Consider the following 55,093-nt stretch of genomic DNA (forward strand, 5'->3'; position numbering starts at 1 on the left):
AATTTTAATCCAACTTTTGATAAAAGTTTTGCGGTCTGCATTGGACTAGACTGTTGTGGTGCTCCCTCCTGGGACACCCTACGGATTTACTTCCCGGGCTCAGAAGGTGGGGAATAGAGGTCTGCTTTGCAGAAAAGCTCTGCTCTGCCCTCACCATAAGACTTGTTGCTCTGCATTAAAATGCACAACTGAGAGAGATAAATCCCTTTTTTCAGAAATGCAGTTTAGTGGGAAAGGCTGCCCAGACAGCTCTTCCTGATCGGAAGCACGTGAGGAGGGGGTTCCACCTGGGAGATGGGTCGGTGACGAGGAGGCAGAGTTAAAAGAGCAAGGTTCAGGTCCTGCCCTGCCACCGATGCCCTGGGTGACCTTTTGCAAATTACTTAGCCAACAACAGTGTTTTGTGTTCCCCAGCTGTTGTAACCAGGGCTGGTTATACCCAACTGGCTGTAACCTCAGCTGGTTATAATCCCAGATGGTTGTGAGCATGGTAGAGTAGGAATGCCTCAGCTTCTTACACTGTGCATGTTACAGACTGTGGTACTCCAGGAGCCAAGCAGAGATCCAAGTGGAAATGCCATTCTGCGTGAGTTTGGGGCTTAATAAACACGGCAGTGATACTGGGCTGCAAAGCTTACAAACAAACGAGCAAAAGCTATGAGATGTAATAGCATGGGGATACAACATGGCTCTCCTTTCCATTTTGGATAAGATGAACTTCTGCAGGGTCCCCTCTCTGACACAGACATCTCTTTATTGCAAAGCTGGGCAGGAAGGTATTTTTCACACTTTGTGAGCTCGAGGCTTTATTAAAAACCTTTCCCCCTTTTATGCCATCCTGACACAAAAAGCTAAAATCTGAAAAAAATGTTGCAAACCAGCAGTCAAAAGAATTTTTTTCTTAAAACTAAATTTTTTTTTTTCCATATATAAACTATTGTGGCTAAACACCCTTTGATCCAAGAGATGAATCTGTTTCTCCAAGACTGCTGGTACAATGCGCTGGACAGTTTGAAATTTCCCTCCCACCCTCACCATCAGCCTCTATTGCTATGATCCACCCAGTGCGCCATGACCTCCTCAGCACCGAAAAGGGCAGCGAATTTCATTTTGTCGGTCCTTTTACACTTGAGGAGCAGCCCCTCCGTGGCCAAACACGGCCATCAGGTCTCCCCCAAAGTCTCTGCTCCTCCGGCGGTCCACGCTTGGCCGTGTCTCCCATCTTGAAGGCGTCGAGCATCCCGGGCTGGCAGGCATCCCACCACGGTGCAGGTGAGGGATGCAGGAACAGGTGCAGATGCCGCAGGATTTTTAACACCGCACGGCTTAATCTGGAAAGGTTTCAACAGGGTGGGGGGTTGAAGTCTGGACAACCTGCCCTATGGTGTGCAATTTAAAAAGGCACAATCTCCCCGGTTCTTCCGAGGAGCGATTTGATCTACAAGCACTTCAAGGGACAGAGAGATTCCCAATATCAAAGGGCTCTTTAATCCGGCAGAAAAGGGCATTTATGAGAACCAGCTGCCAGGAGCTGAGGCCAGACAAATTCAGACTGAAAATCAAGGTGCACGTTTTCAACTGTGAAAGTAATTAATCCGTAGGGCACATTACCTAGAAGGGCAGCGGCAGCGCGGTCGCCGGCAGGCCTGAAATGAGGACCAGATGTTTTCCTGGAAGAGATGATATCACCTAGCCAGGGACGGCAGGCTCGGGGCAGGAACCATGTGGGGCCAGGCTGGAGAGTCACAGCCGCCGCCGCCACCGGCCTTACAGCCCATGCTCCATGCAGGAATGTGTTTTTTATATATATATATATATATATATATATATATATATATATGTAGATGTGTGGCTTCACACGTAGAGCTCCAGTTGGCATAGACCAGCATCCCCCCAGCCAAAGCTCTGCTCCACAGACTGTATTTACCCATTTCAGTCTTAAAGCACTGCACAAGCGCCTGACCCAAGCTCAGGGGCCAAAATCTCCATAGCATCTGCAATGTTTGACCTGGCAATGGGACTGGGTTGGGGGGGGGTGGTGCGAGCGGCCGGATGCCTGCTCACCTGGTGGGGAGGGATGCCTGCCATCACCCGTCTTCCCACCGAAGCCCTCAAGGGTCCCTTTCTTCAGGCCGGCGCTGCCTTGCAGCCCCTTGAGTGTCGCCTGGAGCCTCCATTGAGAATCAGTGGATTGGGCAAAATCCCGTATTCACCCCTCTTTCCCCGCCCCCAGTCCTCCTTGGCCGAGCTGCAGCCCAGACCTCACAAAAAAAAAACCAGAAGGGAAAAAAAAAAGAAAACCCCAACCCTCCATGCAGTCGACAACGGCAACAACCAAGCCCCGGGCCCTATAATTGATGGCCTCAGCGGAGGGACCCTACTTGTCTGGCTGCCTCCCTCGCCCCCAGCCCCCTTCCCGCCCAAGCCCCTGCTGTTGCTAAGCCTATCCTCCTCCCCCCCTTCCTCCTCCTCCTCCTCCTCCTCCTCCTCCTCCTCCTCCTCCTCCCTACCCTTTTTTTTCCCTGGTTAACAAGTGTGCACTGTTATAGTTGTGGTCCCTCCCTCCATCGTGCTTATTCCCTTTCTTATGGCAGCAAGGGCTTTTTTTTTGGGGGGGGGGGGACACATGCGTGAAACTTATCTTTGCACAGGTTGGTGCTTCTTCGCGTGGGCAGAGGGATGCAGGGAAGGGCCCCAGGGCTGAGAAATACAATGTTGATGGGCTGGGGAGAAGGGGGGGGGGGGGGGAGTCAAAAGGGCCTCCTGAATCGATGGGGAATAATATGAAAGGGAAACTCTGGCGTGCATGGGGCGACCCAGATGGACAAAGTGCAGCGAGGCAGCTTAGTTAATGGGCTGCATTAAAATTAAACAGAGATGGTGTTCGTTTTCCAAGCGGCGCGGCGACCGCAGAAAGGCTTCACGGCCCCTGCGGGAAGACGGCGGTCCGGTGCAAAACAAAACCGGGGCAAAGCTTTCCCTCCCTCACCACCACCCCCCTGCCATCCTCTGCAGGTGTAAAGCAGGGTGGCCCTGCTGTCTTCCCCCTGCCCAGGTTAACACAAGCCAGCTCCCACCATCCCTTCCCCTGCCACCAACTTGGTTTTCCATAAAAAGGATGATGATCTTGTCAATCTTGCTGTAAATCTGAATTTTTCGTACATGGTTGCAGCTCTCAGAAAGGTGACAGCCGCTTACCAGCTGGCCACCAGAACGAGGAAGGACCCGGGCAGTCTGCAAGACCGAGTCAAGCTTTAAAGAGGAGGATGATAATAACACGTATCCATCCCCACTCCCACCCCTGTCAGGAGGAGGATTTATACTCCTTCTTACAAAGGACTTAAGTAGTCATTTAGGCTCTGCTTCGGCAAAGCACCTGCTTAATTGCTTGCTTTACTTCACTGCGACTGGAGTGCACGGTTAAGAGCATGCTTAGAGGCGCTGCTGGGTAGGAATAAACTTAATCATATGGTTAAGCTTAAAGAGGCATTTAAACGCTTTGCTAAATCAGGGCCTTGCACCTGAGGAAAGTGAAAGGAAAAAGTTGCCAAAGCAGAAGAGATGAGCGGCTTTTGGAACAATGAACTGTTTTAGGGTTCCATTCTGGTTTTAATGGAGATGAATGAAAATCCTCATTACTCGGTGACTGAAGATGGAACAATCAACCAATGAAAAAGAGCTATGTGGTGATATAGTACACACCTTACTGTTACAGCTATGACTGAACACCTTTAACTGGCAAGAAATATGTAAACTTCCCTGCATTTTCCTGGTTTTTCTTTATATTGAATAGGATGTGAAACATATGTCTTCGTTCAAAAAGGCATGGTAATGTTTGATGTCCATTCTGCATACTTCTAAACCATTAACTAAGCTGTCAGTGCAGATCCAGTCCCTCTGAGCAAATTTATACCTCTTTAAATAAAAAGTAACGAGGCCATTTAACCAGGCACTGGACTGATAGCCCCTTTTGGCGTTCCTGCTGGGTAGGCGCGAGCAGCGAAGGCAGTGGCAGTGCCCGTAATGCTGCCCTACAAGGTGCACCAGCACCAAGGAGGTAGGTCAGGCTCCCTTCTCTGTGCCTGGCCGAGCTGTTATGACCATCACCAAAAGGCACTACGGAGGTTGCAGCTCATGTCATGGGGATGCTTGCTCCAAAGAGTGTCTGGAAGACATAAATATGACTTCTCTTCACTCCTCTTGAGTCGCCAAGGTCTGGACGTGATTTAGGAGACATGCTAAATGCCCACAATGATGGACTCACAGGAATTACCTAGGCAGGGAACATAAATTACTGGATGTTTTCTACTTTTAGTATAAATAACTCTTCCTCTCAGCTCAGCTTCACAGTTCTTTATTTCAGGGGCAAATAATTTTCACAACTAAGTAGAAAGAGAGCCCAGATTTACATGGCACGTAGGTAACTCTGGGATGAAAGCTTTCCTCAAGCTTGCCCCACATTTCAGGGAGGACTGTCATGGCAGCCCTTTCTGAAGACATCCATTTCATAACAAATACAATTTTGAGAACTGCAATTACTTTGAAATTGCAGTCCAGAAAAGATAAAAGATGAGCTATAAACACTGTCATCCATGGACCAAGGCTTCAAACATACCTGTCTCACAGACATGCAAGCCCCCCGAGCGATCTGCTTCAACTGGTGTATTTATGTACCAAATAAATGTCATACCTAAATCAAAAGTATTAGCGGCTCTAAAGAATGCTGTTGCACCTGAATTTGCAAATATCTGTCTCTCCCTCTCTCTTGGGGTTGGATCGAGCTATGTAACAGGGGCGAACACCAAACTACACTCTTGTGTCACTGCAGCAATACACAGGCATGATCCCAGCCGGACCGATGACATGTTGGGTCTCTGGAACAGCAGAACTGCAGGGAATCTTGCAAAACTTGCTTACTACTGCGTGACTCCGCAAGTTGGGCATAGGTTACTGTTGGCTGAGCCGGTGATTTGGTGGCAGGAATAACACGGGGTGCGCCAGGAGCCGGAGAGACTCAAGAGGCGGCCGGGGATGATGGTGTGGCGAGGGCTGCCTCCCGCCTCCGGCTCCTTCAGGCACAAACCCTGGCGCTCCCGGGAAGGGGGATGGTGTGAAGCCAAGGGTGCGGCACTGCAAACAAATTCACTGATGGGGCTGAAAACCTCTACATGACTGCCTGGCGTGGCTCCGATTAAAAACTCAGAGCAACAAGTATCTGCAGCTGCAAGGCAGAGTACACACCTGTTGCTCTTCTTCGTGCCCCCGGGCTCCTTCTTCCTTTGCCCCTTCAGATCATCCTGAAATGAAGTCCTCCTCCTCAGTACTTCAGGGTCCTCGTGTCTGCCCATCTCCCCGGCCCCCGCTAGCCCTGCATCTGTCCCCGTGCCCCCCCACCCTGCCCGTCACCCACATCCTGAGCATGAAAGCCGGCCGGATTAATCCAGCACAGAGCACATTGTGTGTGAGTCATGACAGGCTCACTAAGGCGTGCAGTGCTGATAAAAGGCAGCTCTGATGGGCTCTGTCAGGGATCCCGGAGAAACAGCGTGGAAAAAATCTGCTAACCCACATCCCAGCCTGGCGGCCGGGGCCTGGAGACAGCCAGGCACCGAGGGGAGCGCGGGGAAGCCCCCGCGGCACTGGCAGGTCCCGCTCCGGGCTCGGACCCCGGGGAAGCCCCTGGCCCCGGGCACGAGCTGGTGCTTCCCGGGGCTCTGGGATCAGCCGAGAGCTCGTGGGGCCAAAGGAGGGCTGGTGCAAGCCCCCAGCTCCCGAGGATGCACCTTGGGGTGACCCCCCTCTCCCCAGAGGGACCAGCTGGCCAGAGGACATTCCTGACCAGCTGGCCAGGGTATTTCGGGTATTTATGGAGCTATAGAAAGGGAAGCCTGCCTGACCCTTCAGTGCATTCTTCTGCCTAAAAGTTCCCTCTGGATATTTTTCACAGTTCAGTTCCTCACAGCCGTGGACCACGAGGTAGCTTTTTTTTTGCCAATCCTCTGCTTAGCACTTAGCAGTGCTGCTCCCAGAAGACCAGCAGGAGAGACCACGGCCCAGCAACACCCAGTGCCCTCCAGTGTGCGGGAAAACCGCCTCATAAACAACCAGGAACCCGCGGTGGGTGAAATCATCCTACAAGCAGGTGTGCAGCTCACTGTAACGCTGTCCCAAAAGGTTAGCGACTGCGTTTGCTGCAAACAGGGTTCTGCCCTGGGCCGCATGCGGTTCAACAGCTTGCCTGACCGCAGGAGCAGAGATAATAGGGACCACAACATCAGGGATATTGCCGAGAAATCAGGATAACATTCATGTGCACCACTGAGCTGGGGGGAGTTGCAGACACGGGGTCTGTGTGGGAAGGCAGCAGCAGATTTCAAAACAATCTAGATAAATTGGGGAACTGGTCTCAAATCAGCAGGATGGAAATCACACAAGAGCGAGCGCAAAATACCACAGCGAGGTGTTGGAACTCAGATGTAAAATGGGGACTAATTGGATAAAGAGCACTGCTGCAGGAAAGGCTCCCGGGATCGCAGACAAAAACTTAGTCAACACTGTCATGCTGTTTCAAAACAGGCAAGTCTCTTGATGGGATCCATTAATGAGAGATTCATAGGCCAGGCATGGGAGAAAATGTGCTGCATTTGGCCCTGGGGATGCCTCAGCTGGGGACGCCGGGCACAGCACTCCCTGAACTGGGTAAACAAACTGGGGAGCGCTCCGAGGTGCAAAAGCAAGCATGATAAAAGCTTTAGAAAACATAATCTATGAGGGCAGATTGAAAGAATTGGGTTTGTTTAGTCTGGAGAAAACTAAGAGGGAACATAACAGCCTTTCAATACATAAGGGCTTGTCCTAAAGACTAGAGTCCAAGGGAGGAGCATAAGGAGAACTAGGGTTGGTTTGCAGCAAAGATTTAGGTCAACACAGCAGTAATAGGGAGGCTTTGGAGATGATGAGGGACACTGCAGACTGTTCTCCACCGGTGCAATTTGAGTGGAGGCCACATAAGCACCTATCAGGGATGGCTCAGGTATAACGAATCTTGCTTCAGAAGATGAGGCCATCTATAAGACCATAGCCAAGCACTCAGGGGTGTAGTCCTTCCCCGTCCTGCTCTCCTAGTGAGGCTGCAGCTTTACTTACAGCCCCTCTCTGACTTCCAGCAAGGCAAGGCCATGGGGTTACCCCGAGGAGAAAGTTTTCCATAAAGCGATCATCCATCACCCTTGCCTCCCCACTCTAACTCGTCACCTCCCCAGGCCACTCGGCACACCCCAAATTCTCAGTGGGTTTCCAAAGTTCATTTGTGCTCTACTATTTATTTATGTGCAGTTGACTTGTGAGACCCCAGCAGAGAGATCCAGGAGGTCTCGAGTTGCCATGCCTGTACTAAGTAACAATACCCATTCCCAAGACCTTACTGTCTAAATAGATGGGGCAGAAGAAAATTACTTCCCACTAAGAGATTGGGGGGGGGGGGGGCGGGCTATGGAGAACACATCAGAAGAAGCTGAGACAAAGGGACCTGTTTAGCCTGGAGCAGAGAAGGTTAAGGGGGAATCTGCTTGCAGTCTTCAGTTACCTGGAGGAGGTTAAAGAGAAGACAGAGCCAGACTGCACCTGGAGGAGGCCAGTTAGAGGACAAGAAACAATGGGCACAGGTTGCAACAAGAGCTAAGGAAAAAAAAATCTTGCCCGGGAGGATGTTTCAGCATTGGAACAGGTTTCACAAAGAGATTGTGAAATCCCCATCCTTGGAGATTTTCAAAACTCAGCTGGACAGAGTCCTGGACAACACGATCTAACTTCGAAAACAGCCTTGCTCTGAGTCGGGGCCAAGGTTGGAGCCCTGCCCAGGAGGTCCTGTCGCACCTGAGTAATGCTGTGACAGGTATACTGTGAGTACCACAGAAGCCACCTATGCAACTGAACCCTGCCACTGACGCTTCATACAGTATCCTCTCTGCCACATTGGAGTCTCTTCATACAGGCATTTCTGTCGCTTTGCCCCATGAGCCTTTCTCTGGTCTTTATGTTCTGTAAAGCTGGATCCCCACTGTTTGCATCAGGCCTCAACCCATTGTAAAACACTATGTAATAACAACATTTCTTGATCATGATTCACAACAATAGCTACCACCCAAGATCTTGGCTTGCTGCATATTCCAATATCTAACGGCATTCGGTTCAACCCAATATTATCTGCACCACCACCCCCTCCGACTCCAGCTTCAGCGCCTGGCCAGGGTTGAGCCCATGCTGTTCCTGTTTGCAAACCCTAAGCACTCTGACTGCTGCTTGGAATGAAGAGGGAGCACTCGGAGATGAACTTTTAGCAGTGCAAGCTCTAGGGAAGGCTGAAGTCCTTGCTTGTCTGTCACTGATTTATTGATGCCTCCCTAATTGTGGAATGCCAACCATACATGGAGATCTGCAGAAAGAAAGGACTTGGCTTGAAGGAAAGAGAGGTCATCGCAGGCAAATCAGACACAGGCACCACAAAATGTTTTTGTTTTGTTTTGTTTTTTTCTTTGCTGCTGCAGTGAATGTAACAAATGTGCATCTGCTGAGCTGTTTCTACTGACAGAGTTTTCCCTTGTTCCAGATTTGGCCTTAGCTCTTCTTACTAACCCTGATTAGCAGTGATCTGCCCAGCAAGGGTATGTGTGCATATGTATGAGAGAGGGAGAGACAGTACTCATTTCCAAAGTAGACTTTTTGTTCATTCTCTGCCAGCCGTTTTTTGGACAGAAGTATTTTTTCCTTCATTCTTTTGGGTCATAATGTAAGCATGAATTTGAAAATGATCTGTAGAAGTAAGATTTAACAAGCTCACTGACATAGTAATACACCAAGAAGAAAAAAAAAGAGCAAAAATCACAGACCTTTTCTCTAGACTTTCTTTACAGATGTGGGTACGTTTTTATTAGAAGTTAATCTATAGTGAACACTAGAGAACAATATTTGTGCATTTTGGAGAGTGTAATCTGCAATAGTTCCTCAGGTACCACTGTAACACACATGTTTTGTGCCCTCTTCTTCACGTCTCTCTCTTGAGATGGAGCAGAGCTCTGGTTTAGCAGCCGGCATCTGTCACCGATTACAGCGGCTTAAGATTTTACCTCTGAGGAGCAGAGGACGAGCAGATTGGGGTCCCTGTATGTAGCTGCACACATCTCTTCTCTGGCACTTCACTCCACACACCGTCACTCCTCCCATCTAGATTTGCTTTTCCAGACTCTCCTCAAATCATTCCTCTCCCCCATTACACCATGCCCGTGAGATAGATGCTGCTGTTTCATCCCAGTACCAGAGCTAAACAGCATTGATTTGACAGCACACCACAGAAAATGTGCAGTCTACTTTACACTTTGGATTAATCATACTAATTGAGCCTTTTGAATCTAGCCTGCTGCGGCATGGCCGAATGCAGCATCCAGATCAGGCTCTACAGCAGACAAGCTCTCGTTAGATTGAGGTTTCCGAGTCACGCTATTGAAGCAACACTCGTGGTGAAGCTTTTTATTAATAACTTTTGTTGCAGAACTTTATCCCAACAAGCAGTCTGAAAATGGTATTACTCATAATTGCATTTACATCTTGTAGCACAGGGTTATTTTGCATTTATTTACGTCAAGTGGCTTTTTTTTTTTTTTTTTTTTTTGCTATTTTAAGCTTTCATCACAGTAACCTGAAGGCTTGCTCCTGCCCTGCTTTGGTTGCTGTAATATAGCTCTGTTTATCGAAGCAGGTTTTCCCCAGTGTGCAGACCTGAGGGTTCAAGCCTCATTTCCAATTTGGGTATAGGGCAAGTTGGCTGGCAGAAGTCAGATGAGGTGGAAAGAGCAGGTCACAGACAAGGCTGACCAAAGCAGAGACTCTACACAACTCTACACACATTGGTTTGAGTATGGCTGCTGCGGAGGAGGATCTAAGGAGGGAATAGCCTCTTGCAACGCTGGAGTGAGAGCAGCAGCAGCAGGCTGTGTGTGGCAAAGTCTGTGCAGCACCTTCCTGCACTAAACTTGGACCCAGTCTCTGGAAATCTCTCGCATTCCCCTGGCAACGGATTCACTTTCCAAAACAAAATGAACGAAACCAGAATCATTTCCTATGAATGAAGTCGGGATGGAACATAAAACACAGGCGGGGAAATATATATATGTGACATACTTGACCCAGCAGAGAGAATGATTTCATCTAGCATCCAGCTGACTAGTAAAGAGAGTCAGGAGCCCCCGAGGAGAAAGCCATTAACACACAAACACATTTTATGCTGGCCAAGGTGAGAAAGGAAGGGCTGTAGGTACTGAGGTGACAGCTACTTTAGGATCAAAGGAGAAGGCTGAGAGGAAACTATAAAACTAACTTCAGATCTGGATGTGGGAGGCTGTGTGAACAGAGGGGGAAACTTAATTAAATGTGGCAAACAATGACTATTTTTTCTGGGGAAGGAGCAGCGATGATTTCACTTCTAAGATACTACACCTGAGCAAACATTATCCAAAGATGGCTTGAATTAGGACTTCACTGCCAGTATGGTAATGCAGATCTAAACTTGACTTCAAAGGCTAAGAAAAGTAAGGGGGGGGGGGGGGGTGTCTAGTTTGCCAGTGGTGCTCAGTATCCCTTCCCTCTCCTGCAGAGTAGCTGGAAGGGATAGTTGTCGGGCATTGCTGAAGATGTGGCCATCTCATTCATGCCAGTCATTTCTGACAAGACCGAAAAAAAGAGAGAAAGAAGGTGGCACCAGTGCTGAGGTGGGTGGCCCAGAACATCTGCCAGGTGAAATGCTATAGCTAATACAGCTCAGGGGGAAAACACGAGCATCAACAGCGTAGGGTGGCCTACAGGTCACCAGATGTAGGCCTCATCATCACGACAAGTCTCCTGCAAACCATCAAGCCAGGAAGCAACTAGCAGACTTCAACCACAGCCCAGGCTTTGGTGGTAATGGGGTATTTTTTGCACCCAACTAGTTGCTGGGACAGGAAGGCAGCAAGACGTGTTTTGCCCAAGCAAGCTCTACACAGTGCAGAGAAAGGAAAAGGAGTACAAGAAAAGAACAGCTTGACTAGATTGCTTTTGTTGACCTTGAGCATAAAGAGATTATGTATAGAGAGTGAAATCTAGGCTGGATTACTAAGAACTAGTATACAAGCATAGCAAAAGCAAGGAAAGTCAAAATTGGAAAGTCTTTGAAAAAAAAAAAGGAGCTGGAGAATTGTAGACTAATGAATTTAATTTCAATTACAGGAAAAATTCTGGAATGAATAATGAAAAAAGCTATTTGTAAGGAACTGGAATGTAATGGAATGAGTAACAACCAATATTAGCTTCATAGTCTAGTCTTGACAAACCCATCTAATTTCCTTTTAAAACAAGGAGACAGACCTCGCAGGCCAGTAAGGAGAAGCAGATGTCAGTGTCTTGACTTGAGTAAGTCCTTTGACACTCTCTTGCATGAAATTCTCATAAACCAGCAAGGAATGTGTGGTTTATCTACTGCAGAGCAGACACAGCACTAGTACCCAGAAGGTTGTGAACAGGACTTCACTCTCCACATGCAGGAACCTATTGAACAGAGATGTACAGGTTTCTCTCTGACTCCAGTCTATTAGTGACTTGGACTGTGAACTAGAAGAAAGACAATTACATTTGCAGCATGTCCAAAGCTGGAAGGATCTGCAAGTACATCGAAGACAGGAATAGACTTAAAAAAAAACAAAACAAAAAAAAACCCCCAACGACAAAAAAAAAACCCAGTGAAAACCCCAACAGCCTGACAAATTAAGGAAACAGGGAAAAAAAAGAAAGGACACAGTAGGAATGCATATGAGACTCCACACTGAGGAATAACTGACTGCACAAATATGGATATGGAACTACTGGAGCTGAGGTTTAGTGTAGATTAAAAACTGAACTGTTTGTCATCAGTGCCATACTCTTGGAAAAGCCAAAAGAAGACATGGGCTAATTAGATACAGTCCAGAAGAAAACAAGATGAATAATCAGAGGTCTAGAGAACATGATCTGGGAGGAAAATCTGAAAGACTTGGTAAAGGTTAGCCTTAAGAAAAGAAGACCGAGGATAAGCACAACAAGTCTTGAATTTCGTGAAAGATTGCAGCAAGGGGAGAAAGGCACTGGTCAGTTCTACCTGCCCAAAATGGATAGCTTAAGAAATAGTAATGGGCTTAAACTGCAGTAAGAAGGATTCAAACTTGTTGTTGCAAAAATATTAGGGCAAATAGATGGAAGGAATGCATAAAGTGTCCAGGTGTGAAGCCTCCCTAAGTGGAGAGCTTCAAGAACAGGTTGGATAGCTGTCAAGAATGAGAGAGGTATCCTGCCTCAGGGATCTGGAGGGGAAACAGAGATTTGGGGGGAGTCAGCACCTCTTCTGGGGGAGGTTGACTGAGAAGGAGGGCTGGGAAGGGTCCATTGTAAGAGAAGGGCCTTGTTAGGAGTATTCAGTGGGACAGGCAAGGAGGACCGCTAGGATGTTTCTCCTTCCCCCATCCTCAGTCTGACCCCCCAAACTTCCTTCCCCTCTGCACAGGGCCTGTTTCCACTTACTCCCCTTGTAGTCCCTTATTTGCGGTCGGTGTCACAGATTTTTTTTTTTTTTTTTTTTTTTTTTTTTTTGCACTTCCCCAGCTGCTGCTGCACACCTGAAGAGCAGGAGGGGCGAATCCAGACTAACCTTGTCCTGGGGAGGTGAAGGATGCCAGATGGGAGAGCACTGAAAACCCTGGAGGTAGGGCTTGCTGCTCCCAGTGCCACTGGCAGGATTTGGTGGGGAAATGGCTATTGCTGCTGCAAAAGGAAGCTCCCTGCAGCCAGCACCGCTGGTGGTGATGGGAACAGAGGGATATGCCTGCAGGAGGTGAGAAACCAGTGGTTTGCTATCACGCTTCCCCAGCAGCAACCAGTGCCTGTCTGCTTTGCCCTAATCAAAGAGAAAGACTTCAAGTCTGGCACCCAAGGCAACTGCCCACTTTGCCTCTGCCTTAGAGCATGTTACAGATCCCAGCGTGAGGGGGTTTTCTCACAGCAGACAGTACGGTTGGTGTCAAAGCCAATCTGCATCTCTAGCCTGATCCTAACAAGGTTCTTACCCTGGTTACAGGGCAGCAATGTAAACAGAATATGACTGATGACTGCAGGAGAAATAGGTAGGATAAACTGAAGACCAGAGAATTGAAAGTTACCGTTGTGTTACTCCTATTCCATGAAAACCTGCATTTGTAAATGGAATTGCACTAGAGGAGAGCACAGTTTTAGGAGTAAAACATATTATAAATCTACATATCATCCTTCGATGGCAGAGTAGGCGATCGCTAGGTGTTTGTATGCACAGAGAAGTTGCAGGCACATCGCTGCCATCAGTCACGACCACCTTTTCCTCTGTGTTCCCATCCCAAAGTCAAATTGCACCCTATGCTCTGCTCTGACAACCAAGCACTTCAGGACCTCTGAATTGTGCTTTCTGTTATTTGGGATCAGAATAAAATTGTTCCCCACTGACACAACGGCATAGACTCAGCATTTCAGCTGGTAAGTGGCAACTGAATCACTTGGAACTGCATGTATATGCTATACACCAGGACATGCAGCACACTCTTAAAAAAACCCAACTCCAACACTGAATGAAAAGCTAGTCCCTTAAATATTTCAGATTAATAATGACTCTGGTGAGCAACAGAAAACTTAGGATAAGATTTTCAGCTTGTGTAAGTTGGCTGATTTAGATTTCATTGAAAGCAACAATGCTATCACATCAACTAAGCAACCTGGCCCTATGAGCCCACAGAATCCAATCTAAATTATTTACTTTCAAAGAAAGATTTGTTCTAAGTGTTTTCCTGGCCTTTTGGGTGTTCACAGATCATTTGTTCAATGGTAATCTCACGTGCATTGCTAATTATTACTACTAATAATTTTGCATTGCATTAGCAACTCAGCGGAAACGCACTTGCTAGTACATTAGCCTTCTCTTTCCTTGTATGTTTTTACTGGCAAAAACCATCTCTGAGTATTTATTTTCATTTAGCTGAACATTGGTGATATACACAGAAGGACCAAGAGATGTTATGACACCCTATGTGCAGCAGACTATATTCCTATGGGTCAAATCCTCTTCAAGTGTCAACCAGCATTAAAAATCAATGGGAGTGCAATGATTTCACAGATGTAGGAGCCAGGTCAAATAATCTTTGCCCCCACACCCCTGCCTTACGGGCCATGTCCAGAGCACATGGCATAGCGCTGCCCCCCCTGCTTCACCTTTGGCACCAGCACTTTGTTACCGTGCGATTCGTTAGCCTCGACTCCTGTCGGGTCCCCATCTCCTCTGCGAGGATGCTCTCCCTGCGTGCTGGGGTAAATAAGCGCGTTCAGCCAAACCCTGGTGCAGCCAGGGAGAAGTGACAAATGCTTTCATGGTGGCAGAAGTGGCCCCATTGTCAGAAATCAGAAGAATCATTTCCTGGTTACAGTAGCCTTCAGATACATTGATCCAACTTCAACCCCCAAATAAAGACACTGGGAGTGATATATTGGCTATTCTGTTTCGGTGACTGAGCACTCGAGAGCAAGAATGCAGCTCCCAGAGGCGCGACACAAGGGCTTGAAGAGGTTGGCTGTATTTTCTTCCACTTAAAACTGGGAGAGGTGAATAGCTTGTGAAAGTGGGGAGGAGATTGATGGCTTTGGAAACTGCAAGGCCCTCTCCCTATGTGGGACAGCTTTGGTACAGACAGTCAGCTTCAAGCCTGACCTTGCCCTCCCTGACCTGTCAGTAACCTCAACCCTGACCTTGGAAGGACCACCCTTCTCCTGGGGCAAGAACAGTTTAGGGAATAGGGGGAAAATTTGAGTGGTGATCAGGTCAAGATTATTTTACTTTCCAGGAGAAGACAGGCTGTGAGGCATGTAGAAGCTTGATGTCCTTCTCATGCTTTGGTATTCACGGCACAGCAACCTCGTGGTGCTCACACAGCATTTGCCCCAAACACGGTCTGAGACTGACTACCTCGTTACACTTCTGCATGGAGCACCTTCTTGCCTCCTCTGCTGAGTCCCCATCTTCATTGCACTTTGGATGCCATGACAGCAGTCAGACCGCATTCCCGATGGAATCTGTTGAGTCCCTCCTTCTTCAAAAGTCATCCAGATCCAAAACAGGCTCTTTCCAGACCCAAATATTTCAGCAGCATGAGCCCCAAACCCATCTTGTAGCTCTCTGCTTCCCCCTGCAAGAAAATCACCCCCTTCCTTAGGAGTTGCCTCCCCCCTGCTTTCCCTTTCTCATAACCAGCCATCCTTCACCGTCCTGTTTCTGTAAAACACTCAGCACACACGGCAGCTGAGGGGGAGGGACCGAGGGGCTGGTGGAAGCCACTCAAATTTCACATTTATTTAATAGCCGTGGCTGTGCTTGTTTGATTTATCTTCACACATACGTTTGACAGATATGGTCTCATAAAAACTCCACAGAGTAAAAACACCAAAAAGGCCTGCAGCCATACTGTGTTAGCATGCAGACTGGCTCCAGCTCCAGAGCTAAGCACAGATCAAGCTCGCTGCAGCTGGCAACACCCCTCAGATGGGAAACCTTTGAGTTTGCAATGCCCAAAACACAGGGTGCTCAAGTGTAGCTGGAACCGAGTTCCCCAGGTGGTGGTGTCTGGGCAAAAAATTAAAAAGGTCCCAATTTCCTCTTATCTTGAAAAATCCTGCTGTGCTTTATATAAATTGCTTTGTTCAAATAAACTTACATTTGGGCAGCTCATCTCATCCTTCCCCCGAATCCTCCGAGATACAGCAGTCTTCAGAATATCTCAAGAAAGCTGATGATTTTTATAGCACTTCTAAAAAACCTCCCCCAAGTCACAGCAATTAAAGAGTAAGCTTGCTTCATACTTACCTTGCAAGGGCCTTATGAGTTTGCTGTATTTGTATTATTCCTAACATTCCCTTAAAAAAATTGAGGTCTTATTTAATGAGTCGGATTCATACTGTTGTGGCTCTGATAGATATATTTTCACTGGAGTGGAACTGTGCCTTTGTACAATTTGTGCACAAAGCAGCTACTATATAGTTTGGGATATAGGCTCCACAAAAGCACAACCAACTTTAACATATGCATATTTCACAGTGTTTTTTTTAAAAGGGAGCACACCTGAAACTCTCATTCCCAGCATCAAGAGAGGCAAAGTGAAATAGCTGTAAATGAAGTCACAAGTGTGTTAATGTTGCTCAAAGGTAGGACTCCAGCTGCATTCAGGTGGTGTTTTATTATGCGTATAAATAACAACCCCCCCCTGCCTCAGAGCTGGCAGCACAGTCTGGAGGAAGGAGCTCAGGGCCGAGAGTGAAAGACCCTGTGTTCCAACCTGCTGCTGCAATGGCCACTTCATTTCTTTATATGTTACTCCCATGTATAAAATAACATTCTTAATACTTACCATCACACAGGATAGATCTTGCTCTGTTAACAAAAGTGAATGTGAAGGGCTCTGTACCTGGCCCACAGTTACCTTGGCTGGTTAAAACCACTGGAGAAGATTAGTGGGAGCAATTGAGACTGCTTCTTTGTGGGCAGGTAAGATACTTGTGGTTCCCCCTCTCATTAGGGACAATTTTCCCCAGCTATAGAAATGTCATCTTTTCTGTTTTAGGTAAATACTAAGGAGGATGCAACGAAGGTTTGGATGCCTCATATTTTCCTGACTTTGGATAACCTGTTTTTGTTTATGGATATCTCCTCTATCGCTCGTCTCCTAGCTCTGACACAGGGTCAGTGATCCTCTTGGTGCCATACTCACCCAGTTTTCATGGTCACACTGAGCAGCGTCACCCCAGTCACAATCCATAGATGCAGCTCAGCACCTGGCAGGGAGCTATTTTCCAACGGTGAGGACTTCCAGGCAGTGGTTCCCTCTCTCACTAGGGACAGTTTTTCCCAGCTATGGAAATGCTCTCTTTTCTGTTTTATGCAAACAACTAAGTTTGCAGACACCCTGCCTTCAGGACACACTCACTGGCTACCCTGTTTTCTGAGGACACTAGACAAGGATTGCAGATACTGCTATCATGGCCTGGCTTTTTCTCCCCCTCTTACTCTGTTGCTGGCAGATGAAAAACTTAATTCACCTTTATTAGTAGTTTCAAGGGGTGGAAGAACATGCTCCCAGGCCAACTTTACACCATAGACTCCTTCTTTCTGGAGTCTGTGCCGTTTGAAGAGAGATCACTTGTGGACAAGGTATTAATTGTTGTTGTACGCATCATTACGCACAAGTGCCACACACACTGGGCAGTGTCTGGGCTTGGACACTCAAGCCTTGACCTGTAACAAACCAACAGTGAAGACCCATAGTCTAACGTGACTTCTTTCAGAAACAGGCCACTCTTTGCCAGAGGCAGGGCACGGCACAACAAGCTCCCTCAGAAAGCTGCAGGCAACAGTGGAAGGCAGGTCCCTGGAGTGCACAAAATGAAATAACCACATATGAGATCTGACTATCACAAGAACGGAGACCGTACCGCCTACATATAAATGCTGAAAAGGGGGCCACCCTTACACTGGCGACATAGCCACTGATATGCAGCGTTTCTATCCCTTCTTTTTCATTGTGGATAGCTACAGAGCCACAAGGAAGGTACTGACAAGCAGTCAAGGAATTCAGCTGCTGGTTGGCCATGCAGGACTTGAGAGCTGGAGGGTGAAAGTGATGCATGGAAATTAAGTTAATTTTAAACCGCAGGCAAGAGAAGAGACTTGCTAGCAGTTACTTAAGAGAAGCTGCTGACTGTTTAAATACCATTAAGAAGATTAATGTGGGCCCGCAGAACCACTGAAAAATTAGGGCTGAAAGGGACCTTGAAAGGTCAGACCAGTCCATCCCACTAACCCAAGGCAGGATCACCTAAACCTCAGACATCCCTGACAGATGTTGCTTAACTTGATCTTAGAGCTCTCCACTCCCCAGGCAGTCTATTCTTTATTATCCCTGTCATTAGAAAGTTTTTCCTAACATCTAAATTGAGTCTTTCCTGCTGTGACTTAAGCCTCCTTTTTTCTTTTTTTTTTCCGTCTTCTCCATCACAGACAAGGAGCAAAGATTATGTCCTTTTATGTGCTTAAAGACTTCAGTTCTCTCCTCCTTTGGGTTAGAGAATTTCAGTTCTTTCAGGCTTCCCTGGTAGGTAATGGTTTCTCGACTTCCGCTCCTCCTCTCTGCTCTCTGCTGGGCTGGATCCAATTACCCCACATCTCCCCTCAACTTATGTTCCATCACCTCAACACCATGACATAGCTGACTCGCATTCAGCTTTTGATCCTTTTTCTGAAGAATTGCTACTTAACCCATCACTCCCTCCTCTGTACTTGGGGAGTTCATATTGCTGCTCAAGTGTACGACCTTCCACTTATCCTTATTCAGCTGCCTCCTGTTTCTTCCAGACCATTTCCCCAATTCGCCCACATAGTTTTTACATCTAATCCTGCCCAACACCACATCTACAGTTTTATTTCATGCGTAAAATGCGATGTCCTAACGTTTATCCTTTATAACAGAAGAAAAAAAGAAAACTAAGCCGAACTGAATCAGATGTAGGGTGAAAGCCCTCTCAAAACCACCTCTCACTTGAACAAGAAGTTGCCGGCGGTAGCGCCCTGAGCGAGGTTATTCAAGCAGGTTTGTACCCACTTTCTACAAAAGCGTGTTTTCCCAGATGGCTTCAAGCATCGACAGCCACACAACGTTACTGCAGTCAGGCCTCTCCCGCTCCCCACCTCAAACCTCCTTTTTGTTTTGCTGTGTCGCTGTCCCAGCTGTCTTCGGCCCACGCACCCACCCCAGGCCACCCCTCGTCTCCCCACCAGGCCCAGTCTGCCGGTGGGAAATGCCCCGGAGCGGGGCTTGAGGGACTGCCCCGGGACGGACAAATAAAAACAGAAACAAGTGAGGATAGTAAAAATACCTTTTATTTCCTAGAAGAAGGACGGGACCAGGGCGATAACGAAGGCCGTAACTCGGCACCGCCAGGCAGGCTGGAGGTTTACCGCTCACCTCCACCTTGCTCCCGCCCGCCGACCACCCCGGGGCCCGCGGGGCCCGGCCCCGGCCCCCCGGTCGCCCCCCGCCGGACAGCGCGGCCGGCGGCTGCCCCCTGCCGGAGCGGCGGGGCGAGGCGGCGGTTGGCGGCCGCGGCAGCCGTTGGAACCGGCGGGAGCCGTTCGCCCGGGCGGGCTCCCCCCTCGGGCGGGCTCCCCCCTCAGGCGGGCTCCCCGGGGCGGCCGGGCCCCGCTGGCAGGCGCGAAGGCGAGGCGTGGAGCTTCGTCGCCTCCGGAGCCGGGCGCCTAGGTGGGGTTCACTCCTCAGAGGCCCCGTGCTGAAATAAAAGGCGGCCCACCTCAGTCCTGCCCGCCCCTCGCTCCCTTCAGAGATGGGTGGACAGGGAGCTGACCCGAGGAGGAAACAAGCGGGAAGTAAGCTCGCCTAGACAGATCTCCCTCCTCTGCTCCCAGGGCCCCTGTTCAGGCTCCTGCCATTACCAGTAATAATAATTAGGCTTCTTATCCCATCTTTCAGTCATGATCTGCTACTGGGATAGGACCAAGGACTGCAGCTGTGCTTTACGGTGCTATGGACTGTGTGAAGGGACTCAACACCAGAGCCTGCAGACAGACTGCTTTCTGCGGTGGCAGAAGAATACCAAAAGGTCCCCAGTTGCCCAAAGGCAAGTTTCATGCAAACACAACACTAGTAACTAGAATCGGTTGACTTTCAGCAGGGAAGGCTCTGGTCCTGATGATGAGAGGAACCAGCAAAAGACTAAACAATAGATCAAATCCTGCCATATGCTTGCAGAGGGAAGGCTTTCCTCCAAACCATCACCTTTGAGGGGCTCCAAACAGAACAGGTTTTGAACAGTCACTTCCACACCCCTGGAAAGCACTGCTCTTGGTGCCTGTAAGGCTTGGTCCCAGATCTGTTCTACACAGGAGTCTCCCACTCTGCACCCTGGCCTCAGGCTGACTGTGTGGCCCCTGCTCCACCCTGTACTCCGCAGCTCCCAGGTAAGGCCTAGGCCCTGCTCCCTCCAAAGGGCTCTCCTTGGCCAGGGAAAGATGATGACCAAGTTCTTTTGGCTGTGTTTAAACAGATGTATGTTTCTGGTAAGCCTGGCTCCCCAAGCTGTCACGACTTGCCTTGGTCAGGAGCAATGGTTGCATGCCAGAGTTGAAGAAGTACTAGATGTCACTCCTGTGCAGGGGACAGAGGTTTTACTAGCCCACTTACTCAGGGGCCAATGCAACCAGCATAGCAGAGTGATGGGAACAGGGGTCTTCTTGACAGCTCAATAGATATGGGACAGTCTGACCTTCCCTGCCTATCCCTGAGCATCCACCCCCCACCCCCTTTGCCTGCTTGTTCTGCAGTGAGGGCATTTCCTCACCCCACTCATGGTCACAAACAACATAGGCAAAGGGGAAGCCAGTTAAAAAAGCCCATGTGGCTTTCTGCAAGAGGCAGAACCTAGAACCACCTTTGCTTTCCAGGTAAGCTGAAGTCTACCGCAGTGCCATACAGACGCCTTCTCTCTCTACTGCTGCACCCAGGCTCTGAGATGCATTTTGGGCTTCCACATTAATCAAAACAGGCTGATCTCAGCTTATTTCTAGCTCTATATAAACTACCTCACTCAGCAAGCGTCCAAGAGCACCTCAATGCCCCCGGCCCCATGCTGCGCCCATCTTGCCAGCAAGCGCAGCTGTGGCTTGGCTGCCATCCCCTGCAGCCTGCAAGGAGCCCACCTGCCTGATATGGATGTGCCTCCCAGCAGCACCAGCGATTAGCACATGCAGGAGAGGACCTGGGCAGGCAGGCTGCACCCCTTCTAATTGACTGAAGGAAGAGGAACACTTGAACTTGCTCCAAAAGGAAGCACAAGCTCCAGCTTCCCCACATTCATTTACTTGCAGAGCTTGCCCAAACCTGCAAATAGGTGTCAGCTTGCAGACAGGCAGTTTAGAGGAAGCAGAGTTGGGCCACTGCAAGTCAGCTGGAGGTATTGACCCTTCTGGCAATTTGGATGCAGACCTTGGGCTCAGCTTAAACATGTCTTTCTTCCCTTCTCTATCTAGAAGAGCTGGCCCTTCTCAGCCATTATTTTCTTCAGCATGACTCATTCCAACTGCAAGTCCATTGTATCCTTCAACACTGTCTATCCAGGCCATGCAAAACACACCAGGGAAAACTCTATCAGAGCACCTACACTCGTTCCATACAGACAATTCCTGGGGAGAAACAGGAGAATCAAATATCCCATTTTTGGTTTTAATCACACAAAGAATTTACCAAAACATTCTTTATTTTTCTAGAATGTCATACGTCGTAATAGACCATTTCAGCTCAGGGCAAAACTTAAGGCCAATACAAACAGCAAGAATAGCTCAAGAGCAACCATCTGCCCCTCAGGTGATGATGGCTTTGGGATATACTAGGTACTTCAGTGACATGCACCAGAAAGCTCTGGTGGCAAAGCACAGAGAGCACACAGAAAAAAACCAAATCACAAGCTAGTTTCCAAAGCAAGCAGACTGAGCAAGCTGCCTGACAGACTTCACTACAGTGTTACAGGCATCACAGCAGTGAGTTTTAAGTGCTTTTTAGTGAGTTATCAGGAGGAAGTGTTTACAAAATGCATGGTGATGTGATCACATAACCGAGAGCCTCACTTTCCAAGCCTCTTGGGAATAGAGGTTTTGGGTTAAAATTTTCCCCCTACTCATTACATAGGCTGAAGTCTGCTCAGCAATGAATGCAAACAGTGCCACAGAACAATGACAACTGCAGGTGCAAAGGAGGAAATGCTAGAGGCGTGATAGTGCTTCAACATTTATTTTCCCCAAAGACACATAAAAAGAATTAAAACAGTTCTAAAAACCACAAAGCTTTATAATACTTCACAATACATAAATACTAACTGTGCTTCCTGCTTAGACTAACCAGCAGGGAGGTCTTTTATTCAGGCCTTTATGTCAGTAGGTACATAAAGCTGTTTCATTTACTTCAGGTACAGAACAAGTGACAGGAGAAATGTATGGTGGAGTCATTCCAGTTTGGTTCAAGGCCAGGAAGTTCTCCTGAGAGGGATGCTCTGCTGTTGACTGGAAGCCATATTCAACAGACACTGCTCACATCGCATACAGATGTCTACAGTCAGCCAGTCTGCCATGGTCCCTGTGTAACAGCACAGAGGCTGTGCTAGGCAATGGGGTTCCAAAACAATGGGTACACTGGAGTGGGAGAGGGAAAAAGAAAAGCAGGAAAGTTGACCCAGGTTTCTGTTAGAGGTCATGGTGCTCTTCCACCCTTCCCCACACATGATCCAACACTTCTAAGTGATTTAGCTAAATGCATGATTTCAACAGAGCAGTCAGCTCCACTTAGAAAAGCTACTGAGCACCAGAACAGCTTAATTTACTGACACCTTCTCTCTATTGACAGTATGTCAGCCAAAGGACTAATGGGTATCTGTGATTGATCCAAGGTTATGGCCACATCCTTATGCTGTAGGATTTTTTTTTGCCAGCCTGAAGTATGGCAGTAATACAGTCACTCGGACCTCTTCTGAAGCACCTGCATTATAAGACAGACCAAACCACTGCCCCACACAGTTAACTTCAGTAGTCAATACTACCCCTGATTTTTGGCAACAGAAGTACAAGCCTTTGAACCAGAAACTGCTGTGACACTATTTTGGCTACATTAAAGAATGGTCTCAGAGATAAAAGACACCTGTTCCCCCAGTAGAATATATAACTAATTTGGAAAGAAGAGAACGGATAATGTATGTTTCCAGTCCTAGATATTGCACTTATACCCACAAAGTCTGTCTTTTCCACTCAGAACTACCAAAAGCTCTTTTGGAAAGAGTTCCCTTTCTGGGGACAAAAAGGAAAGGGTGTCTTTATGTGTGCAGAGGGACTAAGAAGCCATTTGTGGCATTACTCTTCAGTCAGTTATACCTGAGACCATTAGCATAGTTTATTTCTAGGTATAAAGGTGCTACTCCTGGGTTGTAGCGACAGACCCACAGCTGTGGGGGATAGAATATAATGAGGTCTGGAAATCCTCATACAAATGAAGCTGTCACAAGGAACCTTCTATGTCTGGATTAACATGGACACTTCTGAATCCATGTCAGAAACCTGATAGCTAAACAGCAAAATGGATTTCAGAGCACCTACACATCCTCCCTTTTGGTCATCTAAAATCCACAATACTTCCAGAGAACTGTAGACTAGTTAGACCAGTGGCTAAACCTGTCATTCAGCATAACATTCAGCTGACCAGCATAATACTACATACTGCTCTCTGCATGTTTGTAGATCTGCATATACAAGTAACCGGTAATGTCTTTCAAGGTGAAAAAACAGTATCCCTGTCCCAGCTTACCCAAAACACTCCCAGTGCTCTATTTCATGCAGCAGCTCTGAGCTCTTCTGCTCTTGAGTAGCTGGGTCCTCCTCTCGGGAGAGTCTCAAAAGTTTTAGGAAGTGAAGTGGGAGATGTACACACATTCTGAAGGGCATGGACATCTAGAATCACAACACAAGTCACCTGAGTTCTCAGAGAAACACATCCTCCTCCTTAGCATGAAAATTTGCATGACATGCAATTGATTTATTGGTGCACTTAGAAGATAGCCATTAATGCAGTGAACTTTCTGACCCTTGTGTAAATAGAGCGCAGAGTAATCCCAACCACTTTACACAGGATGAAAGAGAGAGTAACCAGAGTTGTTTTAGCTGACTATGACAAGAGATGTCTGTGGGACCCTGGCTGCTTTTGCACCTTGTAATATTCCCTCTTCTTTTTGCTTAGAAACAAGCTAGAGGGTAGATTTGAGGTATCAGTGGATGAAGGAAAGCTTCCTATGACTAGGTGAGATGCAGGGAAAACAGAAAATGTAAAAAACCCATGTGCTGTTGTAAAGACTAGACTTGCCTTGATGCAGCAGTCACAGCAGACAACACTAAGAGAAAAAAGTTCCCAGCATTATCATTTCAGTAGAGATCTGCAGATACCAATATTGCAGCTAAGGGTGACTTTCCCAAATAAGTCTTAATTTGTGATTGTGGCACAATCACTTGATGGCAAAGTGAGCAAGCTTAGAACTCCCCTATTCAGTTTGCCAGCCCTCCTATTTATCCTAGTTTAAATCATCTGAAATGTGTCAGCATCCATAGCTTGAAGGCTTTATCTGCAAAAGCCCTTTACTTTTCACCCAGCAGTACCACCAGACAGTTACTCAATTCTCAGTGATTGTTTACTTGTTGCTTGTAATCAATTCAGTGCTTCACCACTGCTTCAGATATATTTAAGTGAGCCTTAATGAGGCTGAAGTTCCTCTTTTCCTCTCCCATGATGAGAAAAGCTCTGACAAATAGTGGATACAAGTAGGTCCAACTCCTTTCCCAGTCACAGGGTCTGGAGTTCGCTTTTTCGGTCATCAGCAGAAGATTCCTGTGAAAAGTCTCTCCCAGAACCTGCTCAAGCCCTTGACTGAAGTTAAATCCAACCTTTAGAGCAAAATGCAGAGAGTGATCTCTCAGAGAAATTGAATCTAATATTTGCACAATAAATTTGGTTATTGCTATTAAGAGTTAAAATTGAGATACCACTTCAGAGGCAAGTTTTTCCACATCCTCTGCAGCTGGAGGCACTTCAGCCTGGCTTTTGCAGTAAGGCAAAACCAAAGGGTTCACCAACCTGTTCCTATCCAGTACTACAACTGTTTGAATACCAACTATTTTCAGCACTGTTCTTTCAACTATTTTCTCCCTCCTCATTCAGTCCTTTTGTACCAGCTCACCTGCTGCAGAGGTAACAGCTGTAAGGCCACTTCAGAAACATCTGCTTATGGCAGCTGAAACAGATCTGTGGAAAGGAAAGTTACTTGTGAATGCAAATGGGAAATATCTTTGTACCAACAGTATCCACTGCCTGCCAAAGAGCAAGAACATAGACCAACCTTCTAAAGGCTTTATATCCACATACAATAACAGAGGTCCAATAAAGGATAGCAAGACACAGGAAATAAAAGCTAAAAAGGCAAAAAAAAAAAGCCTTACTTGTAGGCCAGTGTTTTTATGATGCAGAGGTTTGGGGCAGCTGCCAGACAACAGGAGTTTAAAAAAAGGCTCTTGAGCAAACAATAGCTGTATTGTGCAAGAGTGTAACAGTAGCTAGTTAAGAGAGAGGGAAGAAGAGAGACATTCTTTGAGGTAGACTGCAGCAATCCCAAAGAGATTAAGTCAGGGCAAATTTGAATCCAATCCTGAAGCAAAAAATGAGTCATAAGGAAGCTGATGAGTCGCTTGAACTTTATAAAAAAGAACACATTCATACACAGCTGGCAGTCAGAAGTGATATTATCTTGAGAAGTAGAGCTTGAGAAAGCTAAAAAAACTTCAGCAGCAAGAACACAAAGAGGGCAAGAGAGCCATTTTAGAATAGGCAGAGAGCAGGCAAGTTAAAGCAGGGTTGGTAAGTAAGGTGAGAAGAAAACAAGGATTCAGTCTCAGGAGCATCAGACAGATTGTGCAAGTAGCATAGCTCTGCTAGTAGAACCTTTGGCTCTGTCTATACTGCTAAATAAGCGAGGGCAAGATGCTGACCTCTAAGCCAAGTAGCACGGACTTCCTCACATCTGTGCTGCAAAGGGCTTGTACTCACAACATCTGCTCTAGAGGGGCTGGTTGCAACACTCCCTCTAAAGGAGACTTGGTGAAAAAGCCAGTAAAGCAGAGTGGACAGCCAACAGCCCTGTGCTGCAGGTCATTCCCTGCCCTCCTCATCTCCCTAACCTTTGTGTCCACTCAGCAAGGTGGTTTGAGTCAGCACAACTCAGGTGCGGGAGCCTGAGTTAAGAGCCTTCATTTCACTCTTTAGCAGTACCAAATCCCAATTAATTATTTTGTGATTTCAGAGCTGGCCAACAGTCATGGCAGTCAGCTCTCCTAGCGTGGAAGTAACAGACAAGTATCAAGCAAAGGCTGCGTTACTCTCTAGGCAGTTTACAGCTTAACATTGATTAGAAGCCACCACAGCACAACTATTAAAAGATTTTTAAAGCCTAGCATCAATCTTGGATCAGCTGTATGAACAGGATAAGTTGAGGCAGAATACCTCAGCATTTCACCACTGAGGGCCATGAAGCCAGCCAGCTTTTGAAAAGGCAAGGACAGTACAAAGAAAAGGAAAGGAAACATACCTTTGCTCTTGGAAAGACACTATCACTGCCTCCTTGGAAGAAGCCTTGCCCTTCCAGTGTCATCATTGCATATCTGGTTCCAATCAGCTCAGCAATGGTTGGACACTTGGTAGAAGCGGGACAGTCCTATCGAAAGACAGGAGTTAAGCATCAGAGAAAGCTGAAGGAAGCAGATATTTGGGGACATCATCCTCAAAATTGGGTCCCAAAAGGCTCAGGAGCATTTGTCCCCAAAACTCAGTTTTGCCAGTGATGGGGAGTACGAGTTGACTCTTTGAGAATACTAGCAGAGCAACTACTACAGGGTTTTTAGTGGTTGCTATAGTTTTCAAGCAGCTTCTTGACACCTCATTAGGGAAGCAGGTCCCTCAGTCACCTCAGTAGTTAATACCATCTCTAGAGCCAGTCTCTGGGAAATTCTAACCTTTGGTACAGACCACAGCACAGATCGCACCCTGGCCCCTCCTAGGTACAGGAACCCTTTCCACAGCACAACACTCTCTTGCCTTCTCTCTCCCAAGACCCACAGGCCCCACAGAAATGGCAGCTGTGGTCTGGTGGTTGACAAAAAGAGACAACAGTGCTTTTATCCCCAGGTGAGGAGTCCAACCCACCTGCATCCCACACCACACTGCTGAACAAAGAGGTCACACAGAGTTATGGTCAGTTTAGAGACTTGCCAGGGAGTGGGGCAGGGAGGGATGCAAAAGGAAAGGAGGAGGCAAGGGCACAGCACACCTTGTCAGGGCAGAACAGGGTGAGGCCATGATTCAGAAGGTTGCACAGAAGCACACAAAACCCAGCATTGCTCCCACAACAGTCATTCAGAGCCTGACAACTTCAGTACCACATACATTTAAAAGTCACTGATGCTGTGCTATCTACATTTTGTCAACTACTTGTTCCCTTTACTGCAGCTTAAAGGATGTTTGTGAACATATCAGAATCTAGAAAGAATGAGGGGAGATGGAGAAAGCAGGACAGTCCCACTGCCAACTACAGTCTGCTTGAGGAAGCCTTGATGGACACTTTAAAGTAATACAGTGGTATTTTTCTCTTCTTGTATGAGGAACAACTTTATCTCATATCATTCAAACTAGGAAGCCTGCACAAGGACACCACAGCATCCAGTCTTCTCTTAAGCCATCTCCAAGGAAAGAATAATATCCCAACTCAAGATCAGTATACAACATGGCCTAAGGCAAAAACCACAGAACATGCTTACTGCTTGCACAAGGATCAAGGTGCAAGCTCTGGTCATTACCAGATGTATCAGACCAGGCTTGCTAGCTGACATGCCAGACTTACAAGTTCCTTGCTTTGAAGGCCTCTCTCTAAAGATTTAGACCTTCCTCTGTACGGAGGCAGCTGCTGTTGGCCAGCATTCAGGAAACTATTATGTTTAATGTCTCCTAGTATGGGTGCACTCATGGGAGGATGTGTGCAATTTGCAGCAAGACCTGGATAGGAAGAGAGAGTTTTAGGGTGCAGAAAACCAACTGGCAGCTTCTAAGGATTCACCCCAAATGCTGAACGCTCAAGAGCACTACACTGCCTTCTGAAGGTAGCAAGGCTCACAGCTCCCCCCCATCAGCTCAGATCACAAAAAGCAGAGGTTACACTAATTATGCTTGTCAGTAGACAGTGATGAGGCTTCATTAGCACCATTTAGTTTAATAAAATCAAGTGGTGCACTTTCTACTTGAACATTCAAAACACTCATTTAGCTTTTACTGTGAATTCTAGTTAGGCCTTTGGGGACATGCTATCATTGTTTTGAAGCTGCAGGAGCTCTACAAGCCTCAGTCAACTGCAGAGGAATGGTTTTCTAAGGGCACCTCCCCAGACTCATTACTTAGTGTTGGAGCTTCTCCTGTAAAGTGTCTTCAGGTCATCAGAGAGAAAGTGTACAGTGAGCCCAACCAAAGGCTTTGGGAACCCTGCAGGCCATTGACTGTTCTTTTGTCACCTGGTTTAGATGTGCAGCTAGAAGTACAGACCTGTGCTGTTGCAGGATGCTAGTGATGACCTGGTTGAGACAAGCCAGGTGCTGGAAGGCAGCTTGGGAGTGGTTTCCTGTAGGCCAGAGGACATTATGTTCTTTAGCTGCATATAAGACACCAAGCCCACTTCCCCAGGAGTGCTGCTGTTGCTAAACAAAAGCCAGCATACCCAGGACTGACCAGAAATGTTCAAGGCTCAGCCAAAAGTGGAGCAGAGAGATTAATCAATGTGGTACATTTAGCAACTTTATATTCCATGAAGTAATAGCAAGTTAATTGCCCCCACAACCAGGAAGCTCCAGCCAAGTTAGTGAGATTTCAAATTTATCTGTTTTTTCTCATCCATGCAGGGACTAGTTCAATGCAGATACTAGTCCCAAAGTTTCATCTGTTCAAGAACCAATTTCACAAATCCACCCTATATAACTATCAAGAGTACACTGGAACCATTTGGTTTTGGCTCCAGCTCACATGTAGCAACACCGGAGAACAGTTCAATGGCTGTGCGCCGCTAACCCAACTCAAACCCAATGCTGTATCTCAACAGCATTGTTTCTAGCTTCTCTAGAAAAGCAGAAAACAAATTTGATTATATTAGTCTCCATACGAAGGTTCTTTAGTTTAGAAGCAATACATGAACCACAGGGTTCTCAAATGCTGAACATTCCTACAAGTAGCACAGACTTGTCCAAATATAGCGAAGATTTTCTGCTTTTATTAATTCATATCCGTTTTCCTCAGTTAAGCAACTGCATTTCAGACAGAAATGTTTACAGAAAACAGATTCCTGTTTGTATGCCAGCGCATCTGTGCTAGACATGATGTGTTAGGGCTTCAGTTCTGTTCACAGAATTTCTGAATATGCTCAGACTGAATCCCAGAACCAAGCAGTCAAGCTTTTCATGATCAAGCCAGGAGTTAAAGAACCCAAAGACTATGTATCATGGTTTATTGAAGAATGGTGGTCCCAAAATTGCTCCACAGGCAGAAGAGTGGGAATTGACCAGTGATGTTGCTTCCTGAAAAGAAATCATTAAGTTTTCCTTCCACGAGCTCACATACCATGTGAAATGCAAATATGTCAATACATCTAGCATCAAATGTCTCCCTGTGAGGTAAGAGTGTTTATAATTCTGGCCCAAATTGGCCAAACTGCTGTGCATATTAAAACTTCTGCAGGATCTAGTTTTAAGAAACCAGAGCAGACCGTGGTTCTATAAGCTGCAGTCATGCCACAAAAAACTGTTTAAATATGGTATGAGCTTCTGTAGAGGAAAGCACTTCAGTGAACCTAATAGCACCACATTCATTCACTTTTGAGAATGAAAAGATTGCCCACACTAGGATTTGAACCTGATGTTCCAGGCTACTTGTGTGTGCAGATCTAATACCTGAAGTACTTGTGCCTCTCCAGAGTCCTTTCATTTAAAGCCTTACCTGAACTCCTGGTGCCAGCTGCTGTGTTGTAGTGTTGACAATTTTAAACTTGGTACTGGTGTCTTGGAGGGTTAAGAAACGATCGCTTGGAGATTTCAAGACAATATTTGGTGTCACAAGCATTTCTGCAGGGGAGAGGGGAAACAAAAACCCCCATGCAAACAGGTAAGATAAGATAAGATATTGTGCTGTGACAAGAAAATGACAAATTTGACACCCACACATCAGAATTTGATATTTGGCTAGACTTTGTCCTGGTAGTTACATTTTTTTTTAGTTTTGTGTGATGGTCAAAATCCTGTTTTCTCACTTAGTAGACAGACAAATTTGATCATCCATAAAAAAAAAGGTAAGTTGAAACATCTTTTGAGTCTTAATAAGCCACAAACAGATTTTCTAGAAAGAACTATTCTTATGCCATACCATTTCTATCACACAAAATTTGCATTCCCACCTCCCTTGCATTATACATGCTATAAAAAAGATAAGTGGGCTTTCATTTCAAAGGTCATCCATTATTTTTAGTCAATGCTGACTTCACTTTCATGCTTCACAGGTCACTTTGTAGCAGGTACCTTTGGGCCTGCTCCCATTTTCCCTTGCTGCTGCTGATCGAAGCTTCTGTGGTTGTTTTACTTCTGCCATGAGCTGTTCATGCCAGCTGGACTCGCATGGCACACACTCTTTCAGCTTCCTCTCCAGCACCTGCAGGCAAAGCATAGCACCAGAAAGAGCCAGTGGATAGAGCAAGGAGACCAGTGGTGACAGAACTACTCCTTCAACAATGGCACTGTTTTACAAGTGCTTCTCACTCAGGAGTGCACTGGGCCTTGCACACAAGAGACACATGACAGAACTTTTAGATAATGCATGGTAGAATACTTTAGCAACTCTCAAATTTGAAACTGAGAACTCCAGGATTGCTTTCAGGACCACAAAATGTTCTAAATGGAAGAAGCATCAAAGGAATTAGGGAGACTGATCATCTTTCTCCTATGATGATATCACGTCCCATTTTCCTAGCCTCATGTTTTGGCAGGAGGGTGTGCCCAAAAGTATGGTTAATATATCCCCCTCCCAAATCCAAACCAGTTGCTAAGATATTAGCTCTATATTCATAGAAACTGTCCTGTCAACTCCAGACTTATCTTGTTTTGCTATATTAGATGGAGCACCAGGTCACCTACAGGCTTTAGATGAGACTTGGGGGCAGCTACATCAGCTTTGGGGGTCCTGTGGTTTTGCTCGATGTTCACCTGAAAGAGCAGAAATGATGCTTCAGCAATAGCTCTTCCTCTACTCCTGGTACACCCTCCCACTCAGTGACACAGTGAATGTTTCAAGTCAGGATTTGAGAATGGGGGAGGTAGGGAAGGCATAACAAAGCTGAGTTGGGAAGTGTAGAATGATGCTGTTTACCTACGTGGGGTTTTGGTAGAGACAGATTTGCCTGCAGCAAGCTAGAGGCAATCAGAAAAGCTGCACAGCCTTTTGAGGCTTGCACAAGAAACATACAGCCTTCTAGCCCCAGCACCTCATGAACTGCTCTGAGAAGCTACTGGAAAACGTTGTACTCAAGATTTTAATGTCAGGAGTGATCCTGACAAGCACCATGGTCACATCACATTCATCAGTGAGAACTCAGCTCCAGGGAGGTGAATAACTGAATGGGTTAACAAGACTGTAACAAGAACTGTAGCAGCAGGCAGCTGTATGCATAAGCTAGAGTCCCAGAGACTGGCTTACAGCCCTACATAAAACTAGGAACAATAACAAGACAGAATTGCAGGGCAGGTATTCATGTGAGGCAGACTGTCTCTCTCATCAAGCCCTGTGCTTGCTGCATAGAGGAGAACTGACCAAAAAGTCACATTGCACATGCATGTCTTTAGCTGCCTTGTTCACTTACTCTTATTTGAGGCTATGCCATTTACTTTCCCTGTGTATACAACTTCAGAACACGTGGGAGTGCAGGTAGAACAACACTACAGCTTCCCACACTAGCTGTGCTTTCATTCATTTGCAAATTAGACCACTGTTTGCTAGAGAGGCTTTAAAATAGCTTTGCAGATGGGGAAATCCTTGTTTAAGAGCTTTCACAAAGACCTGAGCAGTAGCACTCTACTGCTTTCTTCTAGCATTTCTGACTACTACTCTTCAAACATGTTTGTGCTTCTCATTGACCACAGAAAAAAGATTAAAAAAAAAGAAAAATAAAATCAAGACCCAGTTCATCCTGCCACCTTGAGTTACAGTTCTGTACTGCACAGTGCATTGATACACAGTACATTGTAACTACTTGTGTTCATTGCAAGGTATTGTCTCCTTTCTACTACTATTCACTTATATACCAATCAAGATATCACGTCCAGAGAAATGTCATAGCCTTATCTGAAGGCTGGAGCCACAGTCAAGACAAGCAAGAGCTGGGGTGTTAGAGAAGTGCATGGTTTAGTTGAGGCTTTTAAACCCTCTGCTCTCTAGCAGCACCAACAAGGAGAAAAAAGCTGATGTCTATTGTGGTATGCAAAGTTTTCACTTTTTAAAATATCGCTCTTTATTGCAAGTAGAGTCGTGTCTCATCTTCTGCCAAGACGTCTGTTTGCAAAGCACGCCAATGCCACAAAGCCTTATGCCAATGTTTTAGATCTGCTCATCATTCCCAGCTCAAGCTGCAGCAAGCTAACAGAATCACAAGCTTTTAGAGACACCTCAGACATTTTTGTATCTGGTCATCTTCAGCAACCATCCACATTGCTGAAAACCCCTTACCACTTGAGTCAGCACAGCAGATGCCCCTGGAACAGGGTCAGCTTTTTTGACCCTGACTAAACTCCTGCAATAGCTCATATACACTGCCTAGAGGCCTCTGCCTCAGGCTGAGCAAAGGACTCGCTCAGAAGTGCTTTTGCACTTGCACACATCCAACAACATCCAAGAAGGCAAGGAAACTAGTAATAGATGCCAGGTACAACCTAGCTCAAGGAGACTGGAAGGACACAAGCGTCCAAGGTGGAAAGCATAAGCAGGCAAGGGTCTGTTTCATGAGACTGTTGTGTGCAAGGCAGCATAATTGCTGCAGGGAAGAGAGTGGCTGACCCCTGGAGGGAGAAAAAATTTACCATCCAACTTCATGAAAGCATGGCTACCCCTGACTTAAAAAGTTACTGGATGTGAAGCACTTGGGTGGACAAACAGGGTGATCTAATGTTGAGCTACAGCTGACAGGGAGACCCAGGCACTTCTGGACTTGGAAGTACCTTTGAGAAAGACAGGCTTTTGGAGAAGAGGTCTCAACAAATACTGCTTAGAAATGAGGTACAACAGGTGATTTCAAAGTTGTCCGTTGATGCTAGTCACTCACCTTCCGAAGGGTGTACCTCTTGTGCTGAATATCATCCAAAAGCAATTCATAGGGAGAGCGGATACATTCTTTTGGAGGCACGTGACACTGTGGTCGCTCAGTGGCCTTGCGCAGCCTCACACCATTCTGTAGTTCACGGATGATGCTGGGCCACAGGGTTGCCTTGGAGAAACCAGAGAGGGCCAAGTCAACAGCTGGCTAGAATGCACAGAGCAGCATCCTCTCCCTCCATGTAATAGGGCACACTTAGCAACTGAACTAATTCAGAAACAGGGAACTGTGTCCTCAACAGCCCCTTCAACTCACTTCTAGATCAGGGCACCGTACCAGCACAGAGAATTGCTTCTCTTTGCAGAAGTTAATTTACAATGATGGATCTGGGAGCTGGCTTGCCAGGTTCATTCCCAAATTTTGTCATTAACTTTATGAACATACTTCAGCAAAACACAGCTTCTGCTGCCAGGTAGCTAGACCCATTTTCTTGAGTACCTACTTCCTGCAAGTGCTCCAGGTGCCAGAGTTTTTTTCATATTATTGGATCCTAGGAAACACTGGGAATGAAATCCAAAATCTTACCACTAAAAGCCTCGGAACTTTCAGAAAACAACCAACCAAGGGTTGAAGGGCCCACAGACAAAAGAGGAGGATAAGGGGACAGGGATCTCCTACTTAAACCTTCACAGCAGCATATATTAGCAGTTTCAGCCTGGAGGTACAAGCTGGTAACTGACATCTGCTCATCCTGATCCTGTATTAATATCTGAGGATGCTCAGGCATGCAGTATAACCCAACAAAAGTTAAAGACCGGAAAAAAATAATCAACTTGATAGCATGTTTAGACAACATTGTAATGGAAGTGCTAAGTCAACAGCTTATCTGGATCCCAACGGCAAATTGAGTAAGAACAAGTGATTGTATTATAAACAGTGAAAGGGAAGCAAAACATTTTAGAAAACTGCCTCAGAACAAAGTTTCTGACTTAGACTCCTCTCCCTTTTCCACTTGCAGTCTGAAACATCTTCTCTCAACTTATCCCTTCAGATATCTTGGTATAATATCAGAAGACTCTTATGCAAACTCTGACTGATGGCTGCCTTCAAGGAGATAGATTTTTTTCTTGGATGTTTTTAGCCTGGCTTTGGTACAGTCATACCTCAACTCCAGAGAACTAGAACTGTCAAAGAGTGACCATATACTAGCCCTATCTCCTTGGCTATATTTATTATTGTATAGGAAAACACACAAAAGTCTCTGGGCAAACTGATCAGTATTAGAGGCCTTTGAAATAGCTTATCCTGAGCTATTTGCACTTCCTAGAGTTGTATTTCACACAGTGACAGAACTTGACTGAAGGATATGACCTGAAGAGAGACTTCTATACTGTACTATTGCCACATTAGTTTCAGGACAAGAATTGCCTTCAGCTGGCCATTTCAGAGCAACTTGTACACCCAAAACATTTTTCAGGTATAGGTCAGTCATACTTTTCTTTCCCTACTGACTGGATCACTGCAATTATTCTACTTGGGCAATCCCAGGTATTGTCAAACTCCACATAAACTTCCCACACCTTGGCAATACAACACAAAATGCTGCAACACTCCAAACATATTGCATTCAGTTCAACAGATGAGTGGTAAGACAGTTGTGTTCTTAAGAGGTTTCACTGCTTAGATTTCAAGGTGAAGATTGTCTTGTGACATGTATGGATAAGCTCTGCTGAAACTGTACAACCCTGCACACTATCAGGCTGTGGTCTATGTTTCAGAAGGCCTGTTTTGTAGCAGTCAACATGCAAAAGTGCGGTCCACAGAGAGCATTAGCTGCTTGGCACCACTCAAGGCATCAGCTCTAATCTGTGGGATCCCAGTGAAGTTGGCATCCCAGTTATTTTAAACTCAAGAGTTTGTCAGAGCGATGGAATCAATTGGTGCTTAGGGACTTGGAAACTAGAGGCAGAGGATTTGCAACAGACATCCTGCTTTTGGAATTCATGTCTCCTGAAGGAGCAGAGGCCAAATACACTGGCCTTCAGGCCACACGGCAAAGCCCATGTATTTATTCATGTATTCCCTGCAGAAAAGAGCTATAGCAGTTGATGAGTTTGTGGTTTGAGATAGCTTGCCAGTTTATTTTAATAGATCACAAAATTGAGAATATGCCCAAACACACATTTCACAAACATTTTCATACGAATAGTTTGAGCATGCTTCAAAGCAAGTGCTATTTAGACAAAGGGAGCAAGCCCACAAGTCTCTCGGGGCTTGCTGTTTGTCTCCACAGACTCCAGACTACAGTGCATTTGTTTATGCTGGGCAGAGCTCCAGCCAGAAGAGCTATTTGTTTCTGATTAAGCCCTGACTGTGTAGGGCCTTGAAAAGAACAGAATAAGTTGCTTTCTCTGCCCCAAACACACAGTCCAAGATCTATGGAAGGACAGAATGGAAAGACAAGAAAGGCAGTGAGCAGAAGGTAGGAGCTACATCAACCTCACCCTCCTTCACCCCTTTGTTTGAGCTGCTGGAGCTGCACAACCACAAAGATGGACAGGGCTACTGGCCATCAGTCCCCTCCAGCCCTGAACCAGTACAGACCCCACATAAGAGTGAACGAGTCCACCCCAGTACCACCACCACCAAAACAGTTTTCTGGGAGTTTTCAGCGCAGGTACTAGAAAGGAACAGATTGCTTTTGGCAGGTGTCAGTTTCTGCCAAGAGCTAGAGTTTGGGGCTCATTTGCAGGAAGAAACAGCCTGAGTAACTACTTGTAGACACTTACTCCAAAGACTGCCTCCAACTTCATTTTTAGAAGTGGTTTAAGTCAAACCACAAAGACAATCTTTGTGTAGAATAAATGTCTGCATGAGGTTAACACACAAAATAGTTTAACTTCAGGTTCACTCCCCAGCTTGTTTTGCAGACAAGTCTTTAACTACTTAAGCTCTTGAACCTAAGAAATTTAATTTGTGTTCAAGCTCTACTTTTCATAGAAGTCAATGGAAAGTCTTAGAGATCCAAGGTAGACAAAACCCCCAACCGCCCATAATGAAGAAATTAAATCCCTTACCCAGTGTTTTTCCTTCTTCTGAAGGGGATTTTCCACCAAAGCTTCCACATCCATTTTCCTCAGATTCTGAGAAGCAAGCACATGAGGTCATTACCTTGCACTCTTCAGTGATTTCCTGTCTATCCAGTATGAATTAATAATATTAATCTGAAAAGCCCCAAACACCCAAACTTTCAAAAGCTACCATAAATTACTAATATGGTGTGGAGACAGCAGCATTTCACATAGTGAAAACAGACCTTCAGCTAGGCACTCCATTTCTAGTGCAATGGGAAGGTTACTTTAGAACTAGGTGAGTGTGTGAAGGGAATAGCAAGCTTAGGGGTGATCCAAATGTACCTCTTTGGAGGTCTGGATGATGGTCACAAGCTTCTGAAGTTCCATGTATTCAGTAAACAGACACCTACAGGTCTTTTCATAATGCCTGATAGCCTCAGAAGGCCTGGACAAGTGCTCCTCGCAGGCCTGAAAGAAGTACAGCTATTTAAGAGATCTTGAAATGAAAAAACATGGTAGGATGGAATAAAGCAAGATTCAATTTTCTCAATCCATGGTTAAAAAACATCTTCCTCACAGCCCCTTGGTATCTTTTCTTTCTATTGCAGATGCAGAGAAACAAAGCAAGATGTCCAATCTTACATGTACAATAATGTAAGTAGCTATATAATTTATATATCTTCTTCTCCATAAGGTGTGCTTTGAAATAACTACCTGGAATGGGAAGTCTCCAGTGCAGACAAAGCACAAAAAACCACAGCAGGTGGAGTCACTTGCCCTGTTCTTTTCCCCTGCCCTGATCAGACAGAGGGATGGGAAGTTTCTCATACCTTTAAATTATGGTTGAGAGGAAAGTGTTTGAGTTGAGATATTCAAATCCCAGCTCTTGCAGAAACTGAATACTATGGACAAGTGACTTTTTTTAATATCCATAGTCTTCTAAGTATCAAATTTGGAGACTATGTACAGAAGGACTTTGTACACACGCCTGTGTGAAAGCCATGCTCAGTCTTCCTTCTTCATTCTTTTCCACAGGCACCTGCACACACCTAATATGGTTTTGCCTTTTCCCTCTGATGAGAAGGCCACGTGCTCCCTCTATGTCCTCCAACAAGCTACCCAGCTTTTTCCTGGAAATGGTCTTGCCCCTTGGTTAACAGCATTGTTCCATCAACTCCTCTAAGCTGCTATATTTACTAAGTGGGAAGAAGGAAACCTTGATAACATCCTGCAGAGCGACTGCTGGTTTCATTGCCTCATCATCCAGTTTCAACATGAGGCACAGCAGTTTCTCCAAAGGATCGCTCAGTTCTCGCTCCACTTGGCTGTCGATTCCCCAGTCCAGGGCTTCATAGATCACCATTCCCAAGTACTCCAACAGCTGCAGACAGAGACCAAGAAAGCAGTGCAGCACAAAGCATTGTGGAGAACTTCACAGCTCTCACTTTGCCAGCCATGTGCATACCTTCCCCTGCCCCACAGGGCTCAGCACATCTCAAGATGAGAAGGGCCCAAAAGGCAGCTAGATACTCATCAGGTAGACCGAGATACTCCCTAAATAAGCTGGTTTAAGATTTTTTTAAATGCCCTTATCTAGCACTTCTAAGTTATCTCCTCTTAAGACAAAAAGACAGTGGGCTATTCCACAGTAGGCAGCATCCGCGCACATTGTTTCCTAGTCCCATTGCCCTATGTGAATTCAATCCTAGCATTTTGTTTCATTTTCCAGATTGCAGGGGACAGGGTCACTTTCACAGGGCAAATTTAAGCACCTTGATAGTTTCCAAAGACATCTGCATCTCCTTAGCTGGCCTTCTGCTACAGCAGAATTATACCTGCACACATAATGAAGGTAAAGATGCAGGCTTACCTTGTCCTCTGACTGCTGAACACTGCCAACATCTGAAAAGGAAAAAAGAGGGGAGGGGGAGAAAGACAACTGCATAGGCATTGATAAAGAGCTTTTAGAATCCCTGTCAAGAGAGAGAAACAGGAAGAATTCTTGGTAATAAGGAAACAACCCCCTCTTACTAATGTCAGTGCCACCTGGGGAAAGTAGGCCTATATTTGGGGACTCCTGGAAAGCAACACGGGATACTCTTATTGTGAGTATTAGCCTCAAACTAGCTGCTACTGGGTACTTTTTTTATTTGCGAATAGATATCTAACTGCAAGGAAGGCACTGGATCTTTGTCTTCATTCTTTATTACCCGCTCTTGTCCCCGAAGAGTTAGCCTAGCATTGACCTTTATAGCAGTACAACCAAGCGGTGCATAAGACAAACTGTTGCCACTTGCTGGCTACACATAGTGACAAAAGAGGGAAACTGTCAATCATAGATCTGTCATGAGAGTTACCATAACAAAGGAACCAACTATACATTGGAAGATGAACAGAGCAGGACATATAATAAAGCCTCAGACTATTTATTTCAAGTAACATAAGTGGTAACAAACTTTCATCCCAGCTATTCCCTAGAACCAAATGACTCACTAGAGCACTATTAGAAAAATTACTAGGCCATTCATCTGTATTACCACTCATCTGCAGTCCTTTGAAATTAAGTATAGCCAGCAGAATAGCTTCATGACAACATACAGAGAGAGGAGAGGGGGAAAAGAAAAAACAACTCCCCACTTTGTCCCCACGTTTCAGCCTGTTACAGGAACAGCCCTTGGCATCCACAGCTACCTATGCTCTTACCGGACTTGTGGTACACCTTGAAGGAAGCAGTACCATCAGCATGGATAAAGATGCTTCCAGGACCTTTTATGAATACAGAATGGAGCGGTGAGCACAGCCCCTGAGCCAACTGCTCCATTTTACAGCAACACTGAAAGCAGACAGCCCAGGCTTGCTCCTCACTTATAGGATGTTCAAAACACCTCAGAATCTCAGCTAGAGAGACCTTTGTGATCCTCTGCTCACACCGTGGAGGCTCCATTTTCACCTTTACCACTCATCTCCACTCTTAGCCTAGGAAGTTTAACACCCCCACTTCCCACAACAAGCAAGTGCTCTTCCCAACCTTTTATCAGTTCTGCCTCTTGGTTTGCTCTCACCTCTCTTCCCCACAGGTGCGATCATTAATGCCAATTTTGCTCTATATTTTTAAAGGGACACCACTTTAATCTGTATTTGTATGAGATTCCTTGAAAGAAAACAGAAAGCGTACAACAAAATGGAATCTAAAGAGAAGATAAGACTGTACAAAAATTATGATCAATTTAACTCCATTGTTTCTAACAAATGTATTAATTGGAATACCAATGTTGGCAGGTAAGAAAAGAGTCCATTGAACTTCAGGCAGAGAGGGAAGGAGAGAGGAAATAATGTCTTATACTCAGAGGAGAACTCATAGAAGACCACAGAAATGCAACTCCACAGGGCACCTGCATCCACCACAGGCCCCACTCCTGCCTGGCCTTGACACTTTGGCCCTGCCACAGCAAATCCCAACAGCTGGGGCTGGGAGCAACACGTGCAGGGACGGACGAGGTAAGGCCAGGTGGGCACCCAGGGCAAGGGTAGCAAGGCCCGTGTGTCCTGGTTTCAGCTGGGATAGAGTTAATTTTCCTTCTAGTAGCTGGTGTAGTGTTATGTCTTGGATTCAGTATGAGAAGACTGTTGATAACACACTGATGTCTTCAGTTTTTGCCAAGTAATGTGTAGACTAAGTCAAGGATTTTTCAGCTTCTCATGCCCGGCCAGCAAGAAGGCTGGAGGGGCACAAGAAGTTGGGAGGGGACACAGCCAGGACAGCTGACCCAAAGTGGCCAAAGGGGGATATTCCATTTCGTATGATGTCATGCCCAGCTTATAAAGCTGGGGGAAGAAAAAGGAAGGTGGGGTATGTTCAGACTTATGGTGTTTTGTCTTCCCCAGTAACCATTACATGTGATGGAGCCCTGCTGTCCTGGAGATGGCTGAACACCTGCCTGCTGATGGGAAGTGGTAAATGAATTCCTTGTTTTGCTTTGCTTGCATGTGCGGCTTTTGCTTTACCTATTAAACTGCCTTTATCTCAACCCACCAGTTTTCTCACTTCTACCCTTCTGATTCTCTCCTCCACCCCACTGAGGGGGGCAGTGAGCAAGCGGCTGTGTGGGGCTTAGTTGCCAGCTGGGGTTAAACCACGACGCCCTTCCTTGTTCAAAATGCGATACAAATTGCTCCTGGTGTGGAGTAAGTTACTGTTGTGGTTTAACCAGGACAGTTACCCAGCTTTTTTTTGCACTCTGGGCTCTGTATGTGTGTGATGCGATGGGAGGAGACAGTTGCATGGCTTGTGACGGGGTCACCCCCTGAACAATTCTGCTGCAGGGGTCCTCAGCTGCTGCCCCGCTGGCTCTGAACAGCCCGAACTCCTGGGGCAGACGCTGAAGAAGCGCGAGGTTTAAAAAGCGTGAATACCGCTCCTATTTCTTTCCCTTCCCACTTCTGACACTTTGGGAATGCAGCGCGCCAGGCAGGCCCCGGGCCTTGGAGAGGTGTCCAGGCCAGCGTGCCCCGGCATCGCCGGGCCACGTGGTGGGTGCTCACAGGCAACACGGCCCGGGGGCTCAGGGCCGTGCCGTGTTTTCTGGGCTGCCCCGCGGCCTTTACCCTGCCCCAGGCATCAGCCGTGCCACGGTGCTTGGCCGGGACCCCGAGAGGGGCCTTCCCGCTCCCGCCTGCAGCGGGCGGCCCGCAGCTCCCCGCGGCCACGGGTGGCTGGGGAGGCCCGGGAGCTTCTCCTCCGCGGTGCCAGGCACCCAGCAGCACACGAGCCGTGGCGTGCGGGGAAGGGGCGAAGGCACGCCAGGCACCGGGGACCCAGCAGCGAAGCCCAGGACGGGCACCCTCCACCGGGCCGCCCGGCTGGAGGGCCTGCCCCGGAGAGCAGCGACCCCACCCGCCCCGGGGTGACTTGGTCCGGCCCGCCCACCCCCGCCAACATGGTCCCGCCCGCGTTCGGCCTCCCTCCTTGCCCTGCGCAGCGCCGCCCCACCCCGGGGAAGATGGCGGCGCCGGAGGCGGCGTGGAACCGGCTGGACGTGCCCTGGCCCGCGAGCAGCGCGACGGTGGCACTGGCGGCCAAACACCCTGCAGGTCCCCGGCGCGGGGGCCGGGCCGGGTTGAGCTGAGCTGAGCTGGGCTGGGCTGGGCTGGGCTGGGGCGCGGGCCCGAGGGGGGCCGGGAGGCGGGCGCCGTGCGGGACGGCGGCGTTTGCGGCGGGTCGGTCGGTCGGTCGGTGGGTCGGTCGGTCGGTGGGTGCGTGCTCGCCGGCCGCGGGAGGCGGGACCGTTGGGGGACGCCTGAGGCGGGCGCTGAGGCGGTGGCCGTCTCCCGCCCGCAGTGAGGTGGCTGCCGGCCCTGCGGCGGCGGTGCGACATCGCCGGCAAGCGGCTGTCGGGGACAGGCCTGGCCGCCGAGGGACGCGTCCTGCGGGCCGTGCTCTACGTTTACCACCACAGGCTGCTCCGGCACCGGCCCTACCTGGCCCTGCAGCAGGTGAGGAGCAGCCCCGGCTGGCCGGCAGGTAGCCGGCAGCTAGTCGCTGCGCCCCGGCCCCCAGTCAGCAGTCCCCGAAAGGCCTTCGGAGTAGCGCTCGATGCCCGGAGCATCGCGCAAAAAGCGGTTTGGAGCAGGTGCCTTTTCGTCGGCTTTAAGCCTCCTCACAGTTCAGTTCGGTGGGTTTCATGGCACTGTGCAGCCAGGGCAATTTGTGCTTTCCAGCCCCAAGGAGCCAATACTCAGTCTCTCCTGCGCAAGCTGAGACCTGCAGTAGGTATAATTCCATATCTTTGAATAGGAGGTACGAGTAATACGGGGTTTTCTTTCTCAATTAATTGTAATAATGGGAAGGGGGAAGAATAATCCTAGGCTACGCTATTAGGCACTTTCTGTTTTAAGATGAAAAGTAAACTCCTTACCAGTTTTCTGGTAAAGAGATTATCAGTATCTTCAAATAACTGTTTTGAAATAGAATAGGAATTGTTCTTACCATCTCGATTTGTTTATACATTTTCATTCTTGAAGGCCAGTACCAAAGGCAGGGGAAACATATACAGCAGAGGAAACCATGCAGCACCAATTAACAATGGCTTACTCTAGCCCTTCACTTAATTCCATATCCACAATAGTGTGATAAAGGGATCTTTTTCATCATAGTGCAGATATAGGAACATACTAGAATGTTCCATCATGCAAACCTGCAATTTGTGCTGTTAAACTGAATAGTGGAAGGTGTCACTTAATACAGTGACAGTTCTTAGACCAAGGCATTCCCATCTCTCAAAATACCAATCAAAGGAGTTTTCTTTTTTTCTAGGTAGAACAATGCTTGAAGCGCCTATGGAAAATGAACTTGCTGGGCTGCATTGAAACTCTGGCACAACTGATTCCCAAGTATGTATCATGATCCCATATGTTATACTATCCGTTAACTGAGTCTGCAGAGCTAAAGCGGGGCGGGGGGAATGCTAGATCGTAACCATCTCCTCATCCTTGTATCAACACAGGAAAAGTACAACCCAAGCCCATGCAGAGTGCTTAGTACCCAGCCAGCCTACGCTGGAAACAGTGGCTCTGAAGGTATTGGGAGGTTGCAAGCTCATACTGCGTCTACTGGACTGTTGCTGTAAAGCTTTTCTGTATCCTTTTTTAACCATGAAAATGTTCTTACAGTTCACCAGCAGCACCTCATGAGACCAAAACTAGGTCTGCTGCAGGCCCTGTATTGCTGATGGATTCAACTGTGTAATTCATACGCGCAACTTGAAGTTTCTTTGATAGCCAAACATCTTATTTTCAAGTTATTATGTAGGGACCTCAGGCTGTTGGCTGGCTGCTGTTCCAGCCTTGAGCAACCCAAAGTTTGGATACTCATCTCACAAATTATCCAGGATAATATTGCCTTGTGAATTGCCTCTGGTTGGTGTGTTCAGCGGGTCTCATTACATGCTGTTTATTTTTTATCTTTAACTGGTGTAATCTTCAGCTTGTCCGTTAAACATCTCTGCTCGGAAGAATTCATACTTTTGAACACTGTGGCTTCAGGGTTGTTGAGCCGGCTATGGTTTGTGTATTCAAAAGTCTGTCTTGTTTGTTGTCTGTCTGTTTGACGTGCCTGTCAGGGAGAAGGGCTTGTAATTAGGCCTTGCTGCTGAGTGAGCTTTATTCAGTTGGGGGGGTGGGTCCTTGCATCCTTTTGGACTTGATTCTAGCACCTGAAGAGTAATCCAAGTGGAGAGAGACTTCTTATGTGCTGTTATGGAAGGCTTTGTTCTTGGTTCATACCAAACTGTATGTAGCACTAATAAAATCATGGTATTAATGCCAGCCTGCCGCAAACACTAACATCTGGTGCTCTTTGCAGTGAGCAGTAAGTCCCGCCTCATGCTGAAAAGGAACGGCTGGGATAAAGTTGTTCTATGGTAACTGCTGAGCTTTCCAGGAAAATCAGTGTGCTGGTCTCTCTCAATATGAGAAAGTAACTGCTGTCTGTAGCTGAAGGAGTAACAGCATTGTGTAGAACAACTTGGTAGAATATTCTTTGGCACAAGAAATCTGTCTCCCCAGTAAATGTAGAGCAGGCGATTGTATGGCATCCGTGCTAGCACTGTTGTCCTGAGTTGGTACAGATTGCTTTTAGGGGAAGAGCTTATGTCAAATGATTTGGATGTGACCTGAGAACCTGATGAGTCCCAGGTGTCACACTTGGCAAAGCTCTGGGGAAGCTCCCTCCTACAATCTGATCTTGAACTGTTACTTAAATCTCAGACTAATATTAAGGAAAGCCTGGTGATGGAGTGTAAAAAGATAAGCTTCTATTGAGGGGGAATAGGGAAAGGGCAGCTTGCTTGAGCTGAAGGTAGTTCTTCAGTGAGCACAAGGTTTTGCAGGAGGAGACTCCTGACTTTTCTGTCTTCTCTCTTTAGGATTCAGTACAGATGTGTATTGCAGAGCCTCATGTCTTTGTATGGCATGTTGTTGACGTCACTTCATCTGGTATCTGAGACCCAACAGATGCCTTATATCAAGGGGTTTACCTTCCCTTCTGATATCAGTAACTTCCTTGGAGTTAAGATTTCTTATGAGGTGAAGAAGCAAAAGGCTAGAATGCTTACAACAAAAAAACCTACCAGCTGGCTGAAGAAGCACTTCCCAATAATGCCAGAAGCAGTGTCAGAGGTTGGGAAAACAAGAAATTCTGTGACCTGCACGAGTGCTGTGAACAACCGTAGTGTCCCATGCCCCATGGACATCGGAGAGCCAGTTCTGGTGACCAGAGCCAGCAAAGGTAAAGCCTTGTGCTACAGTGCTACTGGTTTCTGACATCTCAGAGACTGACCGCAACTTCTGTCCAACAGAGTGTGGTTCTAGTACAAACTCCCCTTTCCTGTCCTTGGAAGAAGAGAATGCTGCACATGCCCTTGCCTTTATATAGCTGTGGATAATGTCAGTATTGTGAGGTTTGGGTTTTTTTGTTTGTTTTTTTAAAATGTGATACAGCATGGGGAGAAGCAGGTAATGAATGCAGTATACAGATCCTGTGAACAGTTACTTTGTATTTTCCTGCTTCTGCATAGATGGGGACCAAGGACAGTGAGGAAAGCTAAGAGCACTGTCTGCAGTCCATACTGTGCTTGCTGGTTCTGGGCTGTGCCCAAGTCTTCCCCTGCAGTCAGGGCTATGGCCAGTGACTGCAGGCATCCGGGTGTTTGTGTGCAGCTTTTACCCATTAAGTTCTCCTTTGCAGCCATCTGCAAATCTCTGCATCCTCTTCATACCTTGCCAGCTGCCATGTGAAATGAGTGTAGTCCCCTTGAGTTTGCCTGGAAATGTTGAGTACAAGTGTGAGCCTGCTGAGATGGCAGATGATCTGAGAACTCAGCAGGGCAAAGCATTGTGGTGTCTCTGTGCAAAGACTTAAAACTGTATTTACTTCGTAATAGGAACGCTCCTCTCACTTTGTAGGGAAGCACCTGGGGTTTGATGTGAAGAGCTTACTTAGACCATCCAGACCTCCAACACAAGAGGTTTGTACGGTACTGTTTCATGCTTTTTTTTTTTTTTTTTTTTTTACTTTAAAGACCCTAACACTCAAAACATGGTATCCCTGATTTAAAATGTCCTCTTTCCCTGCCTCATTTTTGCTTGTCTAATAACCTAAGTTAGCATGGAAGTGTTGCACTGAAAATCACTTATAATTTCTGCTTAGGAATTTGAGCTTTTGTTGGTATGTCAAGTGAAATGATCAGCGAGCAAGTCAGTAGTAGACAGGAATACAAATTCTAATTGCCTGCCTCTTCTTTTTGTATTCCACAAAACAAGACTGCTCTTTCACTTTCTCCTTAGGAAATAAGGAATGTTATCACAAAAACATCAGTGCTCTGCTCCTCTTCAGCAGAGAGGATCAGGCATGTCATGTTTTTGAAAGACTGTTTCTGTATTTTTTTTATTTCAGGGTATAAGCATTGCGTCAACATCTTTTAAAGCAAAGTCAGCATCGCTTTCCTCTCGTATAGCAAAATCGCAGCATACTGGATCTCTTGTACAGATGGTTCAAACAGCTACATCATTTGGGGAACTGTCAGAGGCACTCAGAAAAGCTATTCTGTGGTGCAAAGGCAACAAATTCAAATCAGCAGCTTATTTTCTGCGTAACAAGTTGTTGAAAAGCAACCGGCTGCACCATGTGGAGGCTCAAGGATGCAGGTAATTTTGCATGGGTGTGGGGTTTCTGGATCTGACACTTTACATTTTAATGTTACCTATTTTGCTACAGTGTAGAGAAATGCAGTGGTCTAACCTATTTTCAAACTCACATGGGATCACTGCTTCAGGTTACTGGATGCTCTGACATGAACATTCTATTTAGCTTCAGTCATTTGTGAAAGGATTTAAAAGGCTAACAAATGCCCAAGTACTGAAGAGGATGAAAATGCAACTTAAATCATGTGCATGTTTAATGGTAATGATTATATGATGCAAGGGGTGTTGTCTGTCTTTGGAATGCCGTGGCTACTATATTGTACAAGGTGGTGTTGTATCTCCTTGGCATGACAAAGAAAATGGTAGAGAAGGCTAATAACCAAGTGTCTCCAAACCTCTAATGAAGTAACACTTTAGCAGCTGATAAAGTTATGTTTTGTGCAACTTCCTCCCCTTAAGCTTGAAGAAAAAACTGTGCTGTGTCAAAACATCTGTCTGTAAATACCTCCTATACGGGTCACAAAACGCACGCTGGCCAAAGCAGTACCTCAGGGCACGGCTCTGTCAAAGGAGGATCAAATCATCCATGCGCTTGAAGAGAACTCTGAAGACTGTTCGGCAAAAACCTGAGATTTTGGGGGTCTGTGAAAATAGTACATCACTCATCCTCCCAGCTTACCAGGATGGGCCTCCGAGTCAGGAAGGACGTTTCAATGCTGGTGTCAAACTAAGCACACCGGAGACCCCTAAGCAGCTGCTGCTGGAAGGAAGCCCTGGCCCTGTATGGAAAGAAGTTACTGAGAACATGGATATTGATTCTATTTTTGCAGCAATGGGTGTCTGACCCTGGACTTGCAAGAAGGAAAGGGGTCAAGTAATTAGTTTTGTGTTTGGTTTTTTTTTTTTTAAGTAAAACCCCCAGAACCCTAATGGTGTCTTGGTAACTTGCTACTTTCTTAGAATTCAGAGTGTAACTATTTTATTATGTTTTTGTAAAACAGCTTTTTTTTTTTTAATGGAAGGGTGTTCCAAACAGTTGACTAGTCTTCATCCTTTTACCTAGCCTCTTCCAGGAGCAGTGACTTTTGAGTTATCCTTACTCAGTGTCCTTTCTCTATTGCTCAACCATGTTATGTGCTGCTGTCAAATCCACAGTACAAACAGTTAACCATCCACAGTGGAAGGCTGCAGCTGATCACTTACTGCTGCTTAGGACAAAAGACCTGCTGCCACTTTTCCAAAGAAGCAGTCTTACACCCTTCCTTCTGTGCTGCTTGTATAGGGGACAACCTTGACTTGCAGTATTATCACTGTTCAGCAGTTGTTATCCTTGTCCTGAAATAAGTAGTTAACTGAACCTACTGCCTCTGAGCTGCTCCAGAAACAGAGGAAAGCATAGCTGTGGCCTGCAATAGTAAACTCCTGCCTGGTGAACATGTTTCTCACTGTCCTGAAATCTTTTTAATGTAAGTAAGTGCGATTTCTGCCAGCTTGGCAATGTAAGGCACAGCTACTCCAACATGTATTAATGAAATAACATTAGAACAAGCACTGGGGTTAGTGCTTTCTGCCAGGCTCTTGCTTGTAACTAAGTCCCAAGATCAGGGTCACCAGCAAATATGAAGAAAAAATTGTCTCAATGAAGAACAGGGATCTGCTTTATTGTAGAGCACCAGTCTAACAGGGGTAAGGAAAGGCTGTAAGTGCAAGTAAATTGGGAATAGGTTAACTTCAACTTCCTAGGCTTAATATTGAGAGAAAACAAAAGAGCTGTGCCCACTGGGACAGAATTAAAAATAACCTTCCTAGCCAATTAAGTGCTAAAAACCCTGTATTACACACCTTGTGTGAATTGATCAATGTAATTTTAGTTATGAGGAGTGGGCACAAACTTAAAATGTTTTATTCAAAAAACATATACAGAGCAAAGAGCAGAACTTCTATAGTAGTTTGGGCTTGAAGACTTTGTCCAGTTAACCAAGATCCATTTTCTAGGTTTCCTGTCACAGGAATACCCAGTGATAACTGAAATAGTTGTCGAGAATCACCCATTGTTAGCCCTCTAGATATCTGATTCAACACAGTCCTACTTCAGACTTCCTGCCATTACAAGAACCCTTAGAGCTCTTTTCTCATTTCATAGAACAGTATAAAAATACCTAAGTATACCACATACAATCAGATAACATTCAGCTGCTTCAATACTTCTCAGAAAAGGCTGGGAGTGAGGGCATACATCCCAGCAGTGACCTCCATTCTGAATAACCCCTCCAAACACCACACATCATGTTCCTTCCTTTTGGGCAGCAGGTGCCCAAATAATGGCCCAGTGCAGCTTGCACATAAAATCAAGATCCGTAGTTTGCTTCATCAAAGGCCTTTCTGGCTCGTTTCAGTTCTTCATTCATAGTTAGGAGGTCTTTAACTCTGGCAAACTTCCGGGGGTCCTTGCGTATTAGAAAGACAATGTCCTCAACCTGTACACGACCCTGCCGCCCAATTGACATGGCCTTGTGTGTCTGTTAGAGAAAAAGAGGAAAGTCAGCAGGGTTCCTTTGCCCCTTAATGTTTTTTAAGCTCTCAATTCCACTTTATTTCCTGTCATTTTATAATCAAAAAGTAAGCGACTGCAGGATCTGGGCACCATCATCCTAGTCACAAGTAAACCATGGAGTTACTGTTGCTCTGCTGTCCCCAGCTGCCTGTCACTTAAACCCAGCACATACCACTATATACACACAACAGTAATGGCATCAAAACTAAAGCCAGATTACACATAGGACACCCAACCTGCAGAGAGCTTGAAGATGAACAGCATCAGGCAGAACTTGAAAGCAGTGTGAAGTACCTGTATCACAGGACAGTTTAGGGCATTTTGATGAGGGAAGGCAAGGCCAACCTTTCAAAAGAAAGGGGATCCACAAACAGTAGGAATAACTTCTTTCAAAAAACAAAACAAACTTTCAAACAGTATCTAAATGTCTGGAAGAGCGATGGCTTCAGGCCCCAGAAGCTTGCGTTTCTTTTGTAGCACAGAGCTACATTCCTATCCACATAAAGATACTGGGAGTACACAAAAAGTCAATAGACTTTCAAAGCTGAGCCTTGTCTTTTGTCAGTGGCACATACAGTGATGCCACAGTGAACCCCAAAGTCAGCCGTGTATTTTCCCACCACCAATACTAATCTAACTGCTACTTAAGGACTTTAGACACTGTTCTAAACCCACTTGGAGCAAGATGCATGAATTTTGCCTTAATCTTGGAAGAGCAAAGCTTAAGTTTAGTATTTTGCTACTAGCATCAAAGTTTTGGGCCTGAGATAATGCAGTATTTGAGTCAGAAGTATTAACCTTCAGAAGACTGAAGTCTTAGCAAGGATTTTTTGACCATGCTCTCTAGAGCTGACTTACCATTTCTGTGATAAACTCTATTACCAGGTCCTCCAGAATGTCCACCGATTCTGTGTAAGGGTTCTGGTCATCCCCGAATCCATACATCATGCATCTTACTGCAGAAAGAAACACTCAGCGTGAGGCCGCTTTCATCCGTTCAGCACTGTCAGCAGCATGCATCTAGTTAGCTACCAGCCTCCACACTGATGCACCGGGATGGCACTTCTTGTCTGTTGGGCAGGACAACCCTTGAGCAAACATACGGGATGTAAGACGGTAGACAGACTCCAACAAAAGCCCGGTGCTGTATGTACAGAAGAGCATGTCTGATGACAGACTCTTTAAATAGGCATTCAGCCTACCAAGCGCTGAACACTGACTGTGTGACTTTTGGCACAGTTAGGTTCAGAGGATGCATTAGTATTTTTTGGGAGGTCCACACGACAGTTTTCTGCACTTCCAGCTGGGGTACAGAATGAAAGCCGTTGTTTTGCTACGGAAAACTGCTTTTTGGAACTCGGTAGCTGCCGCCTCAAGAATTTCAGCTACGTTTGGGGGAAGGTCACCGTCCTTAAAACCCGCCAGCGCTGGGCACGGCTTTCTGGCCCGGCTCGACTCACGCTCTTTGGAGAACAGCCTCTTCCTCTTGCCTTGCCCGCCGTCCAGGCCCCCGCCGGCTTCTTCCGCGTCTTCTTCAAACTAGAACGGGCACAGCGGAGCAGAGGCCGCCGTCAGCGGCCGGGGCGGCGGGGGGACCCGACCCCTTCCCTCCCCTTCCCGCTACCCCCCCGGCCCGGGGCGAGGCCTGGGCCGCCCGCCGCCCCTCCGCCGCACACGAGGGCTGCCCGGCTGCGCTTAGGATGCAGACCGGAGCGTCCCATCCAGCGTTCCCGACCCCCTTCGCCGCCACTCACCGGCGCATCCTCCTCCTCGTCAGCCATGGCCGCCCGACCCCAACGAGCGCTTCCGGGAGGGGCGGGAGCGCTTCCGGGAGGGGCGGGGGCGCTTCCGCTTCCTCAGCCCCCCCGCCCCTCAGCGCGGGGGCCGCCATGTTGTGGTGCGGCGGAGCGTCTGGGGCGGCCCGGCGCGGCCCGGCCCGGCCTCGTCCCGCTCCTCTCCGCCCGCGGCTGCGCTCCCCGGCGGGTTCTCGGTGCCGGCTCCGCTCCCGCGGCCCTCCCCGCCTCGCTGGGCCCGCTGTCCCGCCCGGCGCTCCCGCACAGAGCGGCGGCGGGGAGGGCTGAGGCGCTGCCGTCCCGCCTTACCGCTCCGCTCTCCTCTGGAGACCCATCGCCGCGGAGCCAGGCCGGGCGTGCCGGAACGCGCGGGTTTCTCTGAGGAAACGGCTGCTCAGCCGGCGAGAAGGTACTGCGGGCTCGGCCGGGGCGAGGGGCGGCTGGCGTTCCGTGTGAGCGCGGCCGCTGGGGCACAACGCCGGCTGCAGGCGTCGCTTGCGAGGCCGGCGTCCTATTCAGCCGCTTTTGACGTGCGGAAACAGACTCCTCAGTCAGTGAGATTGTAAAGTAGGTGTATGTTCATTCAGCGCTGGGCAGCACGGGGGGTAGTCCCACCAAAGTCGTGCGCGCCCGACTCGGCAGCTTGCTTTAAATTTATACAATCAAGTGTTACATATACATAGAGTTTCACAATACGCCTATACACGTGCATGACCTGTCCCCGCTTCATATTAAAATTGGCTCCGAGAGGTCATTCCCATAGTCTCCTCTCAACTGCGCTTGCGCAGTGCCTCCTTACAGTGGTCGTCTCGTGGTTGCAGAGATGAAGATAGACGACTCCTCTTCATCGCCGCTAGTAACCTCTTTTCTTGCGCAGGCTCAGTGCTTCTTGGTGTTCACCCAAGCTGCAAGACCAGTCTTGGCTGGCTCTTGGGGCCAGCTCCTCTTATCAAGGACTGTCTCTGCCTCAGCTAATTTCAACAATGTAAGCGCTAAACATCATCTTTCATCCCCCTTTGTTATATCTACTGAGATTCTTTTGACTCCCCTTGTTTCAGTCCCCCCTTTTCTAGAAAATAGTAAATTCTTTTACTATATCTAATCCTAGTACTTCTAATACATTGTTTCCCTATCTAGGATCCTCTCAAAGTATTTGTTGGTCTCGAGTTTCCATCGTAATTGATTCTTCTTCCATTCACTGTAAGAGTCTCCTGTACTCTTAAAGCACCAAAAGCCACATCGAACCAATATGCAAAGGACCACAGACAAGAGAATGATGATTATTATAGTGACAAACAATTGCTTCAGCCATGCCAAATTTGGCAACCAGGAGGTTAATTTTTCTAATATGTCTGTCACGCCCCAAGAAGTGTCATCTTGGGAAGCTTCATGTAGTATTTTAGTCTTTTCCCATATCTCTTCAATATCTGTTTCAATTTGTTGGTTTTGATTGATATAGGTACAGCAAGTTTGGTTTATAACTACACATAAGCCCCTTTCTTTTGCTAAAAGCATGTCCAATCCCATTCTATTTTGGAGTACTACTTTACTTGGGGATTGTATTTCCAGTTGCAGCCCTCGAATCGCATCAGTTGTAGCATTTTCTATAATCTCTAATGTAGCAGATATATTCACAATGGCTTTCTCCAATTCACTTACCCTCGCTAAAGAGGGGATTAACCATCGGACAAAACTATGGTACCCAGTACCTCGAATAATTAGTGGGTTTTCAGTCCATTTTACATGGAGCCAAGGTGTTCTCAGAAACCCTCGGGGTGGTGAAGCTCCCTCGAATATACTGGTCTGAGGTGTGAGGTACCCCCGAACACAGTGTCCCTTCCAATTCTGGGGTAAACTCTTTCTGGCCCTGCCATCCCCACAGAGCCACCAGTATCCAGGCCCTATGTTGCATCTTGGACCGAGATGCGACTCCCTTCTGTCTTGTCCTCGCCCCCACTTTCCTGGCCCCCTCTTTGGTTTCCGGATATAATAGAAACTGATAGTTAAGTTCAGTCCAAGACGTTCTAGTTCTTCTTTATCAAAAGTTCCCAGATTTTCTGCAAGGCTACAATTGTCCATGTCTCCCCAAATATTATCAGTAATATTTAAGCAACGGCCAGTAATTAAGACCTCTTTAGGGTCAGGTACCTCCAGATCAAAGCTGGGTCCCTGCTGGGTATTTCCCTTTCCATAAGGGCATGATCCATTCCTGTCTGGCCTGTCCCTAGTAAGAGATGTCCAATTTGTGGTTGGGATTCCTAAAAAGGGGAGTTCCATGTTCCCCCAAGGAAGGGGATTGCATACCCAACAGTCTGATAAATTTAGTGCTTTCGAGATACTCTCTGTTATATTTAAATAAGTATTTTGATCCCAAGCCTGCCTCTTGGGCAAGGTCCAACTCAGGAGCATGACAATCAATGTCTCTCAAATTTGAGCATCAAAGGTCCCTTTTCTTGTGAAGTCCATTGTCCTTTGGGTGCTTTCTTCACCCTAGTGTGATGGATCCAGGCGCTTAGTTCCTTGATCCTAATCGCGGTGAAGGAGGTAAGTAATACTTGAAATGGTCCTTCCCACTGTGGCTCCAGAGTTTTTTCTGTAAGAGACTATATACACATAATTTCCTGGTTGTATATTATATACAGGCCCATCCAAACCTCTCCCTCGAGTCCCTACCACATGCTTCCTGATTTTTATTAGGTTGCTTACCTAATGCTACCATGTAAGAAGTCATAATTTCATCCCCCGCTTGTACAGACACCCCTCTCTGTATCCCATAGAGTTGTCCATACAGGGTTTCAAAGGGGCTCAGTCCTTCTTTCACCCTTGGTCTTGTTTGTGTACGCAAAAGGGGTAAAGGGAGAGACTGAAACCATGTCAAATTTGCTTCTTGTCCTAATTTCACAATTTGCTCTTTGATTAAGTGGTTCATTTTTTCCACTTGACCACTCGACTGGGGGGTGATATGGAGTATGAAGCTGCCAATCTATACCCAAATGGCGGCTAATTTGTTGTACTATTTTTGAGACAAAATGTGGTCCTCTGTCAGAGGATATGGTTGCTGGAACCCCAAAATGTGGTATTATCTCTTGTACCAGTATTGTAGTTACCTCCCGAGCTTTAGCCGTTCTTGTTGGGAATGCTTCTGGCCAACCTGAAAAGTTATCAGTTAATACCAATAAATATCGATACCCCCCTTTTCTTGGAAGTTCTGTAAAATCAATTTGCCATTTTTGTCCAGGCCCATTGCCTTTTCCAGTCTGGCCCATTTCTGGCTTGGGGGTATTCTTAGGATTCGTCTGGAGGCAAAGATCACACTGTTGAGTCACCTGTCTCACCGTGGTGTATAAATTTCTAGCCACAATTTCTCTTATCAAATGATTATACAGAGCCTCTGTTCCCCAATGTCTTTTCCTATGTTCCTCCCGTATCAAATGCCATAATAAGCAAGAGGGAACGATTAGCTTTCCCTGTGGGGTATGAGCCCACTCCTCTTCATTATATGACCCTTGTAAATCTGTAATGAGCTTCTGATCTTCCTTGGTGTATTCTGGCTTAACTTCTAGGGAGATCTACCTATCAGGAATTAAGGCCCCTTCTATTTTTACCCTTGTTTTGGCCACTTGTCTTGCCTCTCTGTCCGCCAGCTCATTCCCTTTTTCCAAATCTGAGCTCACTTTCTGGTGTGCCTTAATATGCATAATTGCTCCTTTCTTAGGGAGCTGGACAGCTTCCAGTAACTTCAGAATTTCTTCTGCGTGTTTGATACTTTTCCCTTGGGAACTCAATAGTCCTCTCTCCTTCCAAATTGCTCCATGTGCGTGTACAACTCCAAAGGCATATTTTGAGTCTGTATAAATGTTCACAACTTTGCCCTGGGCCAGTTCCAGGGCACGGGTTAGAGCAATTATTTTTGCCTTCTGTGCAGAGGTGTTCATGGGCAAAGCCCCTGATTCTGTTACCTTTTGGCTGGTGGTGACAGCGTATCCCGCATGTCGATTACCATTTAGGACATAACTGCTTCCGTCTGTGAACCAAGTTTCCCTGTTTTCCATGGGGCTGTCTTTCAGGTCTGGGCAGCTGGCGTAGGTTTCTTTGATGGTTTCCAAACAGTCATGATGTACCGGTTCTCCTGTGTTCCCACTGATCAAAGAAGCTGGGTTGACAATGTTACTGACTACCATCTCCGTATCATCCTGCTCTACCGATATAGCTTGATATCTCAGGAATCTTTGTGGAGAGAGCCAGTGTCCACCGTTTTGCTTCCAGTACTGTTGCTACTGTGTGAGACACCAAAACAGTCATTTTCTGGCCCAGAGTAAATTTTCGGGCTTCCTGTATGTTCAGTATCACAGCTGCAACCGCCCGCAGGCATCCAGGCCAACCTTTTACAGTAGTGTCTAACGGCTTAGAGAGGTAGGCAGCTGCCCGTCGATGTGGACCCAGGTTTTGTGCTAATATTCCCAGGGCAACGCCCTGCTTCTTGTGAGAGTAAAGAAGAAATGGCTTGCTTACATCTGGGAGTCCTAAGGCCAGGGCCGACATCAAAACCTTTTTCAGTAGCTCAGAGGCTCATTTGGTCTCCTTGTTCCACTCAAGGTGTTTCTGCTCAGTGGCTGTCAACACATACAGTGGTTTAACAAGCAATCCATAATTATAGATCCACAATTGGCACCACCTCGTCATTCCCAGAAAAGTCAGTAACTCTTTTACTATCTGAAGTCTCTGAGTTTGGCATATTGCCTCTTTATGGGCTTGTCCCAAAGTTCTTTGTCCCACACTAATTTCATAGCCCAAATAATTCACTTTGCGTTGCATTACCTGTGCCTTTTTCTTGAATACCCAGTACCCCTGGAGTCCCAGGAAATTCAACAGACTCA

At 46.7% G+C, this 55,093-nt stretch overlaps 3 protein-coding genes across 5 annotated transcripts; 1 reads left to right on the top strand and 2 right to left on the bottom strand.

Moving 5' to 3' along the window:
- Window positions 1-22,146: 22,146 nt before the first annotated feature.
- Window positions 22,147-38,121, bottom strand: LOC126048810 (protein spire homolog 1-like). Its single transcript, XM_049824239.1, has 15 exons — window positions 38,041-38,121; window positions 37,387-37,551; window positions 36,513-36,638; window positions 36,174-36,239; window positions 33,106-33,267; window positions 30,929-30,997; window positions 30,317-30,446; window positions 29,742-29,866; window positions 28,302-28,377; window positions 27,610-27,761; window positions 26,302-26,427; window positions 24,901-24,965; window positions 24,033-24,060; window positions 23,481-23,623; window positions 22,147-22,318 (listed from the first exon to the last, which is right to left on the bottom strand). The coding sequence occupies exons 1-15, from the start codon at window positions 38,119-38,121 to the stop codon at window positions 22,147-22,149; spliced, it is 1,686 nt and encodes a 561-aa protein (XP_049680196.1).
- A 3,036-nt stretch (window positions 38,122-41,157) lies between these two features.
- Window positions 41,158-46,904, top strand: NEPRO (nucleolus and neural progenitor protein). Of its 3 annotated transcripts, none has more exons than XM_049824366.1 (9): window positions 41,158-41,261; window positions 41,509-41,663; window positions 42,484-42,560; window positions 42,674-42,805; window positions 43,153-43,230; window positions 44,093-44,454; window positions 45,132-45,202; window positions 45,622-45,872; window positions 46,329-46,904. In XM_049824366.1, exons 1-9 carry the CDS (start codon window positions 41,171-41,173, stop codon window positions 46,711-46,713), a joined length of 1,602 nt encoding a protein of 533 aa, XP_049680323.1. In that variant the 5' UTR covers window positions 41,158-41,170; the 3' UTR covers window positions 46,714-46,904. The 3 variants fall into 3 exon arrangements, with proteins under 3 accessions (XP_049680323.1, XP_049680325.1, XP_049680326.1); XM_049824368.1 differs by having other exon boundaries at window positions 45,132-45,193; XM_049824369.1 differs by lacking the exon at window positions 41,509-41,663 and having other exon boundaries at window positions 41,172-41,261.
- Window positions 46,905-47,509: 605 nt separating this feature from the next.
- TAF13 (TATA-box binding protein associated factor 13) lies at window positions 47,510-50,273 on the bottom strand. The gene is made up of 4 exons (XM_049824371.1): window positions 50,178-50,273; window positions 49,884-49,962; window positions 49,282-49,379; window positions 47,510-48,388 (listed from the first exon to the last, which is right to left on the bottom strand). The coding sequence occupies exons 1-4, from the start codon at window positions 50,202-50,204 to the stop codon at window positions 48,218-48,220; spliced, it is 375 nt and encodes a 124-aa protein (XP_049680328.1). The 5' UTR covers window positions 50,205-50,273; the 3' UTR covers window positions 47,510-48,217.
- Window positions 50,274-55,093: the final 4,820 nt, after the last annotated feature.

This window comes from Accipiter gentilis, chromosome 21, assembly GCF_929443795.1.
Source record: "Accipiter gentilis chromosome 21, bAccGen1.1, whole genome shotgun sequence".
NCBI classification, from domain to species: domain Eukaryota; kingdom Metazoa; phylum Chordata; class Aves; order Accipitriformes; family Accipitridae; genus Astur; species Astur gentilis.

Coding starts and splice junctions, on each gene's coding strand:
- TAF13 (XM_049824371.1), bottom strand. CDS start 50,204: ATGGCTGACGAGGAGGAGGATGCGCCG. Junction 49,380..49,883: donor GAGGCTGTTCTCCAAAGAGC/GTGAGTCGAGCC, acceptor TTCTTTCTGCAG/TAAGATGCATGATGTATGGA. Junction 48,389..49,281: donor TAGAGTTTATCACAGAAATG/GTAAGTCAGCTC, acceptor TTTCTCTAACAG/ACACACAAGGCCATGTCAAT.
- LOC126048810 (XM_049824239.1), bottom strand. CDS start 38,121: ATGCCTATGCAGTTGTCTTTCTCCCCCTCCCCTCTTTTTTCCTTTTCA. Junction 37,552..38,040: donor TTCAGCAGTCAGAGGACAAG/GTAAGCCTGCAT, acceptor CTCTGTCTGCAG/CTGTTGGAGTACTTGGGAAT. Junction 24,966..26,301: donor GTGTCTTTCCAAGAGCAAAG/GTATGTTTCCTT, acceptor TCCTTTCCACAG/ATCTGTTTCAGCTGCCATAA.
- NEPRO (XM_049824366.1), top strand. CDS start 41,171: ATGGCGGCGCCGGAGGCGGCGTGGAACCGGCTGGACGTGCCCTGGCCC. Junction 41,262..41,508: donor GGCGGCCAAACACCCTGCAG/GTCCCCGGCGCG, acceptor TCCCGCCCGCAG/TGAGGTGGCTGCCGGCCCTG. Junction 45,203..45,621: donor CAACACAAGAGGTTTGTACG/GTACTGTTTCAT, acceptor TTTTTATTTCAG/GGTATAAGCATTGCGTCAAC.